At 39.0% G+C, this 72,089-nt stretch overlaps 2 protein-coding genes across 2 annotated transcripts; both read right to left on the minus strand.

Moving 5' to 3' along the window:
* Window positions 1-18,787: 18,787 nt before the first annotated feature.
* On the minus strand, window positions 18,788-19,771 carry LOC145014811 (uncharacterized). Its single transcript, XM_078973250.1, has 2 exons — window positions 19,315-19,771; window positions 18,788-19,143 (listed from the first exon to the last, which is right to left on the minus strand). The coding sequence occupies exons 1-2, from the start codon at window positions 19,769-19,771 to the stop codon at window positions 18,788-18,790; spliced, it is 813 nt and encodes a 270-aa protein (XP_078829376.1).
* A 2,727-nt stretch (window positions 19,772-22,498) lies between these two features.
* LOC145014944 (endoglucanase 17-like) lies at window positions 22,499-24,870 on the minus strand. The gene is made up of 7 exons (XM_078973392.1): window positions 24,569-24,870; window positions 24,266-24,472; window positions 23,978-24,178; window positions 23,791-23,883; window positions 23,548-23,709; window positions 23,352-23,463; window positions 22,499-23,269 (listed from the first exon to the last, which is right to left on the minus strand). The coding sequence occupies exons 1-7, from the start codon at window positions 24,791-24,793 to the stop codon at window positions 22,773-22,775; spliced, it is 1,497 nt and encodes a 498-aa protein (XP_078829518.1). The 5' UTR covers window positions 24,794-24,870; the 3' UTR covers window positions 22,499-22,772.
* Window positions 24,871-72,089: the final 47,219 nt, after the last annotated feature.

The following is a 72,089-nucleotide window of genomic DNA, read 5'->3' on the forward strand; positions in this document are numbered from 1 at the left end:
TCACTTGCAAACATATGTCTTTTTCCTTTTTTTCATTGTAATAGGTTCTTCCTATCATGATTGATGTTGGAACCAACAATGACAACCTTCTAGAAAATCCCTTGTATAACTTTTTTTTTTCTCTTCTTAATTTTTTTTCGAACCTTATTAAGTAAACTACATGTGATTCACATGTAAATCACATATGAATCATATGTGATACACATGTAATTCACATATGAATTACATGTGATTCACATGTAAATCACATGTTATTCACATATAAATCACATGTTATTCACATATCAATCACATGTAAATCATATATGAATTAGATGTGATTCACATATAAATTACATGTGATTCACATGTAAATCACATGTTATTTACATATGAATCACATGTAATTCATATATGAATTAGATTTGATTCACATGTAATTCACATATGAATTACATGTTATTCACATGTAAATCACATATATGTTATATGTGATTCACATGTAATTCACATATTAATCACATGTAATTCACATATAAATCACAAGTGAATCACATATCAATTATATGTGATTCACATGTAAATCACAAGTGAATTAGATGTGATTCACATGTAAATCGTAAGTGAATCACATATGAATTACGTCTATATGCACACATGCATTTTGTGTAAGTGTTCTTCGTTAATTATTTTTTAAAATTTTCTTGTGAATTTCACATTTAAATCTTAAAAGATACAATCACATTTGAATATCACGTTATATAATTAAATGTGAATCTGACATGATATATACATGTGCGTGTTCTTTCATTAATCAATTTTTTTTTATTTTCCTGTAGATTTTAAAGAATTTTTGAAAAATATTGAAAAGATGAAAAGTGATAAGTTGAAGAAAATATGAAAATCTTGATAAGAATAAATGATAGCACTGTGAATCTTTGTATTTTTTATATTTTATTTTATAGATTGATTAATAAAATGAGATTTTTTATAATTTACTTACGAATATTATAGTATAAGAAATATGCATATGCATTTAAAAAATATGCATATATGCACCTAAAACGTTTGTTAAAAAAACGCAGTTTTGAAAAAAATTGCACTTCTATATAAAAATCGCAGGTTTTTTTTTTTTTTTTTTTTTTTTTTTGAAAAAAAAAGCAGTTTGGTTTAGAAAAAATGATGCAGTTTTTTAAAAAAAAAAAAAATTTTTTCATTTTTTTTAAAAATTCATGTTTTTGAAAAAAAAATTAAAAAATCTCAAATTTTTTAAAAAATTGATTTTTTTTAAATAAATACGAATTTTTGAGTTATTTTGTTAATTTTAAGACATTTATACTAATATATTAAATAACACAAAAAAATTAAACATTAAATGAGATTGGTAAGATGAGGATTGTATTCTTAATGAATTACTTTTGATCCAACACTCCACTTTTAGTTTTCAGGTTTTTGGGAAACTATAAGTTTTCAACCGATCTTAAGCCTATATATATATATATATATTCAGGTTCATTTGAAATCATTCTAATTTTGTGAGGCCGTGAAACCAAATCTAAAAATAATTTTAAAATACAAAATAAATAGAAAAATAAAAAAAAATTTAAAAATGTTATTTTCGGGGCTTGAATTAACTAAAAAACAATAAAAAATTAAAAAAATTAAAAAAAAAATCCCGTTTTTTTTTTAAATACGTGAAATATTCTAATAGAATATTACACTGACATATTTTAAAAAATAATTTTAAAATGCAAAATAAATAGAAAAATCTAAAAATTCTTTTTTTAAATATTATTTTCGGAACTTGAATTAGCTAAAAAGAATCCCATTTTTTTTTGAAAAATATGTAAAATATTCTAATAGAATATTAACTATACATATTCTAAAAAATAAATTTAAAATGCAAAATAAATGAAAAAATCCAAAAATTCTTTTTTTAAATATTATTTTCGGAACTTGAATTAACTAAAAAAAACAAAAAAATATATAAAAAATAAAAAAATACATCTCGCGGTCTCACAAAATTAGGTTGTGTCACATGAGTCTAACCCTATATATATATATATATATATATATATATATATATATATATATATATATATATATATATATATATATATATATATATATATATATATATATAATCGTTGTGGATAAAGTTTCTTATTTCTAGATTTTCTTGATGAAAATAAATTTGTAGGATAGTCCATACAAGTGATTTAAATGACAATAAATATGATCGTGATACGTTAAAAATATTATATTTATTAAGAGTAAGTTGCAAAAATGGTCCTGGTTTATAAATGCGTATATGTTCGGTTTTTTTCTTTTTTTTCATGCGTGTTATTGGTTAAAAATGTTTTTTGTCCTTGAAAATTTTAAATGGGATTAAAATACTATCTTACCATATTATTTTATATTTCAATAATTAAAATAGAATAAACAAGGAAATAACTTACACCAGTTCTTTTTCTTATCCTTCTCTCCAAACATAAAGGTATAAGGAATTCTTTCAAAGTAAGTGTAAATGATCCACCATCGGCTAGCCCCGCCCATTGCCAACCACCTCTGTCCAACATCGGCAACCTTCATCCTAGTGTCGTCGTTGCTATATTTAACATAAAAACAAAAGCATCATAGTTTGTCACATGTTCTTTGGCTGACAAAACCACCAAATCAGTCGGAACATAGTGCATTTATCAGAATACCTACGTTGTCACTAGTATATACACTGTCTATCTCTCGTTCTCTTTCTATTTCTTACTCCGATGAAAAGATCTACCGATCTTGGGTAAACCTCTGGTGATGGCGGTGCTAGAGAAAACCCTACGCTTTGTAACTAGCGTTTTAAAAGCCTAGTCTTCTTCGAAGACTGTTTTGTCTTCTTCGATGGCCTTTCGATTTCTTAAATCGACTATGTCTTCTAGCAGTGGCTTCTTCCAGCAACTTCAAATCTGCATTATTCAGGATGTGGCTTCTTTCGGCGACGAATGTGTCGTCTAACAGTGGTGACAATGATTTTATCTGGCACCAGAAACTCAAAATGGTTTTGTTGTGTGTATATATACACACACACACATGTACACACACATAGATAGGGGGAGGGGAGGTGTGCTAGTTTTTTTAAAATAATTCCCCACCCCACCCCTTCCCTTTCCATTTCTTCTTCTCATTTTTCTCTTCAAATATAAAAGCGTCAAGTATTCTTTCAAAGTCATGTAAGTGACCCAACATCGCCAATCTGCAGCTACCACCGCTCATCGTCTCCCAACACCAGTAATCTTCACCATAATGTCGTCGTTGCTATATTTAACATACAAACAAAAGCTCCATAGTTTTTCACTTATTCTTCAGCCAAAGAAAACCACCAAATAGATCAAAGCATAACATATTTATCAGAAAACCTACGTCACTAGTACATCCTTTGTCGTTCTTTTTTTCTTCTCCTTCTCACTATGGCGAACATATCTATGAATCTAGGATAAATTTTAGTCTACTAAGATGGGAATTCGAGGTCTGGTGATGCCTAGTCTTCTCCGATGGAGAGCTACTAATGTTGTCTTTTTAGACAACTTTTTTGTCTTCTCCAATAACTTTTCAATTTCTTATATCGATGGTGTCTTCCGGGGTTCTTCGGGTGGCTTCAAATCTATAGTATTTCAGATGGCGTGTGACATCCCCATTTTCACGGCCAGAAAAGACCGATTTTAATAAAAATATTGCGGAATTTGTTCCCAGTAAAACATGATAAATACATTATCAAAACATTTCAAAGAAAAGTATTTATATTAATTTTAAAACATTTGGAATGACATCGTCAATACAGAAACATAAGCGTAAACAGAACTTACATTCATTATCACTAGTGATTTACATCTCCTTATTCTCTCAGTGTAATGTGACTTCATATCAACACATGTGATATAAACAAGCTGAGTGGGTTAGGTAGAGAAACTTGGTGAGTACATAGGGTTTTCAACCCACAATAATATAATTATTATGTTTAATCATCAAACAATTAACCCAATTATCCATCTCCATTATTTTCTTCACGCTTAAGGGTTTACCTTAAGAATTAGCTATTCCTCGTTCATTCATTCCTAAGGATCATCCTAAGGAATCGGCACGAAATCCATTGTAGCCAGGGTTGAATCAACAGGCACTAAGTCGCATAGTCACCAGAGATTAGGCATTAAGTCTCATAGTCGCCAGGATTTATACAACAGGCACTACGTTGCATAGTCTCCATGGTTTAGGCACTAAGTCTCATAGTCGCCAGGGTTTATACAACAGGCACTATGTCGCATAGTCGCCAAGGTTTAGGCACTAAGTCAGATAGTCTCCAGGGCTTAAAGTACACCGGGTGAACACATCGTTCACAACACCTACAGGTTGTGAGCCTACTAGTGTTCCACTGGACTGTCTAGAATAGTCTGTGGTTGTCATCCATACTCTGCTAGATGACGGGTCCATCATTTGGGTAAAAGGCTTCTCTTATTGTTCGCCTCTCACCCTTATCTCATGGTCTATGTCACCTCTCAACTCATCATCCAACTTATATTTCATCTACCCTATGTGTAAGATGAAAGTAACTATGCACTCACCTGAGAAGGTGGTCACTCAACACTCGGACAACACTTAGTTACTCTTGACATAATTTTCCTTAGACAAAACCTAGTATCATTACCACTAGAGTTTAGTATAATATTCACCAAGACTAATTAATAGTATAGCTATTATTACTATTATATAAGCGTTAAAAAATACTTATATAACCAATAATAATAGCCCAAATACTCCTTATAAGGTCCTAATAACATTACTATATTGAAATATAAGGTATACTAAAGATAGGATAAACGTATTTCACTTACAGCGGGTTTTCTCGAAAACCGGGCTTTGTGGAGTAGTGTTCCCAAGCCGAAAGGCTCTCTTCTCAGGGTTTCAGGAGCCTCGGGGATTTCTTCGGGTGCTAGGGAGTTTACCTAGACTTTAGGGGGCTTAAGGGAGGCTAGAGAGAGAAAGTGAAGTTTGAAGGTCTGAGAAATGACGGTGCCCCAGTACTCTATTTATAGGCTGGAAATCACCAAAACTAGTCGAGTTGGCCTCCAACTCGTTGAGTTCCTGGCCAGGTCTCACCATCTGGTGGCTAGCATTGGGGACGAAGCAAGGGCTGTGACTGCGCCACGTCACCCAAACTCACACAGCACCCTACCGACTTAGAAAAATCATAATTCTCGCATACGAGCTCTATTTTCGACGTTATTTATATCCACGTGTAGGTAAAAACAAGATCTACAACTTTCATTTAGGCTCTGTCGGCTAATTCTTGGCAGATCTTAAATTTAACTGTAGGAGGATATTAGACTGTTAAATGACCGCGAAGAATTCGTAACTCCTTCATACGGACTCCGTTTTTGTCTGTATTTTTATCGTTGAGTTCCTCTTAATGAGATCTTCAACTCTCATTTAGGTCGCGTAGGCCATAAACTGCTCGAACTAAAATTCGAGTTTCGGGTCGTGCACTGTTATGCCAAATCTTATAAAATCCATAACTTCCTTATACGAAGTCAGATTTGGGCGGTTTTTTTTTGTATGTTCGTGGTTTAACGTATACTACAACTTTTGTTTAGTTCACTAAGGATAAAAAGTACTTTATCAAAAATTCACTACTTACGTCTCCTGGTGCCGTGTCGGTTTTACCGTAAAACTTTGATGGGCCATAACTTATTCGTTATAACTCAGATTTTGGCGTTCGTTATATGTACGGAACCCCTGAGATATATTCTCCGACTTGGTTAACATTAATTATTCTAAATAATATTTGTCGAAAAAACGTTTTCGACCCCTATTATCTCTAAACTGACTAAGCCTGGATCTGCGGGCGTTACATGGCGGCTTCTTCCGATTGTGATGGTGTCATCTGACAGTGGCGACAACGGTTTTGTCGAGCACTTGTAACTTAAAAGGGTTTGATGAAAATGAATTTAATGAAGAGAGAGAGAAAGAGAGAGAGAGATGTGTGTGTGAAATTTTCTTGTTGTGTTTCTTTTTAGTTATTGAAATATAGAAAAATAAAAAATAAAATAATAAGGGTAAATGGTCGTTTGATAATTGTTAACTAGATCAAAGATTTGGACCCAATTAGAAGCAAAATGAAGCACCAAACAACAAGACTGAGGCCTAAGCCCTTGTTATGTACTAATTGCGGGGCAAACCAATAACAAACTTGGTTAGAAGGTGTTTTTAGGTTGACGGAATAAGCATAAAAGTGGGGACTGAATCATTGATTTAACGGAGTCCAAGAATACAGAAGAGAAAACAAACTGATTTGGAACTAAGACAATCTCCAACCCACATTTATTTAGTCCCCCAAAAATGAAGTAAAAATGGGGCAAATAGTGTTTCATCTACCACATACTCCATTTTTATCTCATTTTTACCTTCAAAAAGTATATTCTTAGTATATTTTATTGGTAGGTATGATAAAAACTCAAACAACAAATCTAATCACAACATTAACAGATCTTTTATTAATAAGATCCAGTTGGTTTTCAGGAAACTTACAAATCAAAACCTCACTACATAACACTCACCCTCAAACAAAATAGACAACAAGAACATATTACAGAGTTTATCAACTAAAAATTTAATCAGAACAAAGAACACTAGATTTAACCAAAACCCTAATCTGAAGAAGACGGAGATGAGAGAATGGATAGACTCGATTAAGTGTATGCTAACTGATTAAGAACCTAATCTATTACACTGACCACCTATATATACATCTGGTTCAACCCATAAACCAAACCCGTAATATAAAGATCCGTGTATGCTTCCAAGTTCCTTTTAAATGAGCTCCAGTACCTGCACTATTAAGATAATACACAACACACCCAAAACTAAAACACCTTTAAACCTTATAGTTATGACCCAAGTAAAGCATCCCTTTCTCAATGTTAATCTTGCTCATAAATATATACTTTTAACACCCCCTCTCAAGATAAACATTGAGAATAAATTACTCAACCTTAAACGGATTATATAACCCCAATTCAGAACATAAAAAATCATGTTGCTTTAAAGACAAAGCTTTAGTAAAAATATAAGCCCTTTGAAGTTCTGATCTTATTTTAACAATTTTTAAAATTCCTTTTGACACTCTATCTCGAACAAAATGAACATCAACTTCAAAATGTTTAGTTTTTTCATGAAACAGAGGATTAAGAGCTAGTTTAATAGCAGAATCATTATCACAAAAAACATTTACAGGAAAAAAATCTTTAACTCCCAAATCATAATAAAGTTTTATAATCCACATAATTTTACAAGTAACTAAAGCCAAAGCCTTATATTCAGATTCTGTAGAGGATCTGGAAACAGTATCTTGTTTTTTACTTTTACAAGAAATTAATGAATCTCCAAAATACACACAATAACCAGTAACAGATCTCCTGGATGTAATACACTTAGCCCAATCAGCATCCACATATGCACACAAACCAGGCTTTTGATTTTTTAAAAAACTAATTGTAACAATGCAAATTTTCAAATAAAATTTTCATTTAAAACAAAGAGATTTCATTCAACCAATAGTATTTATTTCATGTTCATATCAAATACATATATAAAAATCCCCATGATCTCAATTAGCAGCAGTGTGTATGCATCATGCCGGCGCCTTCCCACGGTCCTCGCTAGTACCTGAAACACATACATAACAACTTGTAAGCATAAATGCTTAGTGAGTTCCCCAGTATACACTTACACATATACGCCTTTCCAGGCCCTGACCTTCCGGTCCAAAGTACAACGCCTTCCGGCCCATGAGATAATTGCCTTCCGGCCCATAATATTTTGCCTTCCGGCCCGTAACATATTGCCTTCCGGCCCGTAACATATTGCCTTCCGGCCCATAAACATATGCAATACATAGTACAATTACTTAAACACATATAGCACATATATCATATATCATACCTGACCTTTCTGTCACATAATACATTGCCTTCCGGCCCATAAAACATACATAGCATGCATAGCAACTACCTTTTCAATTATAGCATATATATAACACATAACATATCCGACCTTCCGGTCACACATAGGTACCCTTCCGGGTACAGTATAGTGAGAAGACTCACCTCGTGGTAATGTAAGCTATCAACTCTTGAAACTACTCGCACTCGATCCGCCGATCTGCAGACTCCCTATAATACCATATACTCTTATTAATACTCTTATCATTCAAGACAACTGACCTTAAGAATTTACATGCAGGTCAACTCTGGTCAACGGTCAACTTGACCGGACTCGTCGAGTTCAAAGGCGACTCGGCGAGTCTAGACGTCCTCCCCAATTTTCCCTGTTGTTCTCCTTTCTACTCGTCGAGTATCCCTCTTGACTCGACGAGGTCCTCGTGGAAGAATCGCAGGGCCACCCCGACTCCACTCGCCGAGTCTGAAGAACAACTCGGCGAGTCCCAGTGAATCTTCAAGCTACTCGCCGAGTCTGCTCATCCGACTCGGCGAGTCCATGTCATGCAGTCGATCAACTGCTTCCTGAAACACGTATGATCTCGAAATACACACTCATGGGACTATCTGGACCTCTAAACATCCTATTACTGGGGTATAAACACTTGGGTAACAACATAATAATCCATCTAATCATCAAATGGGTTCTATAAACCCTAATTTCATTTACACGTCAATCACAGAAGAACGAAATCCGAGATATTACCTGATTGATGCACTTTCTGTGTCCCCAACCCTCAGAACGTGATTCTCTTGCTGTTCCTTTAGCTAAACCTTCCTCTTCCTTGCACACAACTCTTCCAAACCCAACAATGGTCCTCAATCCTTGCTCCAGATGCACACAATCGTTCTAGGGTTCTTCTCAGTAAGCAAAAACGAACAATGACGGCCTAAGAGGCATTATATACGTTCCAAACTAAACGGCTAGGGTTTCTACCGAACAGCGTCGACTTGCCGAGTCCATATATGGACTCGTCGAGTCCAGTCGCGCATCCGCGACCTAGCCTGTGGTCCTACTCGGCGAGTCAGGCACCAACTCGCCGAGTCCCTTCCTAAAATGTCCCCAAAAATAGTTTAAAACAATACCTGAAATTCCGGGCTGTTACAACTCTCCCCCATTAGAACTAGACTTCGCCCTCGAAGTCTCACTTTGCGAATAACTCCGAATGTTGCTCCCGCATTTCACGCTCCGGCTCCCAAGTCATCTTCGATCCCTTCCGGTGTTGCCACTGAACCAACACCAGAGGTACCTCCTTGTTCCGCAGAACCTTGATCTTCCGATCCCTGATAGCTACCGGTCTCTCGGCGTAATTCAGGCTCGCATCCACTTGAATATCCTCTAACGGAACCACTGCCGATTCATCGGCTATACACTTCCTCAACTGTGATACGTGAAAGGTATTATGAATCTGTCCCAACTCTGCTGGCAATTCTAGCCGATAAGCTACCCGACCTACTCTTGCAATTACCCGAAATGGACCTATGAACCGGGGCCCTAATTTGCCCCTCTTCCTGAACCGGATCACTCCCTTCCAAGGAGAAACCTTCAGGAGAACGAAGTCGCCAACCTGGAATTCAAGCTCGGACCGGCGTCTGTCCGCATAACTCTTCTGTCGGCTCTGGGCGGTCAATAACCTCTGCCTAACCTGCTGAATCTGCTCTGTCGTCTGGAGTACGATCTCGGTACTGCCCATCACTCTCTGTCCCACCTCTCCCCAGCAAATGGGAGTCCGACACCTCCTACCATACAACAACTCAAAAGGTGGCATACCAATGCTCAAATGATGGCTGTTGTTGTAGGAAAACTCAGCCAAAGGCAAATGCGCATCCCAGCTACCCCCGAAGTCTAACACACACGCTCTAAGCATGTCTTCCAATGTCTGAATCGTCCGCTCGCTCTGACCGTCTGTCTGGGGATGGTATGCGGTACTAAAATGCAGTTTAGTACCCAGCTCCTCATGGAATTTCTTCCAGAACCTGGAAGTGAAGCGTACATCACGGTCTGAAACAATCGAGATCGGCACTCCATGCCGAGATACTATCTCTCTCACGTATAACTCCGCCAACTTCTCCGCTGATGAACTCTCGCTAATGGCAAGGAAGTGTGCACTCTTCGTCAACCTATCCACAATCACCCAAATTGCATCGACTCCTCTGGCAGTTCTCGGCAACTTGGTGATGAAATCCATCGTAATCTGTTCCCACTTCCACTCAGGAATCTCCAAGGGCTGCAACTTACCATGCGGTCTCTGGTGCTCGGCCTTAACCTTACGGCTGGTCAAACACCTCTCAACGAACCAAGCGACGTCTCTCTTCATGCAAGGCCACCAATATTCCTGTCTCAAGTCCAAATACATCTTCGTAGCACCGGGATGGATCGAGAATTTCGATCTATGAGCCTCCTCCATCAAAGTACCACGCGTACCGCCCACGAATGGTACCCAAATCCGACCCTGAAACGTCAGAAGTCCTCGTCCATCCTTAACGAACTCTGAAATTAACCCAACGACTCTCTCTTTCTTCTGCATCTCGGATCTCCCAACCTCGGTCTGCGCCCCACGAATAGCATCCAATATCGGGGTCATCACTGTCAGTCTCAAACATACGTCTCGCAATGGAGTGCTCTCCGCTCTACGACTCAATGCATCGGCTACCACATTAGCCTTGCCTGGGTGGTATAGGATCTCACAGTCATAATCCTTAACCACGTCCAACCATCTCCTCTGACGCATATTTAGGTTGGGTTGATCCATCAAATACTTCAAACTCTTATGGTCCGTGTATATAGTACAACGAACCCCGTACAGGTAGTGACGCCATATCTTGAGAGCGAACACTACTGCCCCCAATTCCAAGTCATGCGTGGGATACCTCACCTCGTGAGGCTTTAGCTGCCTCGATGCATAAGCTATCACATGGCCCCTCTGCATCAACACTGCACCCAGTCCCGAAATCGACGCGTCGCAATATACGACAAAATCCTCCATCCCTTCCGGGAGAGCTAATACCGGGGCTTCGCACAGTCTCTGACGAAGTGTCTCGAAGGAAGTCTGCTGCTCGGGTCCCCATGAGAATGTAACACCCTTCCGGGTCAATCTGGTGAGCGGTACCGCGATCTTGGAGAAGTCCCTAATAAACCTCTGATAGTACCCCGCCAACCCAAGGAAACTCCTGATCTCGGAAGGTGACTTCGGTGCCTCCCAACTCATCACTGCTTCCACCTTGGCCGGTTCGACCAATATCCCTGCCTGATTAACAACATGTCCAAGAAATTGGACCTCCCGCAACCAGAAGTCACATTTGGAGAATTTTGCATATAGCTTCTCCGACCTCAGTACCTCAAGGACCTCCCTCAAATGTCCCTCATGCTGCTCTCTAGTTCGCGAATATACTAGGATGTCGTCGATAAATACAATCACTGACCGATCCAGCATCGGCCTGCATACCCTGTTCATGAGGTCCATGAACACTGCCGGGGCATTGGTGATCCCGAAAGGCATCACCACGAACTCGTAATGCCCATACCGCGTCCTGAATGCTGTCTTCTGGACGTCCTCATCCCGCACTCTTACCTGATGGTACCCTGATCTCAGATCGATCTTGGAAAACCAAGATGCCCCTTGCAACTGATCGAATAGATCATCGATCCTCGGTAACGGATAGCGGTTCTTGACCATCACCTTGTTCAACTCCCGGTAATCAATACACATCCGGTGTGAACCATCCTTCTTCTTGACGAATAGAATCGGTGCTCCCCACGGCGAGCTACTCGGCCGAATAAATCCCTTCCCCAGCAACTCCTGGAGTTGCGAGGACAACTCTTGCATCTCTGGAGGTGCAAGACGATAAGGCACCTTCGCAATAGGCGCAGCCCCCGGAATCAGATCGATACCAAACTCTACTTGCCTCGCAGGAGGTATTCCCGGCAACTCCTCAGGAAAAACATCTGAAAACTCGCGCACCACTGGAACCTCCTCTACTGTCCTCGGTCTCTTGGAAGCCTCCCGCGTATCCATCACATACGCCACGAAACCTCTACATCCCTGCTGTAGGCATTGCCTCGCCCTAGCGGCCGAACAAAAAGCTGATCCCGAACGGGTACCCTCGTCGTACACCGTAAGAACTCCCCCACTAGGGTCTCGTATAGTCACCAGCTGGCGCTCACAGTCGATGATGGCGCTGAATCGGCTCAACCAGTCCATGCCCACGATGACACAGACATCACCCATCGCAATAGGAATTAGGTCAATCGGGAATGCAACCCCAAAAATCTCTAGCACGCATCCCCGAAGAACCTCCGTAGCACAAACCACCCTCTCGGCCGCTATAGAAACGCTCAGAGGCCGACTTAACGACTCACGACTAATGCTGATATGCTGACTAAAAGCTAAAGATACAAAGGATCTACTCGCACCCGAAACAAATAACACAAGAGCAGGCATAGAGTTCACAAGAAAAGTACCTACACATATATTAACATAAGCATAACATTTCAACTTTAAATAAATACGTGAATTACAGTATACCTGCCACAACATCAGGTGCAGCGCGGACCTCCTCCGCAGTCAGCTGAAAGGCTCTCCCGCGAGCCCTCGGGGCCTCGACCTTCGCCGGTCGTGTCTCGGTAATCCTGATAGTAGGTGTAGATCCCTGACGAAGCTGCGGGCACTCGGCCTTCCGATGGCCTGTCTGGTTGCAATGAAAGCAAACCATAAACCCCTTAGGACAATCCCTGGCAATGTGTCCTTCCTTGCCACACTTGTAGCAACCCCCCGCTCGACACGCCCCCTCGTGACTCTTGCCGCACTTTCTGCAAGTGCGGCCCTTCGAACCTCCCATCCTCGAATCAGCGGACTTGGTCCGCTTGGCTGCCGGCTGAAACTGAGCCGGTCGCCGATCCGCCCGCCGAGACTCGGCCTCCTCCCTGGCCTGGGTCTCTAACTCGATCTCGCGCTTCCTGGCGTTCGTCTGAAGCTCCGTAAAAGTACGATAGGTGGAGTTTGACACAAACTCCCGGATATCCCTCCTGAACACGCCCAAGTACCGGCTCATCCGTGACTGCTCTGTAGACACCAGCTCGGGGCAGAACATCGCCCTCTCGTGAAACTTCCGTGTGACCACCGCAACGGAATCAGTACCCTGCTTAAGGGTCAAGAACTCCTGAATCAATTGTTCCCTCTCCACTGGGGGAACGTACTCATCCCTGAACATCTCAGTAAATCTCTCCCATGTCACCGCTGAAATCTCCGCCAGAGTGAAGTTCGCCGTTACGAACTTCCACCAATCCTTCGCTCCCAGACGGAGCTGGTTCAAGGCGAACCGTACCCTCAGGTGCTCCGGGCATGAGCAAGTATAGAAGCACCCCTCAATGTCGGAGATCCACCTCATCGCCGCAATCGGATCCTGCGTCCCATCGAACTCAGGGGGTTTCGTGTTGCTGAATTCCCGGAATAGTAACGAATCACCCCCTTGCGGCCTAGCAGCGGCCACAGCTGCGGTAGCGGCAGCGACTGCAGCTTCAGTCAGTGCGGTGTACCGCTCCTCAAACTCCTCCATCAGGGTGGTCTTAATGGACCCAAACATCTCCGGGATCTCAGCCCGAACCGCCGCAGCTACCTCCTCCTGAATCATCTGACGAATCTCCTCGTCACTCATACTGCTCGAACTCGCTCCGTGGCGTGTCGTAACCATAATGTCTCTGAAATATAACATAAGATTATCAGAGACTCCATCAAGTACTGTTGCACTCGATAACGCAACCCTACTCAGTCTCCGACATCCAGGGATTCTTACTTGGGTCGCCCACCGACCCGGTGTCTCTGGTAGTACGGGCCCAATACTACCGACCACACCGTATCAGCATTCGTCCCAAATCTTCCTCCCCGAACCCCGAATAGTGAGTACTCTACTTCTAATATGCACTACCTACCTGCACGCTACCGAATATCTCATATAAGCAATCTTCCTAGACTAAGGCATCACAAAACAGGCCATTCTAGTCCTATCATGTATACCTAGTCTTCTAGCATGCATAACAATTCATAATTCAGTGCATAACATAACATTGTAAGGTATTCTGGGGATCTTTACCGTTCGGGCGCTGGCTGATCGTACACACTGATTCTTTCTTGTTTACCACTTTACCATTCATAAAAGTTTATGTATTTATTATTTTTAAAAGATTTTTCCTCAAATCCTCGGTTTGAGTTCAGTTACACCCGAAGGTACACCCGAATCCCTCAAACCAAGGCTCTGATACCAATTGTAACAATGCAAATTTTCAAATAAAATTTTCATTTAAAACAAAGAGATTTCATTCAACCAATAGTATTTATTTCATGTTCATATCAAATACATATATAAAAATCCCCATGATCTCAATTAGCAGCAGTGTGTATGCATCATGCCGGCGCCTTCCCACGGTCCTCGCTAGTACCTGAAACACATACATAACAACTTGTAAGCATAAATGCTTAGTGAGTTCCCCAGTATACACTTACACATATACGCCTTTCCAGGCCCTGACCTTCCGGTCCAAAGTACAACGCCTTCCGGCCCATGAGATAATTGCCTTCCGGCCCATAATATTTTGCCTTCCGGCCCGTAACATATTGCCTTCCGGCCCGTAACATATTGCCTTCCGGCCCGTAACATATTGCCTTCCGGCCCATAAACATATGCAATACATAGTACAATTACTTAAACACATATAGCACATATATCATATATCATACCTGACCTTTCTGTCACATAATACATTGCCTTCCGGCCCATAAAACATACATAGCATGCATAGCAACTACCTTTTCAATTATAGCATATATATAACACATAACATATCCGACCTTCCGGTCACACATAGGTACCCTTCCGGGTACAGTATAGTGAGAAGACTCACCTCGTGGTAATGTAAGCTATCAACTCTTGAAACTACTCGCACTCGATCCGCCGATCTGCAGACTCCCTATAATACCATATACTCTTATTAATACTCTTATCATTCAAGACAACTGACCTTAAGAATTTACATGCAGGTCAACTCTGGTCAACGGTCAACTTGACCGGACTCGTCGAGTTCAAAGGCGACTCGGCGAGTCTAGACGTCCTCCCCAATTTTCCCTGTTGCTCTCCTTTCTACTCGTCGAGTATCCCTCTTGACTCGACGAGGTCCTCGTGGAAGAATCGCGGGGCCACCCCAACTCCACTCGCCGAGTCTGAAGAACAACTCGGCGAGTCCCAGTGAATCTTCAAGCTACTCGCCGAGTCTGCTCATCCGACTCGGCGAGTCCATGCCATGCAGTCGATCAACTGCTTCCTGAAACACGTATGATCCCGAAATACACACTCATGGGACTATCTGGACCTCTAAACATCCTATTACTGGGGTATAAACACTTGGGTAACAACATAATAATCCATCTAATCATCAAATGGGTTCTATAAACCCTAATTTCATTTACATGTCAATCACAGAAGAACGAAATCCGAGATATTACCTGATTGATGCACTTTCTGTGTCCCCAACCCTCAGAACGTGATTCTCTTGCTGTTCCTTTAGCTAAACCTTCCTCTTCCTTGCACACAACTCTTCCAAACCCAACAATGGTCCTCAATCCTTGCTCCAGATGCACACAATCGTTCTAGGGTTCTTCTCAGTAAGCAAAAACGAACAATGACGGCCTAAGAGGCATTATATACGTTCCAAACTAAACGGCTAGGGTTTCTGCTGAACAGCGTCGAGTCGCCGAGTCCATATATGGACTCGTCGAGTCCAGTTGCGCATCCGCGACCAAGCCTGTGGTCCTACTCGGCGAGTCAGGCACCAACTCGCCGAGTCCCTTCCTAAAATGTCCCCAAAAATAGTTTAAAACAATACCTGAAATTCCGGGCTGTTACACTAATACCTCTACTAGGACTTTGTTTTAGATATCTTAACACATGCATAACAATATCCAAATGGGATTTTCTTGGAGAATGCATAAATTGATTGAGAGTTTGAACAGTAAAGGAAATATCAGGTCTAGTTATGGCTAAATAAATCAACTTGCCTATAAGTTTTTGATATTCGGTTATATTACTCAGTAAAACATCTTTTACATCGATTCCTTTTCCAGATATATTAAAATTCAAATCTAAAGGAGTTTTAACTGGTTTACAAGCTAATTTCCCAAATTCATGAATTAATTCCAAACAATATTTACGTTGAGATAGACAAATTCCATCATCTTTATCAAACACCTCAATTCCAAAAAAGAACTTTAGCTTCCCTAAGTCTTTAATCAAATATTTAGACTTTAGGAAATCTTTCACTTTAGTAATTTCAAGCTCACAATTTCCTGTTATAACAATATCATCAACATATACAAGTAAAATAACAATAGTACCACCTGTATTTCTAACAAATAATGAGTAATGATTTATGCTTTGAACAAAACCAAACTCAAACAAAGAAGAACACAGCTTTTCATTCCATTTCCTAGGCGCCTGCTTCAAACCATATAATGATTTTAACAATTTACAAACACGAGTATCACCAGGAGTGTGATACCCTTAAGGAAGAGTCATATAAACATCCTCATCAAGATTCCCATAAAGAAAAGCATCCTTAACATCAAGTTGAAACAATTTCCAAGAATAATTGACAGCTAAAGAAACAACAACCCTAACAGTAACCATTTTAGCTACAGGAGAAAAAGTCTCCTCATAATCTATACCTTCTTTTTTACTATATCCTTTAGCTACAAGTCTAGCTTTATACCTTTCTACTTCACCATTAGATTTGTATTTAATTTTATACACCCACTTGCACCCAATGGGTTTACAATTAGAGGGTAAATTAGTAATTTTCCCATGTTTTATTTCGATATAAAGCTTCCATTTCCTCATTCATTGCAGTTATCCAATTTGAATCAATAGAAGCTTCAAAAAAATTCTTAGGTTCAACTGTTTTATTCAAGTTTGAAACAAAACAAAAATTTTCAGGACTTAATCTTGCATAATTTATAGTTTTTTCAATACCATATTTATATTTTCCCTCAACAACATAATCACTAAATCTAAGTGGCATCCTAGACTCTCTATGAGACCTTCTATCAGAACTACTACCAGATGGTTCAGTACTTTCAAAAACATTTCCCTCAGAAATATCAGAAACACCTGGACCAACCTCCTGAGACTGAGATGCTTGTGCCATGCCATCCTGGCTACTATCACTAGCAACCACAGGAGAAAAAGCTGCACCAGCACCATCAGTCTGGTGGCTAATCTCAGGAGTTTCAGACACAGGAACTTCATCCATATAGGATGATTGAAGAATTTCATCATAGGGACTATAAGGCATCGGGTCATTAACAATAGAATCATTAAAAAATGAAAACAAATTTTCATTAATTAAATCCTTCTTCATTTAATATGGAAACACATCCTCATAAAACACTACATCCCTGGAAAAGAAAACAAAAGAATTATCAAGATTATACAACTTATAGCCTTTCTTTTCATTAGAATAACCAATAAAAATACATTTTTCAGATCTTTCAACAAACTTATCCGATATATTTTGCTTAACAGAAAAACATAAACATCCAAATACTCTCAAATTCTCAAATTTAGGTAAACACTTGTAAATCATTTCAAAAGGAGACTTTCCTTTTAAGACTGAAGTAGGAAGCCTATTTATTAAAAACACAGCAGTCAAAATTGACTCGCCCCAAAAATTAAGAGGTAATCCAGATTGAAATAAAAGAGACCTGGCTACATTTAAGAGATGTCTATGCTTCCTCTCCACAACACCATTATATTGTGGAGTATAAGTACAAATAGTTTGATGTGAAATGCCATTTTTATCAAAGAAATCTTTAAACTGAGAATTAACAAACTCAGTACCATTATCAGATCTAACAACCTTAAGACTTGAATTACAATGATTTTTCAAAAAATTATAAAACATAGAAAACCAATAAAAAACTTCAGATTTAGATTTTAACAAATATACCCAAACACCTCTGGTGAAGTCATCCACAATAGTTAGAAAGTATTTGAAACCATCAGTGGTAGCAACTCTATAAGGGCACCAAACATCTATATGTACTAAATCACCTAAAGAAGTACTCTTATGTTCACTCAAATGAAAAGAATTCCTAGACTTCTTAGCCTTGTGACAAACATCACAAGGAGGAAGAGACTCAGTTCCAAAAGACAAAACATGTTTAAGAGAATTTAAAGACTGAATAACAGGATGACCCAACCTATTATGCCATGTTACTTTGGAAACATAACAATCAATCCTACTCATAGAAGCCATATTACCTGAAGAGTAAGAGTCCTCAAGATAATATAACCCTCCTGATTCACTACCAGTCCCCACAGTCACCTTGGACCGTGAATCCTGAACAACACATTTAAATTCATCAAAAACAAGCTGACACTTATTATCCTTACAAAGTTTGTGAACAGAAAGTAAGTTTACATTGAATTCAGGAACACCAAAAACATCAGACAAAACAACCGAATTAGACAGTCTCATATTTCCAATTTTATTAATCCTAGCAGATGACCCATTAGGATGATCCACTCTAAGATCAAGTTTTGAAACATCAACAATGTTATTAAGCTTAAAATCATTTTTGGTCATATGATGATTTGCACCAGAATCAACAAACCATTTATTATTAGTAGACACAGAAGAGTTACAACAAAGACCTGCCATATTTGCAGACACTTCACTTGTTGAAGATTTCTCATTAAAAAGACTGAGAAACTTGTTATATTGCTCACTCGTGAGAAAAAAACTTTTCAAATAAATTGTTAGTCTTAACATCCAAATCAGAAGAAATTGAATTATTAGAAGAAAACATCTTATTAGGATTTCGAGATTCATTTTTGAACTTAAAATCTTTAGGAAAACCAATGAGCTTATAACATCTTTCGATAGTATGTCCCTTAAGACCACAATTTTTACACTGAAGATTAGAATTTCCACGAAACTTATTCCGTTTTTGATCATTAAATTTACCAACAAAAGTAGTAGCTTGAGACATAGTGGAAGTTTGTGAAACAGAACCTCCCTTCTGATGTGATTCTTCACGAGAAACAATAGAGAAAGCAATTTTCACATTAGGGAGAGGTTCTGTTAACAAAATGTGACTTTTAACCTAACTGAATGTATCATCTAACCCAGACAAGAATTGCATAAGTTTCATTAATTTTGAATGGTTAACAAAATCAGTTGAGGCTTCACATGTACACTCGGACAGGTTAATTAATCCTTCAAACTCTTTCCACAAAGCATCAAGCTTACTGTAATACTCAGAGACAAACAAACCATTTTGAGAAAGTGAATTTATTTTTTGGTGTACATTGAAAATAACAGAACCATCAGCCTTAGAGTAAGTTTCACTCAACTCAGACCAGATATCAGAAGCGTTATCACTACAGGCATGATTAGCATACAAAGATTCAGAAATAGAACCAAGAATCCAAGAACATACAACACCATTAACACGTTCCCATTTATGAATTTTAGTTTCATCCTCACTGGGTTTAGGAAAAGTTTTATCAACAAAACCTAACTTATTCCTTCCTTTCAAGGCCCTAGTCATAGAAATTTTCCATATTCTATAATTCTCAGTTCCAGTCAATTTAAAACTAATAACAGAAACAACACCATTATCAGAAGGATGTAAAAACAATGGATCATCAAAATCATATCGTTCTGGACTTTTAGATCTAGATCCAGATGGAGTTTCCCCAACCATGACTGATACAAGTTACAGAAAATCAAAATTGTGTTCTCTTGAATATGACTATACTAAACCAGATTCTGACCTCTTTCAAGAAACAGACAAGCTAGTATAATCGCAAGACCACAACCTCAATAACAAGAACTGTAAGAGTCACAATGCAGCAAGATGAACAAACAATAACACAGAAGCACCCAAGAAAATAACCTGAACAAACAAAGAACAAGCGTGCGAATACTTACAGAACTCCACCAATAACGCTCTACAAGCTGCAATGTAGTTTATCTTTAGATCTACACAAATAGAATCTAACACTGAAGAAGACAAGCATTCAAATGCCAGCAACCACCAAACACCTCAGATTGCACCGTTTGTAATCTTAACGTTAACTGTCGCTTGACGTTGGCCGTCAGAAAACAAGAAGTTAACCCTAACGTTGCAGTCAAGCGATCGTTTACTCTTAAGATTGACAGTGTCTGAGTGAGTTTAAACCGTCGTTTTTATGAACAACGTGAAATCCACCTTAAGCCAAACGAGTTGAAGCAACCGATCGAACAGGGGACACAAAACTACTAAGAGAACTCAAGAACAAAAACGAGATCTGAAAACCCTAACTCAAAAAACGAGAAATCAACAAACGACGCAGGAATAACCCCGCTCTGATACCATGATAAAAACTCAAACAACAAATCTAATCACAACATCAACAGATCTTTTATTAATAAGATCCAGTTGGTTTTCAGGAAACTTACAAATCAAAACCTCACTACATAACACTCACCCTCAAACAAAATAGACAACAAGAACAGATTACAGAGTTTACCAACTAAACATTTAATCAGAACAAAGAGCACTAGATTTTACCAAAACCCTAATCTGAAGAAGACGGAGACGAGAGAATGGAGAGACTCGATTAAGTGTATGCTAACTGATTAAGAACCTAATCTATTACACTAACCACCTATATATACATCCGGTTCAACCCATAAACCAAACCTGTAATATAAAGATCCGCACATGCTTCCAAATTCCTTTTAAATGAGCTCCAGTACCTACACTATTAAGATAATACACAACAGACCCAAAACTAAAAACACCTTTAAACCTTAAGGTTATGACCCAAGTAAAGTAGCCATTTCTCAATGTTAATCTTGCTCATAAACATATACTTTTAACAAGGCAAAAATGAACTAGAAATGTATAAATATATAAACAGAGAGACTAAACCGAGTAAAGCAGCCCTTTAAACCTTGTTAATCTTGCAGCTTTTTCTCAATGTTAGGTAGTGTTTGTTTTTTGTCTGCAGATCTGCGAGACCTCTTCTGTCTGCGCCGTGCAGACCACGCGCAGACATTAGTCTTCGCAGACTGTTTGTTTTTTTGAAGACTGCAGACCTAAAAATGTCTGCGCGCCTTCTTCTTGGCGCAGATGTGGACCAGAGTCTTCTAACATCTTCAGACATCTTCTAGCCTAAAAAAACATATATATCTTTATTTTTTTAAGTTTTTTTTCAATTTATATTTTTTCCAACTTTATTAATGATAAACAATTTGAAAAAAAAAATTACAAAACTTAAAAAAAACATTTGACGATACAAACATGATATTTTTAACAAATTTATAAATAAAAATTTATTATAATAATAGTCGTTGAAGTTGTTTATATAAATATGAACAAAAAATCATAATATATTCTTATATTTTTTTGCCAAAATTTTGTAAAACTTTATTTAATAGAGTATCATCAGTTTCTCGAGAAAATATTTATCGTACGTTTTTAATAGATTTTAATTGAAAAAATCGAAGTTTATTTCCATCTATTTATGTATCAAATTCTTTGATCACTAATTATAATGTTTAGTTATAATTTTACAATCAAAGTTGTTCGTTTTAATCAAATATGTATGTGAATTAATACCATTTAATACATAAAAGTTGATCTAGATTCGTTATATATTTATAATAAAGTCGTAAAAATATATAAAAAAATCGATTTGAAGTTTTAAAAAATCAGTTTATTTAGATTTCAGTTTATTTTAATAGCCCGCATATGTTAAAAAAACAAACAGTCTTCTTTTTTCAGACTGCAGACGTTTGGTCCACTTCTTCTACTGCAGAGGTCTACAGATGTGGTCCGCAGACTGCAGACATTTTGTCCCAGAAAAAACAAACAACACCTTAATCTTGCAGACACCTCACTTGTTGAAGATTTCTCATAAACATATACTTAGAGTTATGACCCAAGTAAAGCAGCTTTTTAAACCATCCAGTTATAACACCGTATTTGGCGTAATATTATTCATATCCCCAAAATGAAGGAATAAATGAAATAGTATTGGAGAAGAATAATGAAAGAAATAAAAGAAAAAATAAAAAATAAAAAATAAAAATAGGGTGGAGTTGCTCTAAAGATCAGGGGACCTAGTTAAAAGGCAAATCAAAACGACGCTATGATAGTTATACAAATTTTTAAGGAACCAAAACCATAAAAAAAATCACATGTTAGACCAATGATAGCATCAGAAAAAGAAAAAAAGAACGAGCCTATACGTTTTTGTAAACCACAAGACAGCTTTTGCAATTTACTTTTTTTTAACATGTAATGTGATATGCAGTAGACGCGGCCATAGCGGGTCTTTTCAGAACAGTGTTTTTAAGTAAAAATTATTATAATAACATAATTTCATAGTCATATTTAACAAAATAAATATTTATAAAAATATGTGTATAAAATATTAAAGTATTTTAATTGAGCTAGATAGTAGTGCCGTTCTCATTGATCATTTGCTGGTAGTTTACAATTTTCCTGAATAAAAATAACCATTTGTACAAATCCCAAAAGCATAACATAAACCATTATACAATTTCTTCCGGGGCTCCACCAATCTTGATCTTCCCGAATCCGAAAATTAAAAACAAACCCTAATTAACTTCGATCCAAATTAATAGGCAAATACAAAGATCATAGATGAGTCATAACGACTACATTCCTTGATAATTTCATGTGATGCTCTAAACTAAAGCTGCCCAAATGAATGAGCCAAATACGCTAGCGTTCCAACCAAGGGTGCATTTGTGTACGTCGCCGGTTCCGTTTGGGAATAATCCGACCGTTCATCTGTATAATGGTCGTGTCCGTCGGGTCCCCCAACGACGGCTCCGACGAGTATGTTTGGGTTTGGGTTCTCGGTATGCATGAAGGTGAACCCCGATCCGCAATCGATTTTCGCTGGATGTGCGGAGACTGATGGCAGAGACGAGCTCCGGTGGTGAATCCTCTTTGGGTATCTTGAACCATATCCCACCATATACGACATCTTCATCGGATTGTCACCCAGCAGATAATCCACTTGTTTCTTGGCAATGGTTCGGAGCCGCCGTGGGGTCACAATTGCGCCACCGCAGTTCACAACTTTGTGTGCTTTGGTCAAGAATTTGGCGTATGTTACCAACAAGAATGTGGTCGAAGTTACATACTGCAGGTTACTGTCATCCATCTTGAACAAAAGCCCTCCTGTAATTACATCCGTCCACCGTAGTGTCGTGTCAGAGACGATTTCAACGTGAAAGAAAAAAAAAAAAAAAAAAAAAGGAACCTGGTGTGTATTGGGTTTGAGAATAGGGGGCTCCTGGAACAAGTGAGCAAATGAAGCTATCTGCATGACCCTTGTAATCATGGAGAGATTGGACCTTCTGGACAAGAAATGCCTGCACAGTAGACGTGCCGAACATAATTAAAGATCATATGATAAGCTCATGTGTTATTACAGAAGAAAAACGTTGGGGGATTACTTTTGAGAGAAGAATCTTGGCCCCAGCATGCTTATTGTCCCAACTAAAGGTATTATCACTCTCATCAGCACCAAGTGTTACACCATTTGCTTGAATGTAGTTTAAATATGTTCGGCTTCTTGTAGCTTTCTGCAACCATGCTGCTCCCCACAATAATTCATCCTTTAACAGAAACAAACAACCTCTTTAATAATTCACATTTTAACACCCTTTAATAATACACAAAATTACCCACGAATTTACCTGGTATCCAGAATATGAGCAATAAAATGGGCACACGTAACTCTTGAGCCCATCGCTATAGGAACCTCTGTACTTGTCGGCAAACGCAAACACCTGTTTGTAACATGAACAAAGATAAAAATTCTGTTTCTCGAGCTCCAATTAATTTTTTTTTTTAGTAAGAATTGGAAATTTTGCATTTGGTTACCCTAATGGCCCTTTTAAGGAGGACCCTGGAGTAAGCGGGGTCGGACTTTCTGAAAACCAAAGACGCAGAAGCAAGAGCAGCAGCTGTTTCAGCAGCAACCTCGGTCCCTGGATGGTTTCTGTCGATCTTCAACACTGTTCTTTCGGTATCCATGTCTTCAGGTCTTTCCCAACAAGCATGATCTTTGTTTGCGTCGCCAACCTTCATCATTACCAACAAAATTTCATTCAAAATCAAGAAAATTAGCCATAGATCATGTGATGTGTCGTCATCTTGATTTGGATTTACCTGAACGTAAATGGTGTCTGGTTGAGCGGTAGCTTTGAGAAGATAATCAGTCCCCCAACGGATGGCTGTTTTCGCATTTCCTAACTCATTTTTCATCAACCCACCAAATTCAATAACGCTCCATGACAGCATTGTGGTGGTGAACGCCATAGGAAACCCAAACTTGATATTATCCCCTGCATCATAGTATCCACCTACTAAATCCACCTGCATTGTCAAGTTACCACACAAATCAGTCATAAAAAAAGAAATTCTTCTTCGGAGGCTCCATCGTTGTTTATGAACAAGGAAGAAAGGGCATACTTTCATGGCGGATCCGTCTGAAAGTCCAGAGTTTCTCCTCCAAGTCATTCTCTGGTTGGGAGGAAGTTTGCCTGACCTTTGGCCTTCAAAGAAAAGAATCGATTTGGTGAAGGCGTCTCTGTAGTTGTGAGAGGCGATGCGACGGTGGTGGACAGCGGAGGTTGTGGCAAAGAACAGGGTGAGTAGGAGGAAGAAGAGGTGGAGGACAGGGGAGGAGGAAGCCATAGGTGTTGGAAGAAAAGCGCAGAAGGTGATGAGAAGACGAAGGACTCGTCGCTCTTAAATAGAGAAACGAAAAGTTGCCTTGGAACGTCCTGCTTCCTACAAACAATAAATCTAAGACAATACTCACTCCTCTCCATACATGTTTAATCATTTTATTTAGAAAGCTGTTATTTTGGAATTTAAGTAAATAATTTAATATGTATTTGAAAAAATACTATATTTTTAGCAAAAATAATCATTTAGTACGAAATTTGTATTAATAGACCAAGAAAAAAACATTTTTTCTGATAAAAAATTACATTTTAGACTAACATTCTGGATTTCGGATTGAATTTTCGGAGTTCGGAAAAAAACTCGGGAATTTCAAAAGCAAATATGAAATCTGATTAACAATTTCATAATTTCGAGAAAAAAAATCATATCTCACTTAAATCTAATAAAAAAGTTAAATAAACATACAATATAGTATATACCATATTAAAGCATAAAATCAAACATTTAATTGGAAAACAGTAACATTAAGAACTTAAAAATAAACTTTTCACATATTAAAAGAGAGAGTTCTTTTGAAAAAAAATAAGGGAAAAATCTCAAATTTGAAGATCAAATCTAGAATGGAGCATCGAAATAAATGGTTATTTTTCAAAAACTATAAAAAAGTTTTATTTATTTATTATTATTTTTTTAAACGGCAAATGTATTATTCTCCTAAACTACTTCTTAATTCAACTTATGTCCACTACAAAACTTTAACCCTCAACTACAAATAGAAACACCAAAAACTTAAAAAAATAGTTAATGTTTTAATCACAATAACAATAACATTAATAATAATAAATATACATTTCCAAGTACCACATTCATTTGAAACTCATACTACAACGCAAAAGTTTTTTAATTTATGTATATTTATTAGTTACAACTCAATAATTTTTAACTTATGATTATTAATTAGTAATCATTAATAAATTTTTATTTTCCTTTCTTTTATAAGGTTGTAAAGTTTTGCTCATTAAAAATATTATACTTAATTTATTAGATTTAAAATATTGTTGTATGTAAACTATTATCAGTTTAAACCTACAACTTTTGAACAGTTTGGACAAAATAATTAAATTGTTAATTTAAATATAATATTACAATGTCAACTTAAAAATAAATTTCAGTTCCACTTAAAAAACCAAAGAATATTTTGTAAATAGTTAAAGGTGATAAATTGTAGTGATAAATGAAAAAAAACTAAATTGTAATTTCAATTTATTAGTTTTAATATATTGTTGAATGTAAACAATATCATTTTAAAGATACAATTTTGGAACAAGTTGTATAAAATACTTAAATTATTGATTTAAATATAACAGTATAGGATCAATTTAAACATAAATTTTAGTTTAACTTAAACAACCAAAAAAATATTTTACAAATAGTTAAAAGTGATAAATTGTAGTGTCTTTCTATTAATGATTATAAGTTGGTTAATAAGGTTAAATAAATATCAAACCTAAAGTGTAATCATAAATATCTTAAATTTCAATTTTAAAATAATATCTTTATTTTTACTTATAAAGTTATGTTTTTAACTTTTAACACATTATACTTAATTTATTAGATTTAAAGCGTTGTTGCATGTAAACCATTATCAGGTTAAAGCTACAACGTTTGAACAATTTTGATAAAATACTTAAATTGTTAATTTAAATATAACATTACAGTGTCAACTTAAATGTAAATGTCAGTTCCACTTAAAAAAACCAAAGAATATTTTGTAAATTGTTAAAAGTGATAACTTTTAGTGATAAATGCAAAAACTAAATTGTAATTTCAATTTATTAGTTTTAATATATTGTTGGATGTAAACCTTTATCATTTTAAACATACAATTTTGGAATAATTTGTATAAAATACTTAAATTATTAATTTAAATATAACATTACGTGGTAAACTTAAATATAAATTTTAGTTTAACTTAAATAACACAAAAAATATTTTGTAAATAGTTAAAAGTGATAAATTGTTGTGTCTTTCTAATAATGATTATAAATTGGTTCATAAGGTTAAATAAATATCAAACCTAAAGTGTAATCATAAATAACTTAAATTTCAATTTTAAAAAAATATATTTACTTTTACTTATAAAGTTATGTTATTAACTTTTAACATATTATACTTAATTTATTATATTTAAAATGTTATTGCATGTAAACCACTATCAGTTTAAAGTTACATCGTTTGAATAATTTGGACAAAATAGTTAAAATTTTAATTTAAATATAACATTACGGTGTCAATTTAAATATAAATTTCAGTTCCACTTAAAAAAACCAAAGAATAATTTGTAAACTAGTTAAAAGTGATAAATGCAAAAACTAAGTTGTAATTTCAATTTATTAGTTTTAATATATTGTTGAATGTAAATCATTATCATTTTAAAGATATAGTTTTGGAATAATTTGTATAAAATACTTAAATTATTAATTGAAATATAACATTATATGATCAACTTAAATATGAATTTTAGTTTAACTTAAATAACCGAAAAAAGATTTTGTAAATAGTTAATACTGATAAATTGTAGTATCTTTCTAATAATGATTATAAGTTGATTAATAAGGTTAAATAAATATTAAACCTAAAGTGTGATAATCAATAGCCTAAATTTCAATTTTAAAATAATATCTTTACTTCTACTTATATAGTTACGTTTTTAGCTTTTAACATATTATACTTAATTTATTAGATTTATATGTTGTTGTATGTAAACCATTATCACTTTAAAGCTACAACTTTTTAACAGTTTGGATAAAATTCTTAAATTGTTAATTTAAATATAACATTATAGTGTCAGCTTAAATATAAATTTCAATTGTAAATAGTTAAAAGTGATAAATTGTAGTATTAAATGCAAAAACTAAATTGTAATTTCAATTTAATTAAAATATTTCTTAAATATATTTTCATAATCATGAATAGTTTTCAAGGAAGTAGCTTAAAATAATTTGCAATAACAATAGTTAAAAATAATTCTATATAAAGACTAGTTGTGAGACTCATGTGTTATATGAATTAATTAAAAAAAAAGTTAAATATAAATGTCAAAATATTTGAGAACATTAAATTTATAAGAAAACAAGAAATGTAATTAATTATTATAATGGAAATGTTTTTTTTTTTATCTTTTAAATTTAAACGAATAATTTAAATAAAGAAAAGAAAGAATGAGTTTTAATTTTGGTAATTTTGAAATTAAAATATAAGTTTATTAATGAAATTAATATCCATTTATTTCTACATTTATTTCAATTGTTACATTAAAATATTATTTGGAATTTAATAAAATAGAAAAACTCAAAAAATAACATGTGGAAAAAAATTGATTCAAAATAACCACAAAATGATATTTGGGAAATTAAATGAAAGTGTGACAAATGGTAAAAAAAACCTTCATTTATTAGAAAGGATTATATCGTTACCTTTAGAATCAAAAACAATGTTTGATGTTTAATGATAGAAATTAAAATATTAAGCAAATAAATCTTAAAAAATTAATTACAAATAACAACTATAAATAACATTAAACCATATATTATATTTAATTTTATTAATTTGTAACTCGCAGGTAGAAGTCATTTAAACGATTAAAATTATGCAGTTACATTAGATGCATAAATTATCATATAATTCAAAATAATCAATATATTATATCAATTTAATATTCGAATTATTATATAAAATTGAACAACACCGTTATTGTATGTTTTAAAAAAACATATATTTGAAAATACTTCAGCTATATATGTATCATAATGGGAGACACATATATTATTATTAAATTATCTATGAAATCTCCTCAAGGGTTGTATATCATTAAAAAATTTACTTTAAACTTTATTATTTTCTAGTTAATTATTTAAAAGCAGATTATGCGAATTGTCTCTCGTGTAGGTGTCAAAAAGTACACTCAGTCCCTATTTAAAAAAGTTAACTAGGATTGTCTCCGGTTTGTTATTTTCTTTCGCGGTTAGGCCCTATCGTCGTTAGTTGTTAGGGGTTCCCATTTAAATGACCCACGTGCCTTGCACACAAGAGTACTTTTTGTCTTTTCAAGTCAAATACACACATACACACACACACACTCTCTCTCTCTCTCTCTCCCTCTCTCTCTTTCTTTCTCTTTCTCATCTGCGTTTATATCTCTTCCCCCCCCCTCCTACACACTCTCTTTTTCTCTCCATACGAAGGTGGTTTATCCTTACAAACCCTGATTGAAGTGATATTCTCACCACCACCAGTAGCACATATTGGTTTTATATGTTTTTTTGATTTGTAACCAGTAGCCCTCATAAAATCGCAACTTGATTTAGGGCTTATTGTTTTTCCTATTCGTGATTTAGGGAGAAGGAGATGAACCAAATTTATGGGTTTTTTTTATTTCTATTTTGTATGCATGATTTAAGGAGATGCTTAATCTGCAAGCAATAAAGAACACAACATCTAACACATGGTACAACCACGCACAACCTCATAACTAGGGGATTTTGATTATCAATTAAAACAAAAAATTACAGTGAAATAAACTAAATGAAATTCAATAATAAAAAGTGACTTCAATTATGTTGTGATTTTCCTAATCATGCAATCAACATCAACCTTGTTATTTAAGATGTGTTCTATCTAAGATGGTATTGAGAAAAACTAATAAGATCCAATACATTCTCTTTTACCTAATTAGTTAACCAAAAAAGCTCTTCAATTAACCCTAACTTTTTACTGATCTAGTTAAACAAGCTTTTAATTAAATTCAGAAAAGCAACATTATGATTTGTGTAAAATATCCAACAATATTCAATACTTCTTACAAGTTCGAAAACATTAAAATATGAAATTTCAATTTATATCCGATATAAATCACAATATAGAACCAATTTGATACTTGTTACTTATTACCAGTTTATTATAACAGTTATAGATTCTCTTAACTGATTAACTAGAATAATTAAACCCTAATCAGGTGAACAATTTAAATAGAATCAAAATCAAACATTCATTTAGATCAAAACTGAAAAACATAGACTGAACCATACAATGAAAACCAAGTCTAATGATTGATTACATGAAAAGTACTAATATATGCAGAACTGAAATGTAGGGTTTAGCCAGACATGGCTAAAATACGATCTAGAACAGTAAAAAGAGACATTAAATAGCTAAATCTCACTAAACTAAATGTATAAGATGATCCACAGCCTTCAGATCTTCAGAAATTGATGAAAACTAAGAGAAATCGCCTAAAAAAATCATCTGTAAAGGGTTTTTCATCGTTTGGGAACATTTGGGGTTTAAACCAATTAAATGTGAGGTATATATATGAACCAGCAACAAAAAACATGAAAAGTGAAAAAAAAAAGGATTAAATTTTTGGGAAAACATGATCGCTTTGATTGTGTTTTTCTGAAGTCCTAAATTCACTATTTAATGAAGTACGATGTTGTTTTGTGCATATTTGACCAAAACATGACCGTGTTTTATGGAGAAACACGATCGTGTAAACTCTACGAAGTCCTAAAATTTGTTTTTTGTCCTAAAAAGTTGTGAAGGAGAAGCACGATCATATGGTGAGAACATGATATGTTAAACTAAAAACGAGCGTTTTGAAATATCTGAAAATGACATAAAAACATGAGGAATACGGGACCATCACAATACCTTCCATCTTTCATCGACTCCCAATTCAGGAAGAAGCTTGTTGATGTGAAGTTCCAAAACAATTTTAACTTTTATTTAAACTTTATACCTTAATTAGATTTGCAAGTGAAAATAACATATTTCCTAGTTTCATGTCCTGAAGTCTATATAATTAAGAACCTGGCTTAACTTATCCTTAAGAACCCGACACAGCCTAATCATCTTTCGCTAAAGCAATCAACCCTCCCGTAGGGGTCAGGGCTCTACGCTTCCACTTTTTATGAGAATGACAAATATCATATCACAAAGGTCTTCACTTGACAAATTTGTCTTTGCGATGGCTTCTAATTTTATTGAACTTAAGTTTTTGTATCTTTGTCTTTAGCTTTGAGGTTCTTCAATTATTAAACTACAAAATTAATCGGGTACCACCGAATTTGACAGTTTGTACTCATCACAAGCTTGGATGCGACAATTTTGCTCACTTATTCATTTCTTTGTTGACTATGTGGATCTGATATAAGGTTCTCTATTACCGCGAGGGTAACGCGTGCCAACAAATAGTGCTATGTTTGTGGGTTCAGACTTGTTAATTAAGGTTCTTTTTAAACATTAAAAATCGAATAATTATGAAACTGTTATTACCGCCCACGCAGTGTTTTAGTATGTCTATTCTTTTTATTTTTACAGTCGGCATCTCAGATCACTGTGTTTTGCATCCCCTAGTTATGAAAGTTGCTTTTACACTTCCAATATTGATTATGTCGTTTCAAACTTTTATTTTTCACCTTTGTGGAGCTATCAAATGTAAAGAATTTCTTCATCTCATGTAACTTTTCCCATAACTTTTTCATATGTATATTTTTTTAATTTTTTCAATTTTTATGCAGAAAACAAACACTAAAATAACTAAGATAAAATTGTTTGGGTTTCTTTATATATAATGCAGAAAAATAAAAACATAAACAAAAAATATTTTTTGACTTTTCTCAAATTTTAATATGCAAAGGCAATGCAGAAAATAAAATGCAAGAAGGAAATCAAAAAATTTAACAGAAAAACTAAAAATTTTAAAATTTGTAACAAAAAAATGCAAAATTGTCACACTAACCCCCTCCCTAAGCTTAAAATGATGCATTGTTCTCAATGCTCAGAGACGAATAAAAAGCTCAATAAAACATATAAAAACAAAAGGTTGTATCTAGGAAAGAACATACCTGATATGATTGTAGAAAATTCTGATTTTGACCAAGATGTTGGCGAAAAATATGATTTTCAGCAATTTAGTAGATCCTCTGATTTCCCCAAGCTTTCTTGGAACTGTGATCACTCTTTATTTAATGAAGAAAAATAAACTACACATCAGGCTGCCTATCGGAAAACCTCCCTTTTTTTAAAGTCGTTGGCTCGACTGTGCCCAACCAAAATTTTAATTGGTGAATGTGGGGCTCGTCTTCAACTCAGCTCTTTTCTTCCTCACTCCAGATCCCTTTAGATGTGACATAATTGTGAGATCTGGTAGTTTCACACAACTCTGAAAAGTCCTCAGATTTTTATCAGATATGTTTTTGTTCAGATTTTTAAGTCTTGTTCTTTTTTTGATCTTCTTTCTAGAAATAATCTTCTCTTCCGCAAGCTTTCTTCTTGTTAACTTCTTTTCAGATCTCACCTTATCCTTTTCATCCCCAAGCTTTCCTTTTTTGTTAGCTTCTTATCAACTCCTTGTAACGTCGTAAATTTTCAAATCAAAATTTTCATTTTAAACCACATAATTCTCATAACATATCTCACAAAAATCCCATTTATTTAATTTACAAAACGCATCTCCATAATTGTTTGATTAATAATCCAGGATCCTCAAAACATAACTTTTTCTATGGTGTGTACAATCGAACCGGCACCTTCCCGCGATCTTAAGAAGAACCTGAAACACATATCACATAACACTATAAGAACGAAGCTTAGTGAGTTCCCCAAAATACCACACATATATCATTAGCCTCTCATAGCTAAACACAGATAAGACCCTCCGGTCAATGTATCTCAGTGGGACCCTCCCGTCCTAAAACTCAGTAAGCTTAGAATAATACACAACATAAATCACAAAGACATAATGCAGGATATCACAATACTCGATATAAGCACATAAGACCCTTCGGTCACACAAAGGTTACCACACTAGGTAAGTATAGTGAGAAGACTCACCACGGATGATGAACAACTCCTAGAGATGTTGTTGCTGCACACCGGCCTCTAACACTGGACCAAGATTCACAATTAACCAATTAAGATCTAAGTCCAAACCCTCACTCTTTAGGTCTAAAGGTAGTCCAATAACTAGCCCATCATTAACCAAAAACTCATTGGACTCACCAAAGCCCAATAATGAATGGGCTCTCCCGAGGCCTAACTCTTAAGTCCAAGTGACTAACCCAACTCAAGGGCCCAAGGCACACACACACACACACACACACACACATATATATATATATATATACACACACACACATACACACATATGTATAATCCTCTAGTCCAAAACTCTATTGCAACAAGCCCAAACTCCAGGCTCAACACTCAAGGCCCAAAATGAGACTTAGCCCAAAAGTCCACAATGAGGTTACGCGGGGCATACCTCCATTGGCACGCTCAACGTACTCACGAATCTAGAAATACTTGAGTGAAAGTAGGAACAAATCTCTATGGACTTCATCACAACACTTCCTAAGATGTTGAGTGGATACAACACTATTTGGGTAGTAATCGATCGTCTGACTAAGTTCGCCCATTTTATGCCAATCAAAGAAACAGACAAGATGGAAAAATTGTCTAGAATGTATATCATGGAGATAGTTGGACTGCATGGCATGCCAACATCTATTATCTCTAACAAAGATAGTAGATTCACATCCTGATTCTGGAAAACAATGTAACGCGCATTAGGAATACGTCTCGACATGAGAGCAACCTACCATCCACAGACAGATGGTTAAAGTTAAAGGAATATCTAAAAGCTCGATGATATGCTCTAAGAATGTGTGGTAGACTTTGGAGATGCATGGGATACACACCTAACTTTGCTTGAGTTCTTTTACAATAACATCTACCATACTAGCATTAAGTTTGTGCCATTCAAAGCATTGCATGGTAGGAAGTGATGTTTACCAATATGTTGGGTAGAAGTCGGTGGCACCTAATTAGAAATGAAACTCGCAATAGATACCTGATTATAGGACCGAAGATCATTCATGAGACCATGGAAAAGATCGTTCAGATCAGAGAGCGATTAAAGACCCCTCACGATCGTGAAAAGAAATATGTTGATTTCCGACGGAAACCCCTTGAATTCCAAGTTGGATACAAGGTCATGTTGAGAGTCTCCCTTTGGAAAGGAGAAATAATATTCAGAAAACCGTGCAAACTCAATCCAAGGTACATAGGACCTTTCAAAATCGTTGCTAGAGTGGGCCAGTTGGCCTACCGACTCGCATTATCTCACGAGCTTAGCAACGTGCACAAAGTCTTCTACATATAAAATCTCAAGGACTGTATCTCTGAGAATGCACTTATGATTCTTCTCGAAGAAATTTGAGTCAACACAAAACTCAATTTTGTCGAGGAACCAATTGAGATCATGGACCGATAGGTTAATAGACTGAAGCAGAGCCGCATTCTCTTAGTCAAAGTACGATGGAACTCTAAGAGAGGGCCATAGTATATGTGAGAACATGAAGACCAAATGAAGAACAAGTACCCTCACTTGTTCGATAACATTCCAATCACAAGCTAAGTTTCAGGACAATTTTTCCTTTAATGGGGGTAGGATGTGACAACCCAGAAAATATGTCACCAACATTTGTTAAAGTTTAGAATATCAGAATCATATAATAGGACGAAAATATAATAATGCGATGTATGAATAAATATATTTGATTTTCGTACTTAACTCATACCATTTCGTCAAATATTAGGCTAAAAAAATAAGTGCGCGAAAAATCATGTCATATTATGACCATGTTAACATTTTTAGAATGTACACATCAATGGGATCCAAGAAAATATAAACTTTGTAAATAAAAATTTACTACACATAAAATTTAGAAAGTCAAAACTAGAAATATAATGGTTTACTTATAGCAAAAATCACCAAATGAATAATCATAATACTTCTCAAAATAGGAATTATGAGACAAAGAACGCGTAAAACGGGACCAAGATGAGATAGTTATGATATTTTTAAAATCATAACGGTTATAAAATATAGACTAAAAATCAAAGTAAAAATTAGCCGAAACGTCTAAACTGAAAGTTGTAGTGTACGTCGAGACCTACACAGAGATATAAGAATCGTTAAATATGGAGCTCATACATGGGAAGTATGGAATTTAGAAACTGAATTCTCATCATATGTGCACTAATATGTGTCACACATGGCACGCTTTTCCGATGTCTAGAACCGTTAGGATATGGGTGATGTGGCACACTATAAGGAGGACATGTGGCAACTCCCTGATGGAGCCACGTGCACAACCTACACGGCGTGATGCACAACGTACGCCCTAAAAACATGTTATAATAGCATGCTATGATAATCTAGTCCGCACACCTCCACACATATCTCCCTCCCTCCCTCCATCTCTCTCGCTCTCTCCCTCTCTGCCCTCTCGATTTTTGTGCCCCTACCTCCAAAGTGACCCTCAAGTTCCGGCTTCCCGATTCTACCATACATTAATGGTTCATGCTTCAAGGGTAAGTTCACGTCCCCACTTTTATAGTTTTCAAACCTTTTACTAGTGGGGGGGGGGGGGGATGTATGTTATACTACTACTGATTTCACAATTATTAATAACTATATATAATTAGTTATATATATTTATGCCTAACATAATAGGGTAATAATATGCTTGTTAGGTACCCTGCCCAACTTTTATGTATTATTTTGTGTAGTTATCATGCTGACTTACCCAGATTGAGAAACATAATACCTAGTTCGATGACTGTGGACCCAATATGCTTGTTTTCATATGTTGTGTGGTGGTATTTTGGGGGAACTCATTGCACTTCGTGCCTACAGTTTGATTTCATGATTTCAGGTACATCAGATGATTGGGGTAAGGTGAAGGTGTGATTGTGCACATCATCCTTAGATACTTTGTTGATTGAGGATTTTGGGATATTATGATTTATAATTATGGCTTTCCGAAACTATGTTTTGTATGAATTATGTTTTATGTATAAATGGTTTAAAAATTAAAATTTTTATCATGATTTTCGGGACATTACAAGTTGGTATCAGAGCCCTGGTTTGAGAGAATTGGATGAGTATTCGTCAAAATCCAGACTCAAACTAAGGATCTATAAAAACTTTCAAAATAATTTTCAAAATAGTTTTCAAATGGTTTTCAAAAGTAACCAAGGAAGGATGAGATGTGTACGGTCAGTCGGAGCGAGGAAGTATAACCTATGATACATACACTTTTAATTACTTATGATATAACTACATGCTAGTTGTAGGGTAGGGATCTTCAGGAATTGCATGGCAAAATTTACTGTATTATGATGCCTTATTCGTAGAGTTTTTCTTTTTATATGTTTTTTGCTTATTGCTTGTCGGACTCTTTCGGGTGTGAATTAACTACTAATTAAATATGATAAGTCACATGTTGCATGATTTAAATAATTTAGCGTGAAGGATTTGGTCATATTGCGCACCTCTTGTCTGATTCCAACTGTTATAGGGTTGAATCTTTTAATATAAGATTATTTAAGTTATGTCGCATGTGATTGTATTCATGAAGTACTTAACTAGCACCAATAGGGGTCTTTGGCAGCTAATGGCAGGGTGAGGTAAGGTTCCTAGGAGAGCCTAAGAAGTGCGTTAGCACGGGTGCTACGCTATTTAGCGGGTATCGGCAGTATTCTATGAATAGGTTACTTAGAGGACCCGAGATGAATCTTAAGGAAAGTATGGTAGGTGTGGAAGATAGTAAAAGACCCGTACTACTGGAAGCACAAGATCCATACTCGAACCGAGGAAAGTCATGGGGATTCTAAGGAGTTAGTTGAGGGTAGATAATATAGTTTGATAAGCATTATTTGTGGTAGTGTTTATGTGTATGTCAATATTTTGGTTATGATGTTCAGGATAAGGATAGGCTTGGTGCTTGTTTAGGCTTCAGTGGCCATGTCAGTTTGGGTTTGAATGGTGCATATCGAGGTGAGTTATTTGATTTTGAAGTCTTGAGGGCCTTACTCAAGGTAGTATCAATAGAGTCGCATGACTCAAGAAGGAAGTGGTTGCTATGATCGGTTCGAGGATTACAACCGGAGGCTAAGCGATTAGCAAATGGATTGGAATGTCCCTATATATGGCGGGGTATGTGCTTTTTGGTTTTCCATGTTCGGAGGATAGAGTGAGCAGGCATGAGACTTTCAGAGGTGAGATGTAAACCCATCATGAGGCTAGATGGTTGCGGTTTTGATGATAGTATGGTAGTATGGGAATGCGCCAGGGAATTTTTGTGGTATGGTTGCCTTAATATGAGATCAAGGGTCTGATTTCTTGTGATACGTGCAGGTCAAGTGCTAGCTGGTGGTTTCAGGTGACCAGGGAAGGGAATCGGGAGTAACAACCTTGTTGTCTCTGATGTATCCTTACTATAAGAAAGATGCCTTTTGTATTTATGAATGATCCTTGCTATGAATTGATGATTTGGGATTTGCAAGAAAGGAGTGTGGTAGTTCATTGGTTTCCACATATGATGTTGGTGCTATGAATAGACTGTCATAATTATTGTTAATGCATCTGGTTGAGCCGGTTTAAGTTTTGGTTAGTTTGTAATGTTAGTGGTAGTTCGAACCGTAAATGGGGGACAAGTGAGAAATCTTCTTGGAGGATTATCAATCTATTCGAGTTTATGATTTTAAAATAATGAGTCATAAGGATATGTGGCTCAGGTATGTAAGAATTTGGTTTAAGAGTGGGTCAAGGATGGGGTGAAGAGCAAATTGCCATCATATGTATGTGCTCAGTAGCGCAAGATTTGTCTTTGCGATAGGAATCTATTGAAAAAGGAACTCGTTGTAGCTAGTGGTTCCTTCGGGATCCCGACGAATAGATCAAGATGTATTTAGGCCCCTCAGGTAGAGTACCAGTAGTTGAGGGATTCATCGACTTGTTGTATAGATTGTTATTTATAGTTTAGATTAGGCAGTTTATGATTGGTAACCAACTTCAGAGTTTGGTGTGTTTAGTTTTGCATGGATTTTGGTTCAGTAGTGTATTGAATTATGGGATTTTTTCAATGAATACTCGATCGTTGGTTATTTTGTTCATCTTCAATAGTAGAGGTTCTTCAAAAGCTTTGAGTTGTATCAGTTAAAGTTCAATGGTTGCATCAACCTATCATCAAATTTTGTATGTTGAGTATATGGTTTCTGGGTATGGGTACCCTCAATCTTTGGTTGTGGATTTATTGTTCATAGCAGGCTTGAGTTTGGAAACCTGGTTATTGGAAGCATGGATGTTGGTGCAATGTTGTTTAATTTTTTAGGTGTGGCTTTAGATCTATGTATAATCTAATTTTTGACATGTCGTGTCGGCAGGGTTGGTGTATGGATTGAGCTGACCAGGGTTTTTACACCATTTCTGAATAATTTTTTTGGAAGTTTTATCGAACTGAGTTACATATTGGTAAGATCTGTTTAGTTTCAGCTAAGGTGAGGGATCTTGTATCCGTCGTTCATGAGGATGTTTATGTTAGCGGTTGAGGTTCGTTATTTCGGTTAGATCTATGGGTACCACACCCTTTGGGTAAGGTTGTGGGGAATAAGAATGCATTGGAATATGATTGCAATCGACTATCTCATTATCTGGTTGTGGGTGATCATATTTTCATTAGATTTTGCATTGGTAGAAGTCTGTGCTATGAAAGGAACTATACGTGATAAAAGGGTACAACCCGTTTTGTGTTTGGTTAGCGTTGATAGGGATGTTGATTGGGTTCCTGCAAGTCGGTGGATTAATGGTAGAGTATTTTTAGGCTCTTATAGACCCCGTTTTCTTGAGAATGGTTTATTAGAGGTTGGGTTACCAATGTTGGGTATTGGTTTCGAAATATCGAGTCACGAAGTTCATTATAGGTGTCTCGAGTGATTTGTCAGGTAGATATACACTTTAGCTGATAAGGGACTTGGATGTAACATGAGATTATTGGATGGACCATCATCATGCTCGTGGGAGCAGTGGGTTTATAATGACATGTCACGAAGTCAAGTACGTACTCACGGTTCTTGGGCATAACTTCCAGATTTGGGGTCCGTTGAAATTCATAATCTATGTTTTGAGTATTCTTTCTGCATGTTATGGTGGTATCCCTAGTCAGAGACTAGGGGTAGGTATGGCGATGGATGATCATCAGTCTTAGAGTATGGGTTCTGGAGTTTAAACCGATGGGTTATCAGTTTTGGAGGTTTATTGATGGAGTTAGTTGTAGTTACAGTTTTTGAGAAGCTTCCCAGTTAGAGTGGTTTCCACTAAGAGTTAGGCCTCTTAGTTAAGGAGAGGATGATAGTGGTTGTAGTTGAATATTTTCAAGTTATTGGTTTGTTTGTCAACATCGATGGTTTCTGAGTGGCATCTCGAGTTTTCATTACAGGATTCCTTGATTTTGAAGTGGTTAGAGGAAGCTTATGGAATATGTTGTCGTGTTTTTCAGAGATCCTAACCAAGACGAATTTCAAGGACGAAATCCAGTTTAAGTGGGGGAGTGTTGTAACACCTTGTTTCGAGAAATTTCTTAATTTGGGACTACGGGCAATAAATTTATCAATTAAAGGCCTGGGCTTTAAGGGAATAGGTTTTAGACCATATTGGATGTTGATGATATTGATTATATGATCTAAGCCCTTGGTTTTTGCTTTTGAGCCAAAGGGTAAAATAGGAAAAGTTATATGTTATGCTTCTTGCATGGATTTTGGTTTTTAGTTCGTCATGTGTTAAGCCAAAAAATACTAGATAGAAGTATGGGGTTTGTCAACACCTTTCTGTGGATATAAAGATTGCCGAAAATGGAGTTGAAACGAAGAATTTATGGTTGTTTGAAGTTGAGGTGGTTTTGGGTGAAAAGTCGTAGCCACGACATGGGGATTAGAGCCCACAGCGTGGGGATCAATCCGGCCCAAGCCCATGATATTTTTAGGGGTTTTCAATGTATTTATTCTTAATGTCTCACATTTTAGGGAAATTTATCATCCTTCATCACACTCTCTCAGCCTCCAAGCAAACCCTCCCCTCCATTTTTGCTCTCTAAGTTTTTTGTTGTTGATTTTTGGGGATTAGAATAAGAAGAAGGTGACTTTAAGACTTGGATTCAACAAGAAACTATTTTCATCATGTTGTTGTTTATCTCCTGGACTCTTTTAAGTCCCCAAGTTCCAAGCTTTTTAATTTATTATGCATAGATCTACGTTTTTATGCCTTACTCTTCATGTTAGGGCATATTGGAGTGTTTGGATTTCATAAAGTTGCCAACTTTATGAATGTTAGAGTTCCTTTGTGCTTTCGAGTGTTGGATCTCGAGTTTTATAGATTTTTGAACTCTTACATGATATCTTGGCCCCTTTTATTCTATATTGAACTAACAAGATTTTAAGACATGCATTGGACATGCATGTCTAGAAAGTATGGATTTTTATGCGATTATTGGATGCTAGAAATGTTTTGGACTGGGGATCTAGTAAGACTTCAAGGAAAAATGATTAATGGGTTAAAGCAAGTCATGTTTTTGTTCTATTTTGACTTAACGTAAGATCTCTATCTCTTGGAGGGTCTAAAGGGATAAAGTTGGAAACTTTATCCACTAGGACCTTAAAAAGGACCAGATCTAATTTTTTGCAGCTCTTGAAGTTGGAAAGAAAAGTGAATTAAGTGTTTAAGCTGCCTAGACTAGTCCCCACAATGTAGCACAACATAGAGACTAGGTCGAGGTCGTTGACTTTGACTTTGAATTTTAACCGTACACTTTCACCAAGTTTGACCTAGGGACATTTTGGGTATTTTGAGTTATTGTTGGAAATTTGGTCAATATGTTGTATAGGTGACCTGTAGCATTGGTATTCGAAGTAGTGTGTCTTCCAACTATTTTGTCAGAATGTGATGTGAGTTTCCTCACTGTACTTGTGGGTCGAAGACACCAATGCTGACCCATTCGGTTATGTATTAGGGTATATAAGATGTTGCTATTCTATAGTGACCTGTTAGATCTGTATGATTTTTTGTGGGTTATACGTTATGTGTTGCATATGTCGATATAGTGCGGTTGAGTTGAGGCAATACTGCCATGTGTGGAGGCCAATAAACTCGGGAGCAAGCTAGATATAAGCTGAGGGACAAAAAGTCAATCCAGACTTATGTTATGGACTCGAGAGTAAGCCAGACATAAGTTGTGGGCGGGTAAGGCAAGCTGGACTTATATTATGGGCTTAGAAGCAATCCATACATGGGTTGTGGGCCAGAAGGTAAGCTAGATTCATGTTGTGGGATCAGTGGTATTCCATTCTGATGCTTGTGGACCCAACATGCATTCTATTATATGTTATGTGGTGTTATTTTGGGGGAACTCACTAAGATTTTGTGCTTATAGTTTGATTTCACGTTTTCAGGTACATCAGATGACCGGTCAAGGCGAAGGTGTGATTGTGCACTGTGCACATCATCCTTGGATATTTTCTTGATTGAAGATTTTGGGATACTCTGATTTATAATTATGGCTTTCAAAAACTATGTTTTATATGCCTTATGGCTTATAAAAATGATTTGAAAAATGAAAAAAATTATCATGATTTTTGAGAAGTTACATATTTATCCTAAGCTAAATAACCTTTAGCTAGCCCCAACATATAATCGTTAAATCTTAAATTTGCGGGAAAGATATGTATAGATCTATAGGAGTTCATACCCCCACCTATGGTTTCTAGCTACAACCTAATGGTCAGGTCAAAACAAGTATAACTTTCTAAACTTTGGCGACGTCCAATGAAGTGTCGAGTCATGGAGTACAACGTTCAGAAGCTCGATTATAGGAATTATCGTAACAATTTTAACCTTTAAGTATCTAAAACTACTATTACGAATAAACCTAAGAATGTAGTGATAGTGTACAAAAAAATCAAGGATGCAAGTTTAAGATCATAACATTTCTAACATAAATAAAAACTCTATAAAATGTTTAAAGCCTATGAACCAATGAAGTCACCAACATTATGTTGAACTTTAAAATCGACATGTATTCTCAGGAGAATGAGTTTGGAAGATAATGGAAGCATGGCTGGAAGCGAGTGTATGTGTTATGTTGCTTTATTTTGCCTTTGCAATGTACTCGTACCTCAAAAACCTATGAAATATTTATTACTTAATAAATAAAAATTGATGTTTGTGTAACATTTCAATGTATATATATTTGTATCTGTAACCCAACATCCTTACATCGTACAGCCCGGTGTTTCTTCACCTGCTGGGGGTGTGAGAGTGTAGCACATGGTTCCTGGGTACGTACTCATTGCTATTTACTTTCTTAAAATAATGTATGTTGCCTTGGACTCGGCGAGTTGATGGACCAACTCGCCGAGTAGGAGTGGGATAAGGTACGGGAGTTGGACTTTGGACTCGGCGAGTCGGTCCCCGGACTCGGCGAGTAGGCCCTGGTTGGGAAAAAACCCTAATCCGGGTGTTTGCACCCTATTTAAACACTCTATCTTGGCCTACTTTGTCGCTAACACTTCCAGAGAGCAGTAGAGTGAGACCCTCGCCCCCCCCCCCCCCCCATATTGTTCTTAAGAGTGTTTTGGCCTTGTGAAGGAGGTTGGAGCTTAGAAGAAGAAAGAGGTGGTTGAAGAGTGCAAGGAAAGGTGTAGATCCGAACTCTACTCAGGGAGAAGCTTCCACTCAGGTAGAAAAGTCTCTACCTTGATCTTTAGATCATTAGTTACCATTTTTGTCCCAAATTGGTGGTTTTCAAGCCCTAAAACACCAAACTCCATGTGTGGTGCTTAATGATCAGAAAGGACTTCTGATCTGGACTTATTGGATGATTTAGTAGTTTAAAGTTCCTGTGGTTGAAGTGATTGAGGTCCCCATTGAGTCTATGACCTCTTGAAGAGTTTGGTTTTGGCCTTTTGAGCTTATAGGGCCATACATGCACGTAAAGTTTGCAACTTTACGTGATAAGCATGCTCAAGGAACATGGATCTATGGTTTTGAAGGATTGCATGTCTCAGATTTGGCCTATATGGGAAATGGGTCATAGGGAGTCGGCGAGTCCCAAGGAGGAACTCGGTGAGTTCCATGAAGATGGACTTAGACTCGGCGAGTTGGATGAACAACTCGGTGAGTCCTATGAAGATTGCCTGGAACTCAGCAAGTTGTTCTTCAAACTCGGCGAGTTGGGTCACGAGTTGGTTCAATCGTCCCAAGTCATGAGTTAAGGGTGATTCAGTGAGTGTCAAGAAGGACTGGTTGAGTAGTACCGGGTTAGTAGGAAGAGGACTCGGCGAGCCCATGCCATGACTCGGCGGGTCCAATCAAATGGACATTGACTTTGACCAAGGAGTTGACCTTGGGCCAAGGGAGGGTCAGTCTTTTGACCTAAGGGTGTTTATGGGTGTCTAACCTATGTCTATGGTTTATAGCTTGAGGATTTGTGATCCAGCAGTCAGACGCTCAGCAAGTAGACTTCAGCAGCTACTTTCGAGGTGAGTTACCTTCCAGTAACGGTGGGTTTAAGGCCACAATGCCGGCCCACCAGTAGGAGACGTATGATAGATGATTGTCTTTGTGATATCATCTAGGTTTGCTATTACCTGATATGTTATATTCTAGCATGATATGTTGTATGAGGTAGTAGTAAAGTTCGGTTATTAGGACCGAAGGGTAGTCAGACACCCCAGACACGTCTGACAGTTTGTGATTATATGTTTGCATGTTGGCTTGTTATGTTATATGCGATAGCGGTTGTAGGAGGGGACTAGTCCCCGAGTTCGGTTGATAGGGCCGAAGGGTAGTTCAGGCACCCCATATATGTCTGATAATTTTTTATGTTATGATATATGTGATAGTAGCAGTAGGGGGTGAAATAGTCCCCAAGGTTCGGTCGTTAGGATCGAATGGTAGTCAGCACCCCAGAATGGCTTGACATGGGTAGTTAGCACCCCAGAATGGCTTGACACGGGTAGGTCGGCACCCTAGAATGGCCGTACCGGGTAGGTCGGGCACCCCAGAAATGCCTGGCAATATGTATGATATGTGATTGTATGGTATGTGGTATGATGGGGGAACTCACTAAGCATCGTGCTTACAGTTTTCAGTTTTGGTTTCAGGTACCTCTTCTTTGAAGGGAAAGGAGCTGGCGCGGTAGCAACACATCCTACACACGCTTTGTATTCCGCACTATGAGATCTTCCTGGGGATTTGTACTCTGACTTTGTTATGTTTTTATAAACTGGTTTCCAGACACGCACATCTTTTATGTAATGATATGATCGGTGAATGTTTTATTCTAATGTTTTGCTAAGTATGTGTATTTAAAAATGAAATTTTTGGCTCGTATTTTCGGGATGTTACAAGTTGGTATCAGAGCCCTGGTTTGAGGGATTCGGACACACCTTCGGGGGTGTCTGGACTCAAATCGTGGGATTAAAATAATTTGAAAAAGAAAATGTTTTCTAAGAGTTCTTTTTAAGAAGGAACGAAGTGTATGATGTGCGCAACCGGCTGAGCTCAAGTAAGTGTTCCCCAATGTACCATACAAGTTTATATATGTTTATCAGTTCCTGTAAAACAGCATGCTAGAATAGGACTAAGGATCTAGGAGTGATGCCTTATGTGCCTGCTTTATGTGCTTCGGTATATGAAAATTGCATGCTAGGATTGAGTAGACAGTAGTAGGATAGCCTGTTTAGGTTATGCCTGATAGCATGAGCTTAGCATTGTATGCTAGAACAGTTTCCTACATCCGAATGCTGCTTGCTTTGTGCTTTGTGCGACTCTAAGTGATAGGAGTTAGCCATTAGGTGAATGCGTCACGTCACATGCGAACAAGGTTGAATAATCTCAGAGTGTTAGACTTGGTCCTATTATGCAAATCTTGTTTGAGTCTAACCGTTGTAGGGATGAGTCTTTTACTTGAAGGATTATCTGAGCCTCGCCGCATGTGATGGTATTCAGGTGATGGCTAATTGGCATCACAAGGAGGCTTTCAGCAACTGAGGGTTGGATCAGGTATAGTTAGAGGATTCCCTAGGGCAAGCCTAGGATGGGAGTAACAGAAATTATTAGCAGAAATAGTGACTTGGTGGAGTCAAGGCAGTACTTGAGAAAAGTACAAATAGATGTGGAAGGTAGTATGGGCCCGTACTACTGGAAGCAGAGGATTCGTACTCGAATCAAGGAAGGTTGAGATGAGACCAGGAAACTTGTGGTAGTAGTGATCCCTCGAGATATATCAGTGTTTCTGACGTTTTTATGTTGTGTTTCAGAATGGTGGTATTGCACCCTAGACCAGCAGTTGGCAGTTCAGGAGAGGGATCGGGTTCGGGATCAGGTTCCGAACCGGTGGATGAGGGGCTACGCGATTTCATCGCGTCAGAGATCACCAGGGGCATCCTTGAGTCGACCCCCATTATCTTCGGGTCGATCAAGGAAGGGATAGTTGAGTTGATGGAAGATCGCTTCCGAGCATTCAGGAGCGACATGGCATCTGGCCAGTCGGGATCCCGCACACTGTCCTTTAAGGACTTCAAGGCAGTGGTGCGCCAGATTTTCACTATGCGAAGGACCCCATAGCTGCCAGGCGATGGATTGCATACATTGAGTCTGCATAGATGATTAGCTTCTGCCATGAGGGGTCGAAGGTGAGGTTTGCGGCAGGGTATTTGCGAGATCGAGCTAGGGATTGGTGGGAGTCCGTGAGTGACTCGTTGGGAGCCTCGGCTGTCGAGGCTATGACCTGGTCGGACTTCGCGACCAGGTTTGGGACAAAGTTTGCGCCGGCTGTTGAGCTTCAGCAGCTGGCCAGGGAGTTCTTGGATATGAGGCAGACAACGGAGACTGTGGCGGAGATCACCGCCAAGTTCCGGGAGAGGGCATTGTTGGTGCCCCAATATGCGGGTGATGAGGACATGAGGAGGACCCGCTACCATGACATGCTCCGAGCTGATACTCGAGAGCATGTCAGTTTTTCAGCTTGCCCTACCTTGGACTCTATGATTGCCAGGGCGAGGGAGAGAGAGATAGATCTGGAGCACATCCGGAAGAGGATGAGAGAGGAGGGACAGACACGAGGGGCTTCGGGGAAGAAGCCCAAGGGATCAGATGGTAGGCCGAAAGGCCAGTCAGGACCGAGCCACTGCAGGAATGAGGCAAGCCTCATGAGGGGGCATGTAGACTGGGATCGTCGGGCTGCTATAAGTGCGGAAAGTCGGGGCATTTCAGCAGGGATTGTACCACCCATGCACCTGTGATATAGACGTCTGAGTTGCTATGTTTCCACTGCAACCAGAGGGGCCACAAGAAGGCCAATTGCCCTCAGTTGATAGCACCCGCGCCAGTGAAGGCGCCAGCTCCAGCGACCCTACGGATCACTAATGGCCGGCAGGGCAAGGCAAAGGCTCCAATGGTTAGGAGCCGAGCATTTCAATTGACTACCGAGGAGGCACGCGCTGCACCCGATGTGGTGACGGGTATGATTCTTTCCCTCTATTTCATTTTCATTTTGTTATGTTATTGATACGTGCTCTGTGTATATGCTTTAGGATCATTCCATGTGAATGGTATCCCTGTTCAGGTGTTGTTTGACTCGGGTGCTACCCGATCGTTTGTTTCTCTTGCGCTTTGCAAGAAGTTTACTGAGTCTTCAGGCATGTTGGATTGCCCTTTAGAGGTAGAGATCGCCGATGATCGATCGGTGCGGGCATCAGCTTAGAGATTGTGTATTGAGATTATTCGAGGAGCGCTACTTGGTGGATTTGGTTCCCATTCCGTTGCGGGGGAACAAGGTAATTTTAGGCATGGATTGGTTGAGCCCTAATGGGGCGGTGATAGATTATGCACATTAGCTAGTGCGGATAACGACCCTAAGTGGGGGAGAGTTGGTGATTTACGGCGAGAGACCATAGCGTGGACCCACAGTATGTTCAGTAACGAGAGCTAGGCGCTACCTTCAGCAGGGTTGCGCGGGATATGTCGCGTATGTTGTGGATACCCGGGAGATGGGTAAGGCGACAGTGAACGAGGTTCCAGTGGTGCGAGACTACACTGATGTGTTCCCGGAGGAGCTTCCTGGAATACCTCCGAAGCGACTGGTAGAGTTCTGGATCGACCTAGTCCCTGGTGCGGCTCCGATAGCCAAGGCACCATATCGGTTGGCTCCTCCTGAGATGCAGGAGTTGTCTACACAGCTACAGGAGCTGTTAGACAAGGGATTCATTAGACTGAGCAGTTCACCCTGGGGAGCCCCGATTATGTTTGTGAAAAAGGACGGGTCACATCGGATGTGTATAGACTACCGAGAGCTGAATAAGGTATCGGTGAAGAACCGTTACCCGCTTCCGAGGATTGATGACCTCTTTGATCAGTTGCAGGGAGCATCTTGGTTCTCCAAGATCGATTTGCGTTTAGGTTATCATCAGATGAGGGTCAGAGAGGAGGATGTGCAGAAGACCGCGTTTCGGACGTGTTATGGCCATTATGAGTTCATGGTGATGCCGTTTGGGCTCACCAATGCTCCTACCGCGTTCATGGACCTCATGAACCGCGTGTGGAGACCGATGCTAGATCGGTCTGTGATAGTTTTCATAGATGATATCTTGGTTTATTCCAAGATGCAGAAGGAGCACGAGGAACATCTGAGAGAGGTTTTGGAGACTCTGAGGAGGGAGAGCTTGTACGCCAAGTTCTCCAAATGTGAGTTTTGGTTGCGCGGGGTGTAGTTTCTTGGGCACCTCGTCAACTAGAACGGGATTTGAGTAGACCCGGCCAAGGTGGAGGCCGTGATGAGATGGGAGGTTCCGAAGTCTCCATCCGAGATTTGGAGTTTCCTAGCATTTGCAGGCTACTATCGGAGGTTCATTCAGGATTTCACCAAGATAGCCGTGCCCCTGGCATGGTTGACTAGGAAGGTCGTGGTCTTTCGATGGGGCCCCGAGTAGCAAACAACATTCGAGATTCTTAGGCGGAGATTGTGCGAGGCGCCAATCTTAGCCCTGCCCGAGGGCGTAGAGGATTTTGTGGTATACTGCGATGCGTCCATTTCGGGGTTGGGCGTGGTGCTGATGCAGAGAGGGCACGTCATAGCCTACGCTTCGAGGCAACTGAAGCCTCACGAGGCGAACTACACGACGCATGATTTGGAGTTGGGAGCGGTGGTCTTCGCTCACAAGATTTGGCGACATTACCTCTATGGAGTTCGGTGTACCATTTACACATACCACAAGAGTTTGAGGTACCTCGTGGATAAGCCGAATCTGAACATGAGACAACATCGGTGGTTGGACGTGGTGAAGGATTATGATTGTGAGATCCTTTACCACCCGGGGAAGGCCAATGTGGTGGCCGATGCGCTTAGCCACAAGGCGGCACCAATCAGGGATATTTGCATGCAGATGACAGTGGGGACTCCGCTTTTGGAGCAGATTTGGGAGGCCCATCAGGAGGCCCTGAACGAGGAACATCGGAAGAGTGAGCGCATATTAGGTTAGGTTTCCTCCTTCGACTATGATAGCAGGGGATTATTGACATTACACCGCAGGGTATGGGTGCCATACCTCGGAGGCATGCGCCAGATCTTGATGGAGGGGGCGCACAAATCCCGATTCTCCATTCATCCTGGGGCGACGAAGATGTATAGGGATCTTCGTCTGGACTATTGGTGACCCTGCATGAAGCGGGATGTGGCCTGGTACGTCGAGCGATGCTTGACCTGCAGGAAGGTCAAGGTCGAGCATCAGAGACCGCACGGCAAGATACAGCCGTTGGATATTTCGTTGTGGAACTAGGAAGATATCACGATGGATTTTATTACAAAGCTTCCCAGGACTGAGCGAGGAGTGGATTCTATATGGGTCATCGTGGATCGATTGACCAAGAGCGCCCATTTTATTCCGATTCAGGAGAGCATTTCGGCCGAGAAATTGGCCGATATCTATATTCGGGAGATAGTGGTGCGGCACGGGGTGCCAGTATTAGTGATTTCAGACAGAGATGTGCGTTTTATTTCCAGGTTTTGGAAGAAGTTTCATGATGAGTTGGGCACTCGTCTGCATTTTAGCATTGCCTTTCACCCGCAGACGGATGGTCAGAGTGAGCGGACCATCCAGACACTTGAGGATATGTTGCGGGCATGCGTGCAAGATTTCGGTGGTAGTTGGGATACCTATCTTCCTTTACCTGAGTTCTCATACAGCAACAACTACCACGTGAGTATTAACCATCCTCCCTTCGAGATGTTGTACGGACGGAGATGCAGGACCCCGATATGTTTGGGAGAGGTTGGCCATAGGGTCATGGGAAGCACCGAAGTGGTGCTCTAGACAATAGAGAAGATTTAGCAGATCCGGGGTAGGCTTCAGACTGCTCAAAGTCGGCAGAAAAGTTACGCCGACAAGCGCCGTTCAGACTTGGAATTCCAAGTCGGGGATATGGTTCTTCTGAAAGTGTCACCATGGAAAGGCGTCATCCGATTCAGAAAGCGGGGTAAGTTAGGCCCTATGTAAATCGGGCCATTCAAGGTTGTAGCCCGGGTGGGCAACGTGGCGTATAGGTTGGATCTACCATCCGAACTCAACCAGATCCACAACACTTTCCACGTCTCTCAGTTGCGGAAGTGTTTGGTGGACGACTCGGTAGTGGTTCCTTTGGAGGATATTCAGGTCGACGACAGCCTGAATTACATCGAGCGACCTGTGGCAATCCTCGACAGGAAGTTGAAGGATCTGAGGAACAAAAGGGTGGAACTCGTGAAGGTGCAATGGCAGCACCGGAAGGGTTCGGAGTGGACTTAGGAGCCGGTGGAAGAGATGATGGAGCACTACCCCGAGCTGTTTTGGTATCGAGCAGCAGACTTCGAGGATGAAGTCTAAGATAAGTGGGGGAGATTTGTAGCACCTGGTTCCGGGTACGTACTCCTTGTTATTTACTTTCTTAAAATAATGTATGTTGCCTTGGACTCGGCGAGTTGATGGGCCAACTCGTCGAGTAGGAGTGGGACAAGGTACGAGATTTGGACTCTGGACTCGGCGAGTCGGTCCCCGGACTCGGCGAGTAGGCCCTGGTTGGGAAAAAACCCTAATCCGGGTGTTTGCACCCTATTTAAACACTCTATCTTGGCCTCCTTTGTCCCTAACACTTCCAGAGAGTAGTAGAGTGAGACCTTAGCCCCCCTTATTGTTCTTAAGTGTGTTTTGGCCTTGTGAAGGAGGTTGGAGCTTAGAAGAAGAAAGAGGTGGTTGAAGAGTGCAAGGAAAGGAGTAGATCCGAACTCTACTCAGGGAGAAGCTTCCACTCAGGTAGAAAAGCCTCTACCTTGATCTTTAGATCATTAGTTACCATTTTTGTCCCAAATTGGTGGTTTTCAAGCCCTAAAACACCAAACTCCATGTGTGGTGCTTAATGATTCGAAAGGACTTCTGATCTGGACTTAATGGATAAATTAGTAGCATAAAGTTCCTGTGGTTGAAGTGATTGAGGTCCCCATTGAGTCTATGACATGTTTAAGAGTTTGGTTTTGGCCTTTTCAGCTTATAGGGCCATGCATGCACGTAAAGTTTGCAACTTTACGTGATAAGCATGCTCAAGGAACATGGATCTATGGTTTTGAAGCGTTGCATGTCTCAGATTTGGCCTATATGGGAAATGGGTCATAGGGACTCGGCGAGTCCCAAGGAGGAACTCGGCAAGTTCCATGAAGATGGCCTTAGACTCGGTGAGTTGGATGAACAACTCGGCGAGTCCTATGAAGATTGCCTAGAACATGGTGAGTTGTTCTTCAAACTCGGCGAGTCGGGTCACGAGTTGGTTCAATCGTCCCAAGTCATGAGTTAAGGGTGATTCAGTGAGTGGGAAGAAGGACTAGTTGAGTAGGACCGGGTTAGTAGGAAAAGGACTTGGCGAGTCCAGTCAAATGGACATTGACTTTGACCAAGGAGTTGACCTTGGACCAAGGGAGGGTCAGTCTTTTGACCTAAGGGTATTTATGCGTGCCTAACCTATGTTTATGGTTTATAGCCGGAGGATTTGCGATCCAGCAGTCAGATGCTTAGCAAGCAGACTTCAGCAACTACTTTCGAGGTGAGTTACCTTCCAGTAGCGGTGGGTCTAAGGCCACAATGCCAGCCCACCAGTAGGAGACGTATGATAGATGATTGTCTTTGTGATATCATCTAGGTTTTCTACTACCTGATATGTTATATGCTAGCATGATATGTTATATGCTAACATGATATGTTGTATGAGATAGTAGTAAAGTTCGGTTGTTAGGACCGAAGGGTAGTCAGACACCCCAGACACATCTGATAGTATGTGATTATATGTTTGCATGCTGGCTTGTTATGTTATATGTGATAGAGGTAATAGGAGGGGACCAGTCCCCGAGTTTGGTTGATAGGGCCGAAGGGTAGTTCAGGTACCCCATATATGTCTGATAATTTGTTATGTTATGATATATGTGATAGTAGCAGTAGGGGTGAAAAAGTCCCCAAGGTTCGATCGTTAGGACCGAAGGGTAGTCAGCACCCCAGAATTGCTTGACATGGGTAGTCAGCACCCCATAATGGCTTGACACGGGTAGGTCGGCACCCCAGAATGGTCGTAGCGGGTAGGTCGGGCACCCCAGAAATGCCTGAAAATATATATGATATGTGATTGTATGGTATGTGGTATGATGGGGGAACTCACTAAGCTTCGTGCTTACAATTTTCAGTTTTGGTTTCAGGTATCTCTTCTTCGAAGGGAAAGGAGCTGGCGCGGTAGCAGCACATCCCACACACGCTTTGTATTCCGCACTATGAGATCTTCCTGGGGATTTGTACTCTGACTTTGTTATGTTTTTATAAACTGGTTTTCAGACACGCACATCTTTTATGAAATGATATGATCGGTGAATGTTTTATTCTAATGTTTTGCTAAGTATGTGTATTTAAAAATGAAATATTTGGCTCGTATTTTCGGGATGTTACAGAGAGCCAATGGTAGTTTGATAAGCATACAAAACATGAAGGGTTTCAAAATACCTATAGTTTTATAAAGGATAAGGTGAACCTCACGTTGGTTTAACTAGATATACGTGGGGTTTAAGAAAAAGAGACTACATTGTTTCTGAAGCATATTGATTTTGATTTGGTAGTCAAGAGTAGTCCATTATGTTTGCATTAGAGGTAGCAGAGGAGAACGAATCAAGTGGGTAAATTTCATCTGCAATTCAGGCTTTGGTCAATAAATTTATAGATATGTTTCCTATAAAAATCGCACCTGGATTACCATTAATGAGAGATATCCAACAATGTTTTGACTTTATCCCCGGTTCTTCCATTCCAAACAAGGCAGCCTATCGGATGAATCCGAAAAACTATAAGGAGCTTCAGTAACAAGTGTCAGAATTGTTACAGAAGGGTCTGATTTTGGAAAGGAAGATTCATTGTGTTATTCCCACTTTACTGGTTCCGAAGCATGGTGTAACACACAGTCCATGTATTATTTACATTTTGATCCCTTGTATATTGAATTACTACTTTTGGACCTTGTAATCAGTGAGTTTGGAGGAAAGAGGGACCATTTTTTCTAATTCTGAATTTTGGAGGTGGAGCCCGAACGCGGGGCGTTCCCCTGAGGAATGCACTACGTTCTCGCGCTAAATGCAAACCAAAATTTTTAGGTTTTGGGATCTATATAAACAACATTATGACTCAATCCCTAGCCTCCTTATTATCCTCTCAACCTCAAAAACCCTAGATAGCCTCTCATTCCTTACTCTTGTGTGTTTTTGGCCTTGTGAAGTTCATTGTGGTGATTAGAAGCTTGAAAGGAGAAAGAAGAAGCTAGTGAAGAAGAACTTGAGTATCTTGAGCTCAACGATCCGGGATAGCATCACCTTTTTAGCACTCATTTTAGTAAAAAGCTTTCAACTTTCGTCATGAATTCTTAGATCTATGTTAATGGAGTTTTGGACCTTATTAGGTCCCAATAATTCATTTTTATGAGTCCAATCCATTTCTAGACTTATGGTTGCCACCCTGGATGCTATTTGTGTCCCAATATCGGTAAAGTTTCGATCTTTGAGGTCTTAATGGGTTCATGCAAGAGTTATGGACATATTTATGGAATTTGATTGCTATTTCTTGAGATTGGGACTTTTGGGGACATGGAAAGTCACCAAGTCCATGACATTATGATTCTAGAGGTCCTAGATAGCTTGGATTTGTGTTTGGATAACATGGGTTAAACATTAAGTGCTTAATGGCCAATTTTTGGAAATTGGACATGAACGCCCTGAGTAGGTCTTGGGAACATGTTGCCTTCCCACTAGGAATCGCGATATGACCAAGGAGGAACGACCAACGTTCCACAAGGGAACGCCCTGCGTTCGTTGCGTCAGTGGGCCTTTTTAGGCCATTTCCTTGGACTAGATGATTATGGGCCTTAGTGGATTATTCTTTTGGGATGTTATTGGAATTTATTACATGTTGGGCTTGAGGGAAAGCCCATTTGAGAAGTTGGGCCCAATTTAGAAAATGGGGCCATAAGTGGGCTTGGAGAGACTATATGGAATTGGGCATTCATGTTATGGATTTGGGCCTAGGTCATGGGTCCATTTAGATCAGGGGTAAAATGGTCATTTTACCCTAATAAGGATTATTGGATTTTGACTAAGTGTCATTATGATAATGATAGTCAGGGGTCGTTGGAACAGCTGTTAGAGATTCCTTACCGTGATATTCAACAGTCAGCTTTGAGAGGTGAGTTTTCTCCAGGTTTGAATGGGTCGAAGGCACCAAGGTCGGCCCGTATATATTATGTGTATAGATTAGCAACTGAGTGTGGGCGAGGACCATATCTCCTTGATAGATGAGTGTGGGCGGGGCCCATATCTCATAGCATTATTTGAGTATGGATATAGGACTGATTAATAGAGTTGATTATACTTGTTGTCTGTGTGATACTTGTATGTATGCTCAGTAGCTGAGTGTGGGCGGGGCCCGTATCACATATTTAGCCAAGTGTAGTCGGGGACCATATCTCATAGTCTGTGGGTGGGGCCCGTATCCCCTAGTCAATGGAGTGTTGGTGGGGCCCGTATCTTCTAGTTAGCAGAGTGTGGGCGGGACCTGTATCCCCGGGAGTGTGGGCGGGGCCCGTATCTCCTTGTAGTTTGATTATGTGTATGGTATTTGGTAGTTTGGGAAGACTCACTAATGCTCACCATTTGTATAGCCGGGGATGTTTTTACTATGGTATGTTTGACAGTAGTTTTTGATATTTTGAGATCAAGTGGGGAATGTTGGGGTGAACCAGAAAAGTTTGGGTAGAGCCGGATCTAAGCATTGGCTAGGTAAGCGCCCTGTAGTAAGAGGAGTAGTTATGAACCCTGTAGACCATCCACATGGGGGTGGTGAAGGGAGGGCCCCAATTGGTAGAAAACAACCCACAACCCCTTGGGGTTATCCTGCACTTGGAAAAAGAAGTAGAAAAAGGAATAAAAATATAGTGATAATTTGATTCTTCGTCGCCGTAGTAAATACCTCACTTATGATTTTATGTGATGAATTGTTAACTATGGTTTTATTGATGATTTAAAAATGAAAATTTTGGACTGTATTTGTGGGATGTTTCAAGTTGGTATCAGTGCCTTGGTTTGAGGGATTCGAGCACAATCTCGGGTATGTCTGAACTCAAACTGAGGACTTGGTATAAAATTTTAAAAATAAAAACCATTTTTACAAAAAAGATTTGAAAAATAAAAAAGGGTTTGGTGCATGCAATTAGTCGAGCTCAAGTAAGTACTCCCATAGAAGGGTGTGGTGCTTTTAGGAGTTCTAGTTATCTTCAACTAACTAGTAAACGAATATGTTAAGTTACATATTACGAAGACTAAATAATTTTAGAAGTTTAGGTTTAGCTTTATTTCGTATCTCTTGTTTGAGTCTAACCGTTATTCGAAGAACTATCTGGTCTTAGTGATATATAATGGTATTCGCAAGCTAGTTAGGGGAAGTTAGCAGGGAATTCTTATGCAAATAATGGCGGAGAGTGGATCGGAGGTTACCCTAGATCAAGCCTATGATTAGATTACCGTGTGAAGCAGTAGTAGTAGAAGGGACTTGGTGGAGTCAAGGCAATTTTTGAGGAAAGTACGGATAAATGTGGAAGGTAGTATGGGACCATACTACTGAAAGCAGAGGATTCGTACTCGAATCTAAGAAGGTTGAGATGAACCTAGGAAACTTTTAGTACATGTGATCCCTCGAGTTATGATGAGTATACTGATGTTTGTTATGGTGTATTTTCAGTATTGTGATGCTACGCATTAGACCAGTTGGTAGTAGACTCCTGTGATCTTCGGTACGGTCAAAGAGGACATCTTGGAGATACTTGAGGAGAGGTTGGGTGCATTCCGCACCGAGATGGTGGCCATGATAGGGGCGCGTGCGGTGATATTCAAGGAGTTCCGAGCTTGTGAAGCTCCAGACTATCATGGGACTCGGGACCCCATTGGTAGCAGTAGGTGGTTGGCTGATGTCACCAATGGCATCCATAATGGCAGATGTCCCGAGGGGGATAAGGTCCGACTTGCTTCCTGTCTCCTGTCGGATAGGGTACACGACTAGTCGGAGGAGGTTTGGCATGCTATTGGTGATGCTATTCTTGATACTATGACATGGAGCGACTTCTTGACCAGGTTTAGGGTCGAGTTCGCACCTGTGATTGAGGTGCAACAACTTGCACAGGAGTTCCAGAACCTCTGATAGACGACTGAGATGGTGAAAGATATCACCACTATGTTCAGGGAGAGGACCCTTCTCGTTCCGCAGTACATGGCGGACGAGGAGATGAAGAAGGCCTGATATCATGAGATATTGAGGAGCGATATTCGGCAGTTTATGAGCCGATCCAACTGAAAGATGCCAGAGGATATGATTGTCAGGGATATATATATATATATATATATATATATATATATATATATAGAGAGAGAGAGAGAGATTTATTTATAGATGGAGAGGAAGAAGAAACAAAATGTGGCATTTGGTGTGGAGGGTTCAGGCAAGAAGCCTAAGGTAGATTACCGAGGGAAGGGCAAGTAGGGCCGAGGCTACTACGACAAGTGTGGTAGGACGCACGAGAGGATTTGTAGGGTGGGTAGTTCGGGCTACTTTAAGTGTGGCCGAACTGGTCATGTTAGCAGGGACTATACTGCTACCAATATCGCTCCGACCATATTTGATCTGATTTGCTTTTTTTGTAATGAGAGGGGCCATAAAAGGTCCCGGTGTCCAAGTTTAGTAGTAGCAGGACAGGTGGCAACACCCGCTCCTTCTACGTTGAGGATTACTGACGACCATTTGGGGCCAGGCAGAGGCACCAGTGACGAAGAGTAGAGCCTTCCAGTTGACCGCAGAGGAGGCACGTGTAGCACCCGACGTCATGACGGGATCATTCTTTGTGAATGGTATATATGCTCAGGTATTATTTGATTCGGGGTCTAACCGATATTTTGCTTCGCTCGCGCTCATCAAGCGGTTTGTAGGAGCCCAGGAGAGCTGGACTGTCCTCTAGATGTAGAGATAGTAGATGATAGGACGGTACGAGTTGCGAGGGTTCATCGGGGATGTTCACTGCAGTTGTTCCATGAGTAGTTTTCGGTAGATGTTGTGACAGGTTCAACAGGGGTGTGAATGTTGGATAATGGATCTGCCTAGAGAGTTTTCCTGAGAACACAACACAAAGAAGAATCGTTAAAGGACATCCGGGTGTTCTCTCGGGGCGTTTCTCCGACGATCACGTTAGTTTTCTGGGAGAGGTCTTTTTAGGGTAAAGTTCGTGAGAGAGAAAATGGATCCCTTCCTTGAGACGTAAGAGATCCTATTATACAAGCCTCTAACGGATCGTAGGGACCTCGTCCAATGAGCATGAAACATGGCCTCCTATAACTGAGAGGATCACACCCACGATAACTAACTGTCTGGTGACGTCAGTTCTGGGCGTCACCTAAGAATTATGTCACGTTATGACTGTTCGTGAGTGAAAAAAGATTGCGGGGGATATTCTTCCCTTTTAGAGGGAAACAAACCACTGACTCGGTGCTAAACTGCCTTGGCCAAGACCAGGCCTTGGCCAAAGTCTTGACGAGATAATGGCTCGTTTATGATGTCCGTTAAATTTAACAGGACCATTTATGGTAACGTTAACAAATCCCTTAGACCATTAGGCTTTTGCGTTCGTGATGTATCATAGTTAGTTTGGGCTATTCACAGGAAAATGGAGGCCTGCTATTGGCAGCTTATACAGTTGGCAGGGTGAAATCGGTGCTTGTTTGGCGATTTCATCATGAAGACAGTTCGCTGCCCCTTTTGTGGTATTTAAGGCTCTATTCTCCTTGGCATTTCCTTCCTACCTTCTACTTGTTTCTCTTTGACTTCTTGTTCTTGAGAAAAACTCATTTTAGTCCCTTCTTCATATTTTTCATGGCCGCCACTCGCTCTTTGGGGAGAGATATTACCACTGAAGAGTGGGAGTCTTTTGAGTTCCAGTTCGGGTTAGTTCCCGAGCACATAGTGCAAACCCCCCTGCCTGATTCATCACTCTACAGTCCATCTGAGGGAAAATTTGACATCCCAATCGCCTTGTTTGAGGCAGGTCTGTAGTTGCCCACCACTGATTTCTTCAACCTGAACATCCGGGAATACAGGTTTTTGGTGAGAGAGTTGACCCATATCACTATAAACAAGATAGTGGGTTTCGAATTACTCTACCATGCTCTGGGCCGCCTATCGAATTTTTCATCTTTCAAGCACTTCTTTAACACCTCTACTCAGTCGGGGACTCGAACCCTCTATCGAATTTCTTGTGGGTGAACAACGATCTTGTGGTGCTTAGTTACCCGAGGGATCAAGCTTATGTCGACCGTGATCGAACGCGTTTTGGTGTTGACAAGGAATTGGTCAACGTCCTTGAGAAGATCAACATCAACGGTGAAGATTGGCTTGACTGCTTTTTGGTTGCCGGTAGAATCAATGTTGCTTGGAGGGAACGCGGAAAGATACCCGAGTTTTTTTTTTGTTGAGAAAGAGGGTATTTATCTTGCTCCTCCCCCCCCCCCCCCCCCCCCCCCCCTTTTTTTTTTAAAAATTTGGAAAAGCACGTTTAAATCGACATTCTGTTTTACCATCATTATCTTTTGTTTTGTTGCCAGGTGTGGAGGAAGTTGTTTCTTTAGAGAGAGAGCTCTTCAGGGTCAGTTCGACGATGAGCTTCAGTGTCGTGATGTTGATCTTGTGGAGGATCTTTCATCCCTATTTCTGGACGAGGAATCGAGGCAGCTGTCGGTTCTGACAGTGCCACCGACACCAGCGAGAATCTAGATCTGTAGGAAGTCTATGTTATCGGTGTTCCTTAGAAGGATCTTACACCTTCTGAGTCTTCGAGGAGTCTTCACCGTGTCAAGAGGCATTTTGCTTTCCTGGAAGCCTCTTCAGGTGTTCTAGATGAGTCGGATAGCACCGGGCCTCCTCTTCGTAAGAAACGTAATCTAAGTCTCTTACTGGAGGGAATCGAGGATTCCACCCATGCCCCTGATGAAGGTCCTCTGAAACTGTCGGAGAGGGCACAAACTAGGGCGAATGTAGCGCCCAATCATATGGGAGAAAAAAGCAGCGAGAAAATGAGCACTGCCCCCATAACTGAAGGAGTCGGGGAGGAGACTGGGTCTTCGCCTCCCCATGGTCTTGCCTCAACCTCTTCTGGTAAAATCACAACCACCACCTACTGATGGGTTCTCATTTGGATGCCTATAAGCCAGCCTGGAGACTAACTGCTCAAGATCTTTTCTCCAACCATGACACCTCTCTCGAGTGGTGTCAGCACACATTTCCTCCTGCCGTGACCGAGGCCCTACCTGTCCCGTCCGACGAGCATATGGCTGATGGCTTACGCTATGTTGCCACTCTAGTATCGTCTTATTTGGTCGCGACCGCTGAACGTATCTCTGAGATGGAGACCCTCGAGTCTGATTCTGACAGGAGGGGTATTGAATGCGAAGAGTTGAAGTCCCAAGTAGCGAAGTTAAAAGCCGATAAGAGCAACTTGGAGGCTAGGTAGGAGGCAGTGCTGCTTGAGAGGGAAAGCTTGGCTGATCAAGTGGCAAACGTGAAGGAAGAGGTGGGGCGTCTGAACGATTGTGTGGGGGTTCTGACTTTTGAGAACGCCTGTCTGAGCGGGCGGACGACGGAACCGGATGTTGATTTGGTTGTTAAGAACTCCGCAAGGGGAGCGCTGGAAAAGTATGTTTCTTGGATCCTTAATGACGGGCTCAGTCGGGTGGTGGACCGAGTAATCGAGACCCCCTAGTTTCTCCAGGGTTTTGTGCAGGTGCATATGGCTTTCGTAGCGGCGGGGGTGGAGCAGGGGAAGACGGCTGCTAAGGAGCTGGTGATCACCGGGGAGTTTGGCCCAGAGGTTGAGGTGGACGTGGCCACCGAGGTTCACGAGATGGAGGATGACCTGTCTATTTTTTCTGAAACAGATTATGCTGGCTATCTTCGCCTATGTGATATGGATATGGTTGGGCTTCGTGACCTTTTCTAAGATGCTCAGGGAGATGGATCAGGCCCTGGCCCAAGCTCTTCCCCTGGTGATGGTAACATACTCGCCCACAAGTAGCACTGTTTCTTTGATTTGTTGTGATGTAATATCAGTGAACAATTTTTCTATTTCTTGTTTTGTCATTTTTTTGCCTTTGCAGCCCTCAGTGTGGCCTGAAAGTCTGGGGGTCCGGCAACATGACAATTGCTACTTTATATTTATAGGTATGAATGTTTGTTGTCACCACACATATTCTTTTGTTTGGTTGCTTCATGTGTGGTTTATGTTGGCCATCACATTGTATTTATGTAGGGTTTTGCTTGCACCCCTAGTTTGAGTTATGTTATTGGTGAACTCTATACGTTTTCTCAAAGCTGGTCTTTGAGAAATTTGTTCTAATTTGCTGCTTAAGGACCCTAGGTGTAGCCAAGATCATCATCTTGAGGCTCACTCGATTATGCATTTTTGTTTTATTAGTGGAAGGTTATGATCCTTCTACACTCATGTCACATGTTTATTTGTATATTTGCTATGTTGTAAATGGTGAACATCTTTTGGGAGGAAGGTTATGAGCCTTGTATATGAAAACTCCCTGGCTGCCTCCTTGTAACAATTTTGCTTGTGTGACGTTGGATGATCAGCCCTTGTTGTCACACGATAAATGTACACAGCCTCTTTGTTTTGTTTTTCAATCTTGAAAATAAGGTGCATCTGAATTGCCCTTTTGGTTTACTCTAGTTTTGTTTAGAGTGTAATAAAATTGAATGTAGTAAAGTAATTTTTGCTGAATACGTTTACATGTTAAAATTAATAAATAATGCCTTTGCTAGCATTGGTTCTACCTTTAACACTCGTTTTAAGAGTAAAAGTGGTGTAGGCTCTACACATTCCACGTTCTTGGAATGGCACACCCGTCCTTAGCTTCTAGGACATAAGCACCATTCTTATGGTGCTTCTGGTTTCAGGTACTTCTGGTAGCAAGGGGAAGAGCTCGGGATGACTGATGTGCTATAACACAGTAAATTTTCAAGTAAAATTTTCATTTAAAATCTCATAAATCTCATAACACATTTAAAAAAAATCTCATTTATTTAAATTAAAAATCACAACTCCATAATCGTTTGATTTACTCCACGATCCTCGAAACATAGTTCTTTCACTGGTGTGTACAATCAATCCTGTGCCTTTCCGTGATCCTGAGAAAAACCTGAAACACGTAACACACAACATGGTAAGCATGACGCATAGTGATTTCCCCAAAATACCACATACAACACATTAGCCATTCAAGGCTATAACTCTGTAAGACCCTCCAGTCTAAGTGTCTCAATGGGACCCTCCAGTCCCATGGCTCGTTGGACCCTCTGGTCCGGTCTCAGTGAGGACCCTCCAGTCTCACAGCTCGTTAGACCCTCCGGTCCAGTCTCAGTAACACATAACATAGCATATATATATCACACAGACAAAATGCATAACTCAAGTAAGCACGTAAGACCCTCTGGTTACACATAAATACCACTCTAGGTGAAGTATATTGAGAAGACTCACCTCGCAAGCTAACAAGTAACAACCTCGTACTCGGAAATCTCGAACTAGCCTCCACCTAAGGGATAACATCTCTAATTAATACTATATTAATACTCAAATACACCAAAGGTTATTCTTTTTCTCTGTCTAACTCTTGAAGTGGATAAAAATACCATTTTACCCCTCCATGGTCTCCATAACTCATGATTGACTCAACCCTAAAGTCCACATAAGTCAAACTTGAGTCAACAGTCCATGTTTGACCCGAGTCCTCAAGTGCACTCTTGAGACTCGTCAAGTCCCCTAGTTTCATCAGAAGTCTCAAGAAAGTCTAGATCAACTTGTCGAGTTGACCCCCAACTCGCTGAGTTATCACATAATCAAACACATCGGGACAAACCCACACCGACTCGTCGAGTCCCTTCGATCAGATTCCTCATTTAGACGATTCAAGATAGATCCATCACTCCAAACACTAGATCTACCATCCTAAGGGTCGATTTTCACGTAAAGCTGCAAGCTTTATGTTCAAACATGGCATATAAGACTCTTAATGCCAATACATGCTCCAACAAGGGCACCAAACACAATAACTCTTAAAGTGACTGAATAAATCTTGAGCATTTGGACCCTATGGACCTCACAAGGTCTAAATCTGAAGTCTAGGACTAGAAAAGTACTCCATGCACTCATATCTCAACAAAAAGGTGATAGAAAGCCCTATTCATTAAAACATGAGATCTAATCACCACAAGGAGAAAGATGAGAACTTTTTACCTTCTCCAGAAGCTCTTGGACGAAATAACACTGATCCACTGGCCCCTTTCTTGATCCTTGATAAGTCCTTCCCTCCTCTTCAAAAGAAATGTACCAAAACACCCAAAAAAAGCTCCTTTCACACTCTCTAGCTCAAAAGTACGTTATGGTTTACTCTCAGTGAAGGTGAGCCACAAATAAGGCTATAAGATCCTTTATATAGGCCCCAACCCCCGGGAAATTACGGTTTCTCTGCCCAACACCTACTCAACAAGTCAAATCTCTGACTCGTCGAGTCCACTCATTAAATCCATGCTGACAAATCGGCCCTACTCGGAAAGTCGGACTCATGACTCGTCGAGTCACTCTAAAAATCTCAAAGACAAACACACATTAAAGCATCCGAAGGTCCGGATGTTACAATTCTCCCTCACTTGAATTAGATTTTGCCCTCGAAATCGCTTCTCAACGTCACATAGACCGATCCCAACAACCCGAAAAGTACCACCGAAAGGATCTCATATCACACAATTAACTTCCTCCATGGACATCTGAATCCAAACAGGAACTCACAAACCCGAAAGAGGACATACCTATTGTTTTAATTTTTGCATGTTTTAACTTCTTGGATAATAAGATTATTCGAACGGTCCACATTCGTTCATATGTTGGAAGTAGGTATGAATGATGTAACACCCGTAGATCCGGGCTTGTCAATTTAGAGGCAATAGGGGTCGAAAACGACTTTTCGACAAAAGAGTATTTAGAATAAAAAATTTGAACCAAGTTGTAGTATATGTCACGAGGTTTCCATACATATAAAGAACACCGAAATCTGAGTTATAACGAAAAAGTTATGACCCGTCGAAGTTTCGCGACGGAACCGACATGGCACCGGGAAGCGTAAATAGTGAATTTATGATAGAGCAAGATTTAGCCATATCAATCTAAATGAAAGTCGTAGAATATGTTAAACTAATACCATCGATAAAAAGAATGCCCAAATCTAACTTCGTATGAAGAAGTTATGATTTTTCGAAATTTCGAGTTAGCAGTGTACAACCCGAAATTCGAATATTAGATCGAGCGGTTTTTAGCCGACACGACCTAAGCGAGAATCGAAGATCTCGTTAAGAGTAGCGTAACGAGAAAAAGATGGGTGAAAAGGACGTCGGATGAAAAAGTTATGAGGATTTAACGGACCAATCCTATCCCGATTTGTTAAAAATATAAAATTTAAAATCGAGTCAAAATTAGCCGACGAAGTATAAACGAAAGTTGTAGAGTATGTTCCCACCTTTGCGTGGATATAAGAATGTCGAAAACGGAGCTCGTATGCGAAAGTTATGATATTTAGAAGTCGAGAAGGAAAATTGCGAAACTGAGATGACGTGGCAACATCTGGACCCTCCATCGCTGATCAGACCTCGCTTCGGATCATGCCACGAAGCCTTCACATTACGCCCCGCGTACGAGGTCCGGTACGCCCCGCGTACCTTCGGTCTTATCCGGGTCCTGTCCGAGTGCGAGCCAGCTGGAACACGCATGTCCGCCTTATCTGACGCTATGCCCCGCGTAGGGCTTCTGAACGCCCAGCGTAGCGAGGCCTCTCGGCCTATAAAAGAGAACCAAGGGCAGTCTCATTTCTTGCACCTTTCCACCTTCTTTCTCTCACTACTTTCTCTCTCTAGCTCCTTTAAACCCCCCTAAGCCTTAGTTAAACCCCTTATCTCCTGAGGGAAGCCCGAGGCTCCCGAAGTCCCGAGAAAAAGTATCTTTCGGTTTCGAAACGCTGCTCCAAATAAGTTCCGGTTTTCGATAAAATTCGCTGTAAGTGTGCTACGCTTACACAATTTTTAATATAACATTCAAATAATTATAGGAATGTTATTAGGTCCTTAAAATAATTATTTGGGCTATTATTATGAGTTATATTGAGTGTTATTAATGCTTATATAATAATAATAATAATAATAGTCAGACTAATTAATTTGTCGCGGTTATCGTTAGACTAAACCTTAGTGGTATTGGTACTAGGTTTTATCGAAGGAAAATCGTTTTGAGAGTATCGAAGCGCTGTTCGAGTACTAAGTCACCACCTTTCAGGTGAGTGCATAGTTACTTTCATCTTACATATAGATATGAAGTATTTTATATAAATTACGTGTTATGTGTGCATATTATCTGAGTACTTGCTGTCTATGCTAGATGAACGATTTTATACATGTTTCAAATGATTTAAACTGTATATGTATTTTATATCTACGATAATGTTGGGGTAAAACATGGGTAGATGTAATAGATGGAGTATGAGTTGGATGATGAGTTGAGAGGTGAAATAGACTGTTAGGTGAGGATGAGACGTAGACGATGTGAGAATCCTTTTTCCCAAATGATGGCCCCGTCATTCAGCAGAGTATGGATGACAACCACATAATATTCTAGACAGTCTAGTGGAACACTAGCAGGCTCGCAACCTGTAGGTGTTGTGAACGATGTGTTCACCTGGTGTAATCTAAACCTTGGTGATCATGCATACTTGATGCCTAAACCCTGGTGATCATGCATACTTGATGCCTAAACCATGGTGTCCATGCAGACTTGATGCCTAAACTTTGGTGATCAAGCAGACTTGATGCCTAAACCCTGGCGACTATGCAGACTTAGTGCCCGTTGTGTAAACCGTGGCAATGATGGACTTTATGCCGATTCCTTAGGATGATCCTTAGGAATGAATGAATGAACGAGGAATAGCTAATTCTTAGGGTAGATCCTTAAGATTAAAGAAGATAATGGGGATGGGTAATTGGGTTGATTGTTTGATTGTTTAAACATAATAATTATATTATTGTGGGTTGAAATCCCTATGTACTCACCAGGTTTCCCAACCTTACCCACTCAGTTTATTTATATCACAGGTGTTGATATGAAGTCACATTACACTGAGAGATTTAAAGAGATGTAGATCACTAGTGTAAATAAATGTAAGTTCTGTTTATGCTTATGTTTTTGTATTAACGATGACATCCCAAACGTTTTGAAATGAATAAAATACGTTTCTTCGAAAATGTTTTAATAACGTATTTATCTAGTTTTCTGGGAACAAATTCCACAACATTTTTATTAAAAGAAGAACTCTGATTTTTATAAAGCATAAACAAATCGGTCTTTTCTGGCCGTGAAAATGGGGATGTCACAAATGAAGACTGTCATGAATTGGTGTGTAGATTGTATAAAGTGTATTAGACATATCAAAAGTTTGCTACAACGTTCATGAGTGCTTATGAACAAGATTTGAGCATTAGAATAAACCCACGCTTGCTGTAATCACTTTATGGAATTTATCACGAGTGATCGCAAGACGATAATATTGTATGGTCTTAAAAGCTAGATATATGGTTTATTGTTTGCTAATTGGTTATGCATTGATAATGCGAAAACGCATTAATAAATTGATGTTATAAAATGCATTGTTGTGTATGATTTGATTAGTGAATAGTAAATGCATATAAGTCGATGTTTATCTGTTCCTTTTATCCTAAGAGGGTAAAAGCTATATCAGGGCCCCTCGATGATTTGGTTTGACTTATGTGCCGGGCCTGGTTATGATTAAATTAACGTGTTCAATTAATTTCTATGTCAAACGAATCTGAGATCGAGAAACAAAATTGTTGGGCAATAAGTATGACTATGTTCCATGTGATTGTCCAAACGATATCTAGAACAGAGGATTATATGATCCTTTATCTAAAGGACAAGTTACTTATAAGATGATAGTTCGACAGCGTCTTTGAGAGCTACGATTGCTAATCCGATTGTACTTGCATTTATAGTTACTAGATTTATCCAAGTGCGAGACTGTTGGATTAGTGTCTAAGCCAGTAACCATATTTGGTAAGTACTTGACCCGGTTGTGCATGGTCCTTTTGGGTTGCCTTCACCAAAGCAACTTGACTGGAGGAATAATAGAGAAAGAGGTTATTATGGTTTATTAATATATTATAAGAATAATATATTAAAGGAGAAATCATATTTTTTTAATTAACATTGGTCAAGAATTAATTTTTTGATCAAAAGAAGTTAATTGAACTAAGGGGACGGAACTGTAATTATGTGATAGTTACAAAGTTGGGCAAGGAAGCCCTAGATGATAGGGTGGACGAATTCAAGGGATAAGGCCTTAGAAGTCGTCCATGATAAGGCTTCTAGATTTATCTTATGGGCTGCTTGGTAGTCAAGTAACCAGATAAGGATAATGACTGAAACCCTAATTCCTACACCTATATAAAGGACCCTTTGGCATTGGAAATTTAACCATTTGATCCCTAGAGTTCCTAGAGCCGAATTTCTACTCTCCCCTCTCTCTCTTGTTTCTTCATTTCTTCTTGGTGTTTGTGAGCCTTTAGAGCTACTACACTTGTGGTACTTGCTTTCAAAGATAAAGAATTCTAGAAAGAACTTGTTATTACTATATAACAACAAGAGGTATGTATTCTATTCTTCTACGTGATTTTCGAAAATACCAGGAGCATGCTAGGTTTTTTTTGTGTTCATAATGTTGTATGACTAATAGTGAAAACATAGATCCGAATCTAGGGTTGCATGCTGTGACATTCCCAATTTCGCGGCCAGAAAAGACCGATTTTGTTTATGCTTTATGAAAATCAGAGTACCTCTTTTAATAAAAAATGTTGCGGAATTTATTTCCAGAAAAACACGATAAATACGTTATCAAAGCATTTCCAAAGAAACATATTTCATTCATTTTAAAACATTTGGGATGTCATCGTCAATACAGAAACATAAACATAAACATAACTTACATTCATTTCACTAGTGATCTATATCTCCTTAATCTCTCAGTGTAAAGCAACTTCGTATCGATACCTGTGATACAATTAAACTGAGTGGGTCAGACTTGGGAGCCTGGTGAGCATATAGGTTTTTTACCCCACAATAAATAAAATTATTATGCTTACACATCGAACAATCAACCCAATTACCCAATCCCCATTATCTTATTCATTTCTTAAGGATTTACCTTAAAAATCAACTATCACTCATTTATAAGGATTCATCCTAAGGAATAGGCACGAAGTCTATCGCTGCCCAAGGTTTATATTACAAGTGTAACACCGTAAATTTCAAAACAAATTTTTGAAATTTTTATAAAACATAATTCATTTAATATTTAGAAAACAACCATATTTAATCATTCAATTCAAGTAATACAAAATCCCAAGATCTTAAAATCATAATTCCCATGCATGTGTACTGATCAAGCCGGCGCCTTCCCGCGATCGTCACTAGTACCTGAAACAAATAACATCAAACACTGTAAGCACAAAGCTTAGTGAGTTCCCCGAATACCACATATAACACATATTAGCCACTCGAGGCTATAACTCTATGGGTCCGTGCACCCAAACTCTGTGAACCCTCAGGTTCTAACTCTGTAAACATGCACAACATAAATCACATAGAAATAATGTAGTACAACACATAACATACATAGCATACAAATACTCTATCACATAACTCCGGTTACCTACTCAAGGTAAAGTATAGTGAGAAGACTCACCTCGCGTGTCTCGGAAATTCGTAAATCTTGAAATCACTAGTGCTCGATCTCTCGAGCTATAGTCCTCCTATAACACAATACATCTCTAATTAACACTTTCCCAACTAAGGTTGACTACCCCTTAACAAGTCAACATAGGTCAACGTTGGTCAATGGTCAATGGTCAACTTTGACCGGACTCGGCGAGTGCACAATAACGACTCGGCGAGTCTAAGCGCACACACTGATTTCCCTGGGATCCTCTCTTGACACGTCGAGTATTCTCCTAACTCGACGAGTTCCACCTAGCATGAGTTGTGGGGCCACCAAGACTCAACTCGCCGAGTCTCAAGAACAACTCGGTGAGTCCATCTTGATTCAGTCCACCTGTCAACCCACTCTGACTCTCCTTGACTCACTGAGTCAAACCCTCAACTCGGCAAGACCACTCGCTGTTGTAACAGCCGGATTTTACCAGGTATCTTGTTTATTGTATTTTGTTGATTTGTGGGGGGACTCGGCGAGTTGGAGCTCAGACTCGCCGAGTAGGGACGCGGATCTGGACGCGGGATCGCGCCTGGACTCGGCGAGTCAGCGCTGTGTAATGAAACCCTAATTTCTCGGGTTTGAGACTTATTTAAAGGGCCTAATGGCCGTCATTTGTGCTCACCAGCCCCTTGAGTGAAACCCTAATCGAGTGTGAGCATTTGGAGCTAAGTAGGAGGCCATTATTGACCTTGGAGGTGCCATTTTTGCAAGGAAGGAGAAGAGCTAGCCAAGGGAAAGCAAGAGGAGCCACTTCTGTGGGTTTGGAGTCCAGAGCATCACTTTTGTGGTAATAAATCCGAGTTACCTTCTTCCTTGTTGTTGTTTATCTAGATTTAGGGTTTGTTGAACCCTTTTATGGCAAGATTTAGTGTCCTCTTGATCCCTTATGGGGTTTGAACCATAGATCTGGACCCTTAGAGGTCCAGAGTGTCCCTTTACCCAAGCTTTTTGGGAATCAATGGAGGCTTTGGATTGGAATCCTCATGCCTTAGGTCAAAAACTCCATTTATGAGCTATAGGGTGTGTTATGAGCACCAAGATAGGAGCTTTACGTGATGAATCAGTCGAGAGAGGCCAGATCTATAGTTTTTGGAAGCAGATCTGACCTTAGAAGCAAGTTGGAGTGGTTGCATGGCATGGACTCGCCGAGTCTGTTCATCCGACTCGGCGAGTAGCTTGAAGATTGCCTTGGGACTGCTCAGCGAGTGGTCCAATCGAGTTATGGGTAGACTCAGTGAGTCAGGGTGAGTTGGAGAGGGATGACGAGTGGACTGAGTCAAACTTGGACTCGCCGAGTTGTCCTTGAGACTCGGCGAGTTGAGTCGGGGTGGCCCCGCGATTCATTCAGGTGAAACTCGTTGAGTAAAGGGGGGAATACTCGACGTGTAGTAAGGGGATTTCAGAGGGTTGGTGAAAACGTCTAGACTCGCCGAGTCGCCATGGTACTCGCCGAGTCCGGTCAGAGTTGACCGTTGACCGTTGACTGTTGACCAGAGTTGACCTGTGTTGACTTCTTATGGATAGTCAACCTTAGAGATATAAAGTGTTAATTAGAAACATATAATGTTATAGGAGGATTAGAGCTCGGAGGATCGAGCACGAGGGATTTCCAGGATTCGTGAGATACCGAGATACGCGAGGTGAGTCTTCTCACTATACTATATTACCTTGAGTAGGTAACCAGAGTTATGTGATAGAGTATTTGTATGCTATGTATGTTATGTGTTGTACTGCATTATTTCTATGTGATTTATGTAGTACATGTTTCTCAGAGCTAGAACCTGAGGGTTCACAGAGTTTGGGTGCACGGACCCACAGAGTTATAGCCTCGAGTGGCTAATATGTGTTATATGTGGTATTTTGGGGAACTCACTAAGCCTTGTGCTTACAGTGTTTGATGTCATTGTTTCAGGTACTAGTGACGACCGTGGGAAGGCGCCGGCTTGATCCGTACACACACACTCGGAGTTTTTACATTGTGATCTTGGGATTTTGTATTAACCTATATTGGATAATTAATATGGTTGTTTGATGAATATTAATCGAATTATGTTCTATAAGAAAATTGAAAATTTTGTTTTGAAATTTACGGTGTTACAGCTGTGTGGTCTGGGCAATATTCATGCTGCTCGCTGAGTCTGTTCTTCGGACTCGGCGAGTCCATGCCATGCAATGACTCAAACTTGCTCATAAGGTCAGATCCGGTCCATTAACTCATAGATCCAGTCCTTCCAAGCTTATTTAGCACGTAAAGTCACTATCTTGATGTATATACAACATCTATATGACCGTATATGATGAGTTTGTCCCAAATACTACAACTCAAGGCCATAATCTCCATTGCTCTTCATAAAGCTTGATGAGTGAGGCTCTCTGGACCTCTATGGATCCAGATCCAAAGCCTCAACATTAGAAAGGAACTATTTGGCATCAAATAAACCCAATAAAGGCCATAAGAAACCCTAAATCCAATTATACTTCACAAAACAGAAGATGAGTCGAAATCATACCTCTAGTTCGATGATCTAAGCTTCAAATCCACAGTATAGCAACCTCCTTTGCTTCCTCATGGGTAGAACCTCCTTCTTCTTTGCTAAATAACACACAAAGGTCAAGAAATGCTTCTTTAACACCGTAAATTTCAAAACAAAATTTTCAATTTTCTTATAAAACATAATCCGATTAATATTCATCAAACAACCATATTAATTATCCAATATAGGTCAATACAAAATCCCAAGATCACAATGTAAAAACTCCGAGTGTGTGTGTACGGATCAAGCCGGCGCCTTCCCGCGGTCGTCACTAGTACCTGAAACAATAACATCAAACACTGTAAGCACAAAGCTTAGTGAGTTCCCCAAAATTATAATGAAGTTATAACTTATAAGCGACAATGATTAGGCGTCACATTATTCTACTATGTTCAATTTTTTTTTTCTTATTTATAACTTTAATTTCGTATGTATTTTTTTCATTAATGAAGTAGTTTCTTTTTTTACTCTATTCTCGTGACCACGATGATGAAGGTACAACATCTAATTCCAAAGTACCAAAATGTGAAATTAGTAGAGAACATAATGTAATTATTCTAGAGAACAGATTTTATGCGGTTTACCCTTCAAAAGTACATTCCATGATGTATCATTAGAGGTGTTATATATCATTTGAAGGAGTATTCGACCCCTGCCTCCGAATCCTCGTGAAATATTTAACCATCCTCACACATCATTATGGAACTCCACTGAATGCGCTTTTGTGTGTTAAAGAGACAATTTTCTTTAATAAGAAGTGAAACTGAGCTCTTTACTCATGTGAAATTCAATCACAATTATTTTTGGTTTGTTGCATCCTTCACATTTTTTTTTATTAAAGAAGATTGTGATATAAAACTTGAAGAAGTGACGTGATGTGTAAATGCTTACACGTCTACACAAGATCAAGGACATCATGCTTCAAGGACATTGACTATTTAGGGATAACAAATAAAATCGTCAATAGCTAATGAAATATAGAGTAAATATTTGTTGTATCCAAACAATGAAATTAATGGCTACTTAGGTTATGTTTGGCGTAAAAACTATTTGTTAACTGATAGCTACAAAAACTAGCTTTTAAATAAAAAGCTAGCTGATAGTTGAAAAACTAGCTGATAAAAATTATCGTTTGGTAAAACCAGCCAAAAAGCTAGCTGAAAGATATAAAATGATATAAAAGGAGATTTAAAAGAATGCATTTTTATAATTAATTAAGGGGTATATTTGGAAAATAATAAAAAAAAAACTTCTAAAAAACTAGCTTATAAGCTATTTTTTGATTTGCTAAACATAACAATATAAAAAAATTGAAAAATAAATTAACTTATCAATTAGTTGTGGCGTACCAAACACAACATTAGTTGATTAAGCATGCATTGTAATAGACTTGATACTTGATCCTTAATGTTTGATTAATGCTTAGTGATTGATTATGTATAGGGTTGTTCACTATTTGGATAAAACCGAATTGTCCAATTTGACAATTTGTATTGGACTATTTGGTTCGGATATTCTGATTTTTGGATTGGTTTTCAACAAAACCGAATTATTATTTTGGATTTCGGATTGATTTTGGTTTATGAAATAAAAACCGAATAGCCCAAAAACACTGAATAAATATTTATTATTTATTTATTTATAATATAGATCTATAGTTATTTATTAATTTTGTAATTTATTTTTTCAAATAGGTTCAAAACGCTTCAATCGATAAAAAAAAGCATTAATATGCATTTTCTCTCAAAAGTTTTCTATCTATAAAATATTTAACTATAATATATCTTCTTAGTAGTTGTTTATAAATTTCAATCACAACTAAATAATTTGTTTTCGTTTTTTGTGTAAAGTTGGGTAGTATTATAATTATATATTGTTTTAAAATGTTTTGGTTTATGAAAACCGAATTATAAAAACCGATCCATCCGAATTGTAATGGGACCGGATCGGATCGGATCGGATTTGAATTTAGTTTGGACTATTTATATCCATTTTTTGAAAACCGAAATGAATTTGGATTCACTTAATTGGATCGGATCAAACCGATGCATCCAAACGAACACCCCTAATTATGTAAAAAAAAAATTCATAAAATCTTATATTTACAAAAAATATAATAAATTTGTTGGCAATTTTATAAACGGCAGTTAATTCTTTTTCTCAGTTGTACAGACGATAACTCATTATTATTATCTTCTACTCCCTTCCATTTTTAGTTATATAGCCACCGCTTATGTGTTAGATTAAATAAACATTATCATGCATATATTATTAATATGTTTTTATTATATTATATCTTTAAAAAACGTTTAATTTTATTAATTAAGTATCTAAAATATCTATGAC

The sequence above is a fragment of the Lactuca saligna genome, chromosome 9, assembly GCF_052625555.1.
Source record: "Lactuca saligna cultivar CGN05327 chromosome 9, ASM5262555v1, whole genome shotgun sequence".
Lineage (NCBI taxonomy): Eukaryota > Viridiplantae > Streptophyta > Magnoliopsida > Asterales > Asteraceae > Lactuca > Lactuca saligna.

Excerpts from the sequence above, each read along its gene's own strand:
- LOC145014944 (XM_078973392.1), bottom strand. The coding sequence starts at position 24,793 with ATGGCTTCCTCCTCCCCTGTCCTCCACCTCTTCTTCCTCCTACTCACC. Across the intron at positions 23,884-23,977 it reads TCCTTAAAAGGGCCATTAGG|GTGTTTGCGTTTGCCGACAA; the intron begins GTAACCAAATGC and ends TGTTACAAACAG. Across the intron at positions 23,270-23,351 it reads TCAAACCCAATACACACCAG|GAGGGCTTTTGTTCAAGATG; the intron begins GTTCCTTTTTTT and ends ATGTAATTACAG.
- LOC145014811 (XM_078973250.1), bottom strand. The coding sequence starts at position 19,771 with ATGGTTGGGGAAACTCCATCTGGATCTAGATCTAAAAGTCCAGAACGA. Across the intron at positions 19,144-19,314 it reads GTTTGTCTCTGAGTATTACA|AACCTCTCCCTAATGTGAAA; the intron begins GTAAGCTTGATG and ends TTTTGTTAACAG.